Source organism: Ischnura elegans, chromosome 2 (genome assembly GCF_921293095.1).
Source record: "Ischnura elegans chromosome 2, ioIscEleg1.1, whole genome shotgun sequence".
In the NCBI taxonomy this organism is placed as follows: domain Eukaryota; kingdom Metazoa; phylum Arthropoda; class Insecta; order Odonata; family Coenagrionidae; genus Ischnura; species Ischnura elegans.
In genome coordinates, this window is record NC_060247.1 from 45,847,103 (window position 1) to 45,919,191 (window position 72,089).

Sequence of the window (72,089 nt, forward strand, 5' to 3'; positions counted from 1 at the left end):
ACGTTTTCAATGATCCGAGATTTTTTTCACCACCTCAGTTAGATGGGAGAGTGGAGTGGGTAAGTGGAAAAGCAAACACATCCTGCAGCACCTTATACCTTCCGTTTTCGAAAGCGTTTTTTTCCTCTTATTTCGTTGGAAAACCTCACGGATTAGGGTCAGGTGGCACCGTAAGCGCATTCTGAGCCGGTGGGAAGGTAATCGCAATTTTTCTTCTCACAGGACTCTCTTGAACTTTGATCAAAGGTGTGACAAAAAGACATCGTTATGGTCAACCAAATATATATTCTGATTAACTCAATAGCAGTGCATAAGGCAAACGCTTGAACGAATGCACAAAGAGTTGATTCAATATCACAGGAAAGAAAAATGGGAACGTTTGCCACCAGATGGATATTTCTGTTATAGTAATTTCTATTTCATAGCATGTATGATAATAATTATGGGATATAACAACAATAAATTAAAGAAAAAGGTATAAAGTAAATAATTTAAAATTATATTAGCAGCCTGGTTATCATTTACAATAGTTGAACATCAGCAGTGAATAAGTTTCAACACTTTCTTCCTTCAACCGGTTGCGTCTGTCAGTCTAGATATTGATGCTACTACTAGATTGCACTGGCTGAAAAACCTCTCTGCACCCACGGTACTAACTGGTGTCCAGATTGTGTGGAGTTCAGAGCTCAGTTTTTCCTAGGTAGAGGTCGCAGAAGCTACCAGGTTTCTCTCTCAACCTCTCTAGTAGCTGCCGGTGAAAATACATCTATGAAGCAGTAAGACCCAACGTCCAGTGGCGTAGCGAGAAGCGGGCTATGTACTAAAATTACAAATATTGCCATCGAAAAGGCAAATTAGCGTGTCAAACCTCAGTTTAAACTATGAGATTCAATAACTAAGACTACAGATCTATTACTTCTAATGTGAATTAAACCAAAAACTTGTCCCCTACTTACTGATTTTAAAATGAATATAAAAGCTATGTTTCACGGTAAAAAAATGAAATCTACCTTGAAATCGTTTTTTTTCGTGAGCTCGTAGCATTAGAGAATAGATGGACTTTAATATTTAAAGCACCTTCAATTATCAGTTACTACCGCAAATAATCACATTGAACAAATGAACCTAAATTGGAGTGTTTCTACATTATGCGGAGTGTAACTGTGTTAGTATACTGCTTCCTTAGCTTTATGAAAACATAATAGCTTTTCATACAGAAAGAATAATATAATAGGCAATAAAAGTATCAAGCAATTGAGTAATTCCGGCTGGCAGAGAGGTTAAGGACAGCAATCGATGTCTCCATGCCGTTTACATCAAGATTAATGGTTATCACGCCGCACCGATCTTAGAATTATGAATATTCTATTCAATATCTAAACTACGCATGAATCTTCAATGAAAAAGAGGGAGGTCAAGCATGCTCGCTTTTGCATTAACCAAGTCATGCCAGGTAATGACAACAAAGATCAAAGCATATCATTCAATATATTTGTCAATATTTTGCACTTACTTCTTCACATCAACGTGTTCCAGAAATTTTCAGGCTGTTCTTTTGCAACAACTATTTTGTTGCTCTAAAAGTACTTGCAGGGACGATTAAGATTGTAATGCCGAAAAAACCTTCAATATAATTTCGTTATGGAATAAAAGCGCATTTAGAAAATGAATTTTCATTTTAAAAAGTTATTTAATGATTAAGTTAAGATATTAGAGCTGTATTTTTTCTTGATTAAGAATTAAACTTCTTCATACTTTGAAAATGCCCCTCAGAAAATCTTTTGATCACACCGAATAGGCAGACCAAATCACTTACACCTAAGTAACATACTTATGTAAGGTACTTCGTCCTTGATTTAGAATGAAATATTTCATAATTTGAAATTCTGTTGTCCATGATTAAGAAAAGAAGGAGCAAGCACATCATTCCAACTAAATTAGTTGTATTATACTCAGTAAATCTCAACGTGCTTAAAAATATCCCTTCCAACCTTTTTCTCATGCAAAAAAATTCGGAATGGAGAGAAATTAATAGATACATTTTGGACAAGCATCACAAAGTGAAATTTTTTGTAAATAAATCGTAACAAATGGCACCTTTAGGTTTTACCTAGTACTATGTAATGTGAGAAGCATAGATACCACATTTTCATACCACAAAAATGGGGAAATTAATTGCCAAAAAATTATAACTCTCGTGCTGAAATAATACCATGCAACATTAATACAGTAGAAGCCCCTGCGGAGACCTTTAAAAAAAGTTATAAAATTATGTATATCTGGCCTTCAAATAAGAAAAAAACTTTCCAAAATAGGAATCTTCCATTTAAATCTTCAAATGTTGAAGGTCTTGGGTAATAAAATTCTCTTTGCACTTTCGGCATTGAGTAATTATCAGCACCGATTATTGTTCGATACTATTGTATCTTTATCGAGGTGAATATATACATGTGTCATATAGTAGCATCAAAACCATGGTCGGAGTTGATAAATCTGGCACGCGGAACGCAGAAACTGAATTTTCCCTATTAAATGGCTCCACCAAGTTAAGCCACAAACCTTATGCAATGGCCAAAATGAGGGAAAACCTTGAAACGCAAATTGAAGCATTTTCCTGAGAAGGATGCAATGGAAGGCACAATCGCAACTATTTATCTGCGAAATAAATTATTACATGGAATTCCCTTGAGTTGCAGAAAAAAGCGAGACCTGAATGCGTGATTGTATAGCTTGGAAAATCCGTATGATACAGGGGGACAGGAATTATAGTTACAGGACAAGTTAAGGCATGGGGAACAATGGTATTATAATCGAAATCCTGGAACAGAAAAGAGGCCACTATCAAAAAGGGACAAAAAAGGATTGACGCATCGTAGCAAACAATGGAATAACAATTGCGAACCAAGAACGTGTATTTATATGACGGCCATTGTCCCATGACTATTTGGAACATTATTGTCCCTGGGTTCCCGGGACGTTCATTTCGTCATTCCAGCGTGGTTATTTTGCTTAGTCACCATAGTCACCGAATGATAGAAACTTTCTATATAAGAAACTACGACATTTACTCCTAGTTCCCCTTGGTTGTACAGAGACATCGCGAGGTCACCGTTCTTTATATCTATCTTAAATGGCAGGCGTGGCCAGGATTTCAATTGTTCTCAATTGTATCTCTCACATTTGTTTTGAAACATCTTCTATCAACAAAGATACATATGCATGTAAATTCATAATTCTAAAAAAAGACAAAGTATAAAGGATAATTTGAATTGCAATTTTCTAAGAGACTGCATTTTTGTAGTGCTACAGGCTACAGTGCTTACAGGATGATATAGATACATTCTTCATTAGCCTGTTGCTTTGTCCGGGATGAACTCTTTTCTCACCTATCTAAAACAACCTTAGGTTTTGAACGTTGAATGACTTAGTAAATTAATGTTTTTAGAAGGTATGTCATTGACGTAATTGGTTTTGTTGCTATTAATTAACAGCGCAACATGAATTCTGGATAATTATTCTGATTAGTGGTGTATTTACGTTGGAGTTCTATTCGAATTTCCTATTGAAATGACCTCACTTTCCGCTCGCCTGCATTGACATCAGAAAAGATATTTAAGGCTCGCACTACAAAGTTGACAACCACACTAGAGCCAAGATTCACGCCAAAGGTGTCGTCATAGGCCCATCCTTTCTCTTTCACCGTTGTTCTATCTGAAATGGTTGGACCAAGGGCGTTGACTTCAGTGGCCTTGTTTGGGAAAGGACGCAACTCTGCCTTAATAGATAAGCACTCCTTTATCCATGGGTCGGACTGGTTCGTATTCTGGATAATTATTTGGCTTCAACATTGTTTTCAATCGCTTCCGAGAGAAATGCCATATTATTTTTACAGTATCTAATAAGCAAGGTGCAGATTGTGTTGCCTCTTGAAATGACTTCTCAGTTTACTAGTTCTGTAATGAAGATTAAGCTCAATTTTAGCTTCATGTCCTCTGTATTCGCAGGCATTATCCAACTTGAATATCACTACCAGTAATGTAAGTGACAATGGCTGGAAATATTGCCAGAGGAGTAGAGGACAATAGAATAAAAAAATCATAGATACCACAAAAAAATTAGAGACACAATAAGATATAATGCTTCGGAAAATACAGTATTTTTAGATTCCATGGAAGAACAAAAAAACCTATGACTTGATACGAGGAAATAATGCAGGCGCTTCTCATGTACACAATAAAACTATGATAGAATGAAGGAGTAAATAATAAGCTTGAACTTGCACACTGAATTCTATTTGGCAATCTGTATTTATCAGCGTTTACTATTTTAAAAATCCCTAGGGTGTGACATAGGTTTCCTATCAAAAATATTTTATGACGGGCATCTTTGAATATATAATGAGAGCGATAGTACCACTCCACTACCCACGGGATAAGTATTTCAAACATTGCAGCCTCGAATTTCTACAAATAGCATTTGTGTCATAGTAATGCTAGATAATATTGAAGTATAAAACATCGCATTTTTATAAACAACCACGCTTTATTAAAATGCAGAAAATAAAGGCCTACGGCACCTTAAATTATTAAAATTTTCAAATTTGACTGATGAGTTATAATAAGTTTAAGATAAGATGAAGTTAAAATAAGTTTTAGAAGAACATTTCAGATATTCCAAAAACGAAAAACCTGGTGTGCATGTAAGATTGTAAATTAAATATTTTCCAATCAATACATATCAAACTTGTCTGTTAGATTAAACGATTGCATTGTCATCCAGTTCTGAGCTACCCTGGAAATTTCAGCGCTCTAGTTAATCAGGAAGTGGTCGGAATTTGAGTACAAGATTTTTTCCCGGAAGGACAAACAAGCAAGCAAGTATAATAAAATAGTTCCTAATAGCATTTTAAATTTTAATATGCTAGTACAGGTAATTTTATAATTATTTAATTTTGATTAAAAATTTCAGAAACATAATTTTTGCAATATGGTATAGAATAAAGAGCAAGATAATTAACACCTATATTTTTTATGTCATAAAGTAAAATAACGGCGGAGAAAATCCATTACATATTTCATTGAACTCAGCGCAGAAAAAAAGCAAAATTAACAGTCGTCTATATACATTGAACTCGCTTTACTCGCTGGGGGGGCTCTGCCCTCCCTAGGCCCCCCCGAAAAAGGCCTGCGGCCTGTTATGCTCACTGTGGGGGGTCTTACACTTTTTGTTTGCTACTTGTTACTTAAGGATCGTTTACTTTTAAGCTGGCTAGCTTAGGTATAAGCAATATTTCCACTTTCACGTAAAACGAGCGCATGGTACGTAGACTACAATATGAATGTAAATATTTATAAAGAGAAACGTTTTTCTGAGGGGCTAAAAAAGTAAAATAAATTTCTACGAGTATCCCTAACTTATTCAATTCAAATACAAAAAACGTTGAGACCACGTTCCACTATAACACCCAATGCATATGTAATATCATAACATAACGACTTTACGAATTACAATTAAAAACACGTTTATTAATTATTTTCCACAAAACTCAACCAAATTCTTGATATACGAATAAGATGTAACAGCTGTTCCCCTTCGTAAGCAAATTACGTTGGGACTGAATATCAATATCTAGAAACAAATGCGTCTTAGCATGAATTGGGGCTAGTATAACGAATTTTATCGAAATACTATTTATCGTGATCGCGAATGATTTCACTTCAGAAGTACCTCTATATGAAGTTTTAATGAATCGGGATACACAAATATCTCAGCTTTAATATCCAACGCAATGCGCAATAAATCTGGTGAGTAACGGATCATAGCCTTTGGTGTACAAGACATTGTGAATGTCAAGATTTCGATAATTTTCACAGTTGAATAACTTAGTCACTCAAGGAAACGTGATTTTCGCAAGGCAAATAATTGAATACGAAATTCCTTTATTTGCACGTATCTTACATATTGTATTATTCACTGCCTATTCACTCCTGCAGCTCACGGATAACATTGGACATTAAAAAGGACATTAACGGGAAAAAGAACGTAAACAAAAATAAAAAGTTATCACCATCACAAAAAATGAAAATAAAATCATTTTTACCAACCTATATCATGTAAGACTTGTTTGAAAGTCTTTCTACTACAATCGTGTATCGCCAACAAGATACGAACTATAGTCAACAGCACGAATCATATTTCTAAATTGGCATTTAGTGCACTTGTTAACTTTGATATTAATAACCACCACACTTTCGATGTAGTATATCAAAAATAACAACTAACTTCCTACCTTATATTTCTCCGCTTTTGATTTGAATGCGCTTTGATTTAAACAGATGTTTGTTCTTGCGGAAAGAAGACGCAAAGAAATAGGCACTTCAAATATTACTTTCTTAATTTCCTTCCTTATATTTATCAGTTTTTCGTTTTAATTCCTTTATCTTCTTTCCCAATTTAGCTCCTCTTGTTTGCATAAACAAATATGTTGCTATGATTGTTCGTTTGTATGACTGCCGCGCCGCCATTGGAATTTGGTGGCCATTTTTTGAACTAATCCCCATACTCAATTTTAGATGAATAGACAGATAAATAATTGTAAATTTAGTGTTTTCATAATTTTTCCTGGGGTTTCAGACAATTTTAGAGTGGGTCTTCATTAGACTTTTTGCCGTATCTCGTCTCGTTCACCCCAAACATTTGTATAGGTGAGTGAATGAATGAATGAATGAATGAGTGGTCGTTAGGGGATTTTATTTTATATAGATTCAATGATTGGTCCAGCGTGAAAGGGAGATGATTACGCTTTGATACTTTGCACGACGCATAGACACCCTCGAGACGATGGAGACTTTAACGGCCGACAGATATTTTCTCGTACATAACAGTTTTCTTTCGTTATACACCGATCATTAGGAAATCGTCCATTTTGCAAAAATAGCTTTTCAAAAAGTATTCATATTTATTCAATGAACCCTTTGACTAGCACTGGGATTTGAAAATCATTTATTGAAAAAGGAGAAGAGATTTTTTCTAAATTTATGAAAATCACTCAACACAGCATTTACAGAGTGTACGGAACAGCAGAGAAGTTGATGACAAGAGCAAAGACTAACGTAATTGATCTCATTATCAGGCATATACTCTCATAAATCAATCCTTAAAAGCCAAATTTTAAGTTTTTATTGAAATTACCACCGAATACGTTATTCCTATTCATGTGACTTTACTTCGCAAAGATTTAATTCGAGTGCCAAGCGTACAAAGTATTCCTTCAATATTGAATACGGCGTGACCTGTTTTTTAACCCACTATTGTCATTCTTAAACCATTTTTACTATTTGATTAACTCACAAGTGAGAATATAATGGATGGTACACTCTGAAGACTGACTTTTTGTGATTCTTTCAATGATGAATAGTGATGTAGTTTCCTTTTACGAGGTAGAATTCTTAATGAACATATTTTTGGGAGAAAAAGAATTCTTTTTCAGAAAAAAGCTACGGTTTACGTATTAGAATCCGCCCATCAACCAAATTCTACGATTAGAATTCTCCCATCAGCATCCAATTAGCCTAATGTTCCGCGAAAAATGAAGGCGACTGCGGAGACCACCACAGTTATCCCATTAACCGATTAAATGAAGCCCCACTCTTGGTCACCTTCATTACTCACAACCGCCTACTTTTCCTCCTCAAACGCATCGCCACCCCCACTCCCCTCTCAACACCACTTCCCCACCTCCTCCCCGCAGCCAACCACCAACCTGCCTCTCCCGCGCGTCGGAATGGGACCGCTCGCACTACGGTTGTTTTTCCCTCATGAGCGACTCATGGTGCTCAGTGCCGCGCGAGGTTCTTGGAAGCCACATCTTTGCCGAGCGAGTAACAGAAGGAACGGACGTGCTCACAACGTGCTAAGGAAGTTTCGGCGGTGACAACCCAATAAGGACATTCGGAAGGGACGTCGCGGAGCCGAGACCTTTTCCAGCGGTGAGTTGGGTTCCCACTGGCGGCGGACGCAGCCTCCGCCTGACGCGCCCGGGAAGCACAGTGACCCAGTTCTCCCCGACTGCATCATTCGGCGGGTCGCGGCGTCCCTCGGGAGACAAAGTGCGGGCACCGAAAAACCAAACTTGAATCGATAGCTTATCCATATCATAATCCGCGACCACCAAGGAGTTAATATCCAAGCAGCAATCAATATTTCAGCTGCATACGGACAACATTTTCGGCATTAACATATGAAGGGATTAGAAGCCAAGGGGTGCAAGTGATTTTTTTCTAAACGGAGTTAGGTAAAGAAATAAGGCAGGGTATACATAGGTATACATAGCTCTAACAGTTTCTGTTAAACAGCCATGGCTGTCCTGAGACTCCGTAGTTATTTGCTTGGCTGGCTAAGCATGTTGTGATTTTTTTCAGTCGGTTCAAATTTGAGGGAATGAGATGCCAAGGGGTACAAATGTTTTATTTTTCTAAACAGAATTAGGTAAAGAAAAGAAACGACATCATCTAGATATTTAGCTGTGTATTTGATTTTCCACTAGATGTGAGCACAAAACAGACTCGATCGTACTCCTTGCCCACCAAGTTATTTTATATTTCCTCTATCCATTTCTGTACATAATTCTGTTTAGAAACAAAATCACTTCTATCCCCTGGCTTCTCTCCTCCTCATTTGAGATCCGTGCATTATGCATGTTAATCAAATTAACGTTGCATGGTTATATGATAAATATGTAAAGGACCCGCCAAACAAGCTTGCACTGATGTCCAATAGTGGACGTGGATGTCCTTATTACAACATCTCTTAGATATATTCACAACATCTAATGAGTAGATAATGGGTGTGCTAATTATGGTTTTTGTTAATCCCCATATATACAAACAAAATATTTGTGCTCTTCAAAGCAATATCGAACAGAACTGCGTGGAATGACAGTATGTTGATGTCACGAATATTACATCTTGGCTATTTTTGTAACGTTATTTTTACAATTCGCCGCGAATGCTACAAATGTGATATGTAACGTTTTCAAAATATTAATAGAGTAATAACAAAGTTTTTTTTGGATATACCAACCTAATTTAGATATACATTGTATATCGTCTGCTGCTTGAGTAGCTTTGTTTTTCTGCGATGTTAGTGATCACGCGTTCCGATTGAAATGGTGTTGAGTAGACTTTTATTGCGGAAACAAGACGTTTAACATCTTAACGCCACGATTTCTCGATCAAAATATTGTCTACTAGTACTCAATAAAATATTGTGTATGATTTGATACTTTCCCCCGAGTAACAGGAATGGCCTTCCCATGGGCTTGTGGGTGGTTAGGAAAATTAAGGACACCGGACATTTCGGGTTTCGATTCATCAACTATTCTCAAGCCTCACGTCTGATGAAGACCGAATAATGTGAAGTCTGGTGTATAAAAGTGTTTCGTGGATTCCTTCCGACGAGTGTAAATCAGCGTATCAAGCTCTAGATTATTTCTTATTTCTATAGTGAATTGATCCATGCATTACTTGGGTGCTTTTAAATCGACACTTTTACTGCTGTTCAGGAAGTAGCGAATCAGTGCTTGATATTCTGCATTATGCCCTTTATAATGTATTTAATGACTTTCAAAACCTATGTACTAATAAATCTTCAGATTAAGCACTGTAAATATCGATAATTAACATAAATATAGTGACTACTTTTCAAACATGTTTATTAAGCATTAGGGGAGCCGTGATAAGTGCTTAGTTTGTCCGGCATAATTTATCCGAAGCAGGGTATGATGCTCCATGGTGATCGCACCTTGTGCTATTTACTTATTAAGAAGCCATTCCGAATAATTTGCACTATTCTGGGCGAAGTTAACGCATTTTATACCTGTAATGAATAAAAATCTGTACACTTTACTTTAAGGAATTACATAGGAGTATAACGTTATATAGGTCTTGCGGCGACATTGAAGTTGGCTACCCCGATACCCCATGTGACGCGCAGTACTGTTAAGTAGTTTATAATAAAAAGTACGAAGTACAACGTATATTAATTGTCAATAGAGTGTGTTATCTTACACATTGTGAGAGTGCTTTTGATAATATTATCGCCTGAAAGTTTGAGCATCATAGTTATTGACACTTTATAGCGTGACAGAAATTATTATCTTAATTTACGAGGAGTGGAGTATAGAAGAAAAAGGTTATATAGCAAAAGAGAATATTTCGACCTTCTAAGAAAATATATAATTAGGTCTCAACGCATGCATGGATATCATTATTTTTGGAAAGATATCTAAATTTTTCATGAAGAAATAATCACTAAAAATAGCTTATATATTATTCAACACATAGCATATGCATACATATTATATGCGAGGATTTGAAAAAAAGACAAATAAACACAAAACTTCCGAGAGAATTAGGCTGACCTAGAGGACCTTTTTGAGGTGAGGGCGCAAAGAATCATGGCGTCACGAGCGGGGTCAAGGATATTTTTTTAGAGCTCGTCGCTGGGAGAGATGTATGCATTGTCACTCAGTATCCGGCTGACGCGCCCACACGCTCTCAATGGTAGGACGTCTATATTGCTTCAGTCCCAACGCCTAGCGCCTAGAGCTGTTGCTCAAACCTTTATAGACATTGAGAATGAGATAACATAAAATCTTTTTTGATCATAGTTATCCATTGCGGTACTGTATCAACTAATAAATTTGTGAGATATAACGTCAAAGGGTGCGCAGAAAGAAAAAAATGTTCAACGCAATAGAATGAACAGGGTTCGATTTCCGGTCAATTCAAGAATTCTTTTTGCATCAAATTCCATCCTTTGATGCTAATAGTTTATAATTTTAGCACTTGAAATTCATATTAAATGAAAGGTGCTTTGGTAGAAAAGGTGATGGCATTTGAGCTAATGCGGTAATATAGCACAGAAAATACTGACTGAAAATTCAAAATTCACCTAAAATTTCAACATTTAGTTGGATAAATACACATCAGGTAAATGAAAATGATGACCTGAGCAATGGAATTCAATTCTGTTTGATCACTATCACTCGGTATAAAAATTCGAAAATAGGACTTAAGATAGTAGCATAGCTATAATTTGAGTTCCCTAGGACATGATAAGAGAGTAAGTACACACGATTCTCTGTTTTATCCACACAGGGTGATCAGAGAGTTGAACGGAATGTTGGAATGGGGTTATACTACCTCTATGATAAGCACTTTTTGAAATAATATTTTTATTAGAGAATAATGATAAAAATGTTGGCTTTTCACATGAAAAGGCCAATTAAATTCCGTGTCTTTCCGACTGCATCAATCTCCTTCAGTGGTAGATATACAGAGGGGCTATAGAGGATTATAACCGCCCTTTGGCTATTCAATTGCATTAGATAAAATGGTTAATTTGTTCGAACTCCCACTACGGCTGGCTCCCAAGCTCCCCACCCAGCTTCCTCTTGCCCCTATCCTGTATCACCTTATGTCTTGTGCAAACCATGATCTATCACTATAGTGACGGTGTTTTCCGTTTATAAATATTGCGTCACTGCAATTCGCTATCGTTGGCATAAACGCCTAATTCGGCCGCTTCCGCAATGGGATCGTTATTACAATTTAATCGCTCGACAGATCGTAATTTCCATTAGCATCTCTTAAGGATCTCGGAAAATTCCACTCTTACGGAGCATTCATTACCAAGAGTTTTTACGCGGTGGGTTATTGCGAGAATGATGCCAATGCATTCACAATGTTTTAAGTATATCAGGACTAGCCACGGTGATAACTTTACGGAGTCCCCCGAAATGCACAAATTGTGCGAAAAATCATTCCCTTATCTGGTTTAGTCCTCAAATTTCTGTAGATTTGAATCACGCCTTGGTAGCTTAACTGGATAAGGCACTCGACCGGAAATTGGGGGATCCGGAAGCGAATTCCGGTCAAGGTAATTGATTTTTTACCCGTGGATTTTCAGCACAGTTCACTATGTGTTTCGAAATAAATCAATTGGCCCTCAGTAGCTGCCTATTGCAAATCATTCTGATATTTTTGGCAGACAGATTTTTTGAAAAATTGTCGTGCTGATCACTGAAGGTTTAGAGGAAAGAGGAGTTGGAAATAAGTAATATAACTCTTGAGGAATATTTTTTGTTACAGCAATACCTGTAAAGAAACATCTTTACGGTATTTAGCGCCCATAGAGTTTTCCTTGTGATGCGAGCCGATCACATTTATGCAGAGGTATATTGATTTGACATCAATTGTATCAATGCATGTAAGCATGGTGCTAGAATTCACACAAATGATCTTCTATTTCCTTTGGTAGAAGTAGTTCAACGAAACAATGAAGCTCTACGTATGCCTGTTAGGCTTATTTGTATTTATTTTTTAGAACAAACCAAACGTCAGTTGTCACGAGAGTAACGGGAAATCTTATAATAACTGATCAAGAACAGGAAGTATTTTTTTTTATCTTAGCAATAGCATGAATATAAATTTTGACTCCGGAAATGACAGCATTTTTTATTGTCGGAAAATAATCCATTCCTTATCCTCTCTATGTTCAATTGACCGGATTTCATAACAAAGAGAAAATTAAAGTGTAAGCAATTGGATCATCGTCTTTGAATTAACACAAAATTTTCTCTGAATGAAGAAACGCTTTGTCATAATAGTAGAAGCATTTGAGAATCAGGTTTAGAAACATTTAAATATGGAAGTACAAAGATTTTTTAAAATGAAAATCGTGCTTATTGTATTTCAGAGTAGAATTATTAATTACTGGGGTGTTAGTCAGTTACGACGTCAAAAATAATAGATTTAAAAAAATCACGGCACCAGTATAAATGTAGTATAGATATATAGAAAAATAGATAATAGTAAAATCACGGCACTATAACAAATGCTAACCTGTACATGAGGTTAATAAACTACTTAAGAAATAATCAGTTAATCATCATTTCGCTTGGAGAGTGATATGAGTTTTAAATTAGTTTACACCTGATAACGTTGAATCTGGAAAAACTGGTTCCTGTGTATAAGAAATTCTAATTTGAAACTAACTATCTCCCAAATGAATCGCTTAATACGATATAGCTCCTCCCGGTTATGCCTGACAGCGTTAACGATGCATATACAGTTATTATTAAATATGCTGCTTTTTTTTGGAACTTCATTTGGAATCATAGCTCAGTGTGATTCTGAATGTTGCATGACTGATATTGTAAGATATTATTTTATCAGGGCCGTGTGAATTATCACAACAATGTTCTAGAAATAAGTTTAATGACTATAAAGTAAAATTAATGTTTCTTTCCTCGTGTAATGAAGTATAAAATATATATATCGAAACGTAAATTATTCGTCAGATTGGTCAAATAGTTTCTCTTAAATTGATTCTGTGATAAAATTGAGAGTAGACTCACGAGAACTGCTCGCATCAAATCACTTAACCGAGCTGAAAATTAACTTCACATGGCTTTATTTGAAGTTCAAATTTTGCGAGCAGTTGGCACAGTCTACGTTGGCTGAGAGCTGATGGTAATGACAAGTTGGAAACTTCTACGTACGTATTTTCTTAATCAAAAGCCAAATGGTATTTATTCGGTAAATACTCTAATGGGCACTGAATGGTTGTCTTGCTGGATACTATACAGGTTGAGAATAACTCACCTAGACCTCCGTGGTGAAGCTGTTAACTTTCCAATATGAATGCACTGAAAATTATAGAAATATTGTGGAAAAAACGATTTATTTTATTCATATTTCTATGATTTATTGCAATAACCCAGAGCCATGTACTAGTGTAATACATGACGTTTTAAAACAATTTCCAACAATTATTTTGCCCAAAATAATTATTTCATATCGATTGTGGGAAAAACGGCGACCCTTCTTCCTTGAAAAAGTGACCCAGATCAGTGACCCGATTGGTGACAAGTAGAGGATTTCCTGCACAAACATGCCATGGCTTTTTATCAAGAAATTCACGATTAATTACAAAAGTGGATCCTCAAGTCGGCCTCTAAATGTGTTGTCACCCACGTCGCACATAAATAGGTAAACAAAAATCGCCACTCATGTCTCTGACAGAGTGATACGAGTTTCATGGGGAAATAAGGTTTAACCAAATGTTTTAACCGAAATTTATATACTTACATGATGATGTGATCTATCAAATTCATAACTTTTCAGTGTTATTTACCTTGACTACGGAGATTATAACGGAATACTTTGGAAAAAAGTGGATCTCATTGTACTCTTCACCGCGCCACGGACATAATTGAAAAACAATCAAAATGCGACCGAAGTGGCAACAGAAATCAGCCTTATATTTAGATAGGGCCTCCTCTATGCACTCCCCTTAAAGAAATACATAACTGCTCTTCTGTGACAGTGCAATATTCAGCTCCCTCCTGTGCTTTAGCTAATACTCATATTTTCTGTACTCTGGTATTTCTGAGCCATAGAAATTTAGCGAGAATCCCGAAAAACCGGTCCATGGCTCTCTCACCTCTGCTGATTTCAAGGTTACCCCGGCGCTGCAACTGGCAACGCGGTGAAAGTGAGATATAATCGCCGAAACAGGGGTGAAGGTCAGCTTTATATCCTGCATCGAAATACGCGATGGATATCCTGCGTAAATTAGATGTATAGTTAGTGCGGCGGGCGTTGCAAGGATAAATTTGGCATATCACGGAAACAATCCGATAAATAATTCTGAGAAACCAGTCACTGTACAATTTACCTAGATAAAAATAACCACAAAAAATATCTTCATCAGTATGAGGTTGGGGATTTTTTTTCACCGTACAAATACTACACATCACCTATGTTTGCATGATTGATAACGCTATTTTTATGGATCCTCACAAACTGTAATTATTTTCAACAAATACTATTGTTATTTACAAATTGCGCCACCTTAACATAGTGTCCAAAGTAATTTAAATTTTGAAAACCGTAATGTGTTCAAGTTTTCCGAGGCAAAATTCTATGTTTTCAAGTGATGATTTTTTTGACAATAGTTTTCATTAATTCAATCATCGTTTAAGATGAAACGCTCGAAAAACCTTATGTTTAAATATTTCTCTCTCCGTCCCCAATATAATTGAATGGGATGGATGGGTTGTAGGTAAGTGACCATGAATACAAAAATGTAAAATACCTAATAGTTTGGTGAGTTTACTGAACGAGTTTCTGACTCCATGCTTTGAATGCAGTGCAACGTAGACGTGTATGTAGGTTCATATAGATGTTCAAGCAAAATTGTAAAATATTCAGAGGAATATTCGTTTTTATTTAACATTTTCAGCCGAATTTGAGGATATTCCTTTCTGATTCTAATGGCTGGTTACAAATTATAGCTACGAACTAAAAATAACAATTTTGCTCCTGGTTAATGAATTAGACAAAATAAAACACCCAGTCGTTATATTAAAACCAATTTCTAAAACCATATTTCTCACTAAGTTATTTACGAAAGATTCACTTATTATTTGAAGAATAGTCGTGTAAATCAATTTCTAGCAATCTCATTACATTTGTGAAAATTACAACGAAATAAATGGTCATAGGTAACACGCATAGACCCTCACTTGAGGGTTGGATTGCGGTGGAGCACCTTATAGCAGCCGAGCAGCTTAGTACCAGACTCAGTCCTGTCGTTTTATGTTTATACAGACGATGGACATCTCACTGCGAGACAAATGGTTACGAAGAGCTGCGAAAAGCATCAGCCGGCGAGATATATAGTGATGTTGTAGCAGACAATGGATAAGTGTCGTGCAGGTTACCTCTAGATAATTTTTCTCTTCTCGTTATTCTCGATTTATTTAATAAATACCAGGCTGAAATAGAATTTTTTCCAATTCGCGCAAAAAATTTTGGTCAACCAAAACGTGTTCAACATAAATCTTTTTGAAAATTTTACCAGTTTGGTATTAAAATTTTTTTGTACATTTTTAAATGGCCCATATCTGTAACATTGTAATGAAAAGTGGTGGCTGTAGGTAAAAACTGGTTAGGTGTCCCCCTGAGCTTAAGTTTTTCCCAATTTTCTCATAGATTATCACCGGCTTGGAGTACCTAGATATTGGTTCTATTCTGACGTAGTACCTACGTACTCTTTATCATTAGAATCTTCTTTTGTCCTTCAAGTTGATTCAATGAATTGACATTCAATTCTGTTCGATCACTATCACTCGGTATAAACATTCGAAAATAGGACTTAATATAGTAGTATAGCTATAATTTGAGTTCCCTAGGACATGATCAGAGAGTAAGTACACACGATTCTCTGTTTTATCCCCACGATTCTCTTTTTATGACTGATCAGAGAGTTGAACGGAATGTTGGAATCGGGTTATACTGCCTCTATGATTAGCGCTTTTTGAAATAATATTTTTATTAGAGAATAATGATAAAAATGTTGGCAATAAAAATAACACCGAGTCGTACTCGAGAAGCATTTTCAGCCCAGAATGTATCTAAGTTTCTAGAAATCTGTATATTTAATATCTCCGAAAACCTTATTTATTGTAAATAATGCTCTCAACAACACGGCAGATATGTCACTGTCATTTCGGTGTAGTCCGTTGGTGTCCACACTTTTCAATTTATAACAGCTCCAAGTTTTGCTCACACCGTGTTCGGTAGGATCTTTTTACGCCTCGACGACATGGCTCTCATATTATCGGGATATTTTAATTCCCCCGATACACCAATCACATGTAGTGAATTGAAAAAAAATAGCTGCTACTATAAGTAAATATACGAGGGCTGTTCGTAAAATAACCTCCTTTTTATGAATAAAACGCTTAAGTAGATTTACAAAATTCATTATATGCATCTTAAAACTAATACTTCCCTTAACTTTTCAGCATAGTTTCCTTGAACATTTAGCACTTATCATACTTATAAACCAACTTTGAAATTTCTTCTACAAAGAAATCTCCCGCCTATGGCTTTAGCCATCCGGTTACCGCATTTTTGAGCTCTTCATCATCCTCAAATTGCAGGTAGGCTAGACATTTCTTCATGTACATAAACTCAGTCCAGAAAAACTCCTCCACTCATAATATTTGGACCATAAATAGCACAAACTTCATATGAAATGCCGAATATTGTTTAGCTGCGAACAATCGAATAACACTACACATTTCACCCTTGGCAGGATTTTATTGCAGCACACATTTTGAAAAGCTACCAAAAAACGACTAGCGCTCTAACGGCCTTCAATCTACCACGACTGTACGCCGACTGACTTGCAATGCGTGTCGATGCAACAATGGCGGCATTACCCCCTCCACTTCTCACGGGCTGAGCAAACGGAGGTTACTTGCCTAACAGCCCTCGTAATTACGAAACATACTTATTGATATGATAAACATTGACTTCAATATTTTTTCCATGAAAAAGGCATAAGTTCAGGTAGGTTAACCTGTAGCATAGACGTGAATAACTTATTTAAAAAATAACTGCAGCAATAACAAAACATAGTTCGTATTCGGCCGATGTGAAATAATGGCCACACATACTTCGTTAAATGACAAACTTTAACTTCAATATTTTTCCTTGAAGTGTTCAGAGGGGTTAATCATTATCTTAGATAAGTATAGTTAAATTATAAATTCCAAAGCATCCCTACCATTTGTTTTGATTTAGCACCATCAAATTATGATTTATATAATGACCCAACGCCAGAATTCTACATTATGCAGAGACAGTCTGTAAAAGAAAATATAGAAACAGTCTTGAGTCAATAGCCTTGATATATCTCCCGGTACTCACGAAATTTCCGCCCATGTTCATTAACAGCGACCAAAAGAAGATCGCTTCTTATGCGATAAAAAACTGAGAATTCAAAAAAGGAATTCGTCGCCTTCAGAGATATGAAAACCGCACCGTTCTGGAACACAAAAGTTCGAACATCATTCTTGTATTCACAATTAGAGATAAGACAATCGCGACTATTGGACTCTCTATCTCAAACACCTGTCAATCAAGACTTTGAAGCGTAATACAATCTTTACGTTATATAATGCACCGCTTTGACTTCCAAAACTCGCTATCAATAATATACCTACCCCGAGTTCATATCAGGCAGTTATTGTGAAATACAGTACTATGATCTCCTCCCTTCATTATCATTTTACGAGATGTCATGTGACAGTGACAGGTGAGCTCAAATTGAATACATAATTATAAAATTTCCAAAAATATTTTATTTGATTTCTCTTTCTAGCCAGGCAATGAAGTGCGGTGATTATGAAATAACGACCGAGGACTGAAATGCGCAATCTATTCAAAGTTCTTAATCCATGAGAGAAAAGCTCAAATGGTAATGATATTGTGCAAGATTCCATAAATTATTAGCCTTATCGGCATTTTCTGCTAAGGATATTTCTTCCATTTCGAAGCAGCATTGGGCACGTTAAATACCACATTTAATGATCCATCTATAAAATTTAGAAACAGAATTTTGAATTAAAGCCACGAGTTCAGAAGCAATTTGCAGTAACAATAAAATTTCGTCCAAATTTTACTCAAAGAGAAACAGATTGCTCCTAAATGCAGGGAAATATCAAATGCCGAGTCTGCAGACATTTTATTGACAGAATCTTCTCCTCATAAGAAAGTGACATATGGACATAGTTAACGGTCAATGGAATCAGATTAAGGGCTTCATAGAAGATTTCGCGGTGAATGGGAATAAATAATATGGATAACTCTCTCTCACCATCAAAAGACACGATTTAAAATTTTTAACGCCGCACCGGTGAGTAATAATGGGCATAATAATTTTATTCTTGCGCCGTACGGCTGACAATAGAAAAAATATATCGCACGGGTAAACAAACGTATTTGTCCAGTAGTTTTTTCCTCAGGATGCATCGTTAGTCAATGGGTAAAACTATGAAGTGCATTGAAAATGAATAGATGACAAAAGGTGACAGGCAAGAATTTACACCCTTTTCAATATACGTGTTACTTGTTGAAGAATTTTTCTTTGATTTAGATTAGCACTTGAAAGATTGCTGACGCTTTTTAAATACATTTTTACCTCGCACAATTCCTTTAATTTTTTATTACTTACTGCGAGCCTGGTACGAAAATATCGATCTGCTTGTCTTGTGAACAGTTATTTATAATTAATAAAGTGAATGTAATATTCGAAAAATACGGTCACACGAAAAAACTCCTGGATTCAATTAAAAGAAAGCATAAGCATGCATGTATTGTATTTGTCTTAAAATTACGAACGCATTCAAGAAATTTTTAACTTTGAAATTCACGAAATTATACGATATGAATTACGTAGCGGAAATATTCACTCTTAAGACTCTTCACTTCCTGTAGTCTTTTGAGTAAAATTAGATGAAACAAGGAGCAAATGCAATGGTATTATTAATAATAATAAACGAAGAGTTGAACCGGTAGAACATTAAGATGCAGAGAGGAAACACGAATAGTACATACTTTATTTTCTGTGGAATTGGAAAATTAAAACAATATTAGGGTAAGTGAATGGCCATGGTTAAGAATTGAAGAGGAATAAAGATAATGTAGCGAAGTAGAGGACTGTCGTCCAGAACAACCAGAAAAATTAAAGTTTACAAACAGCCTCAAATTCTATTAAAGAATTTCTGTCGTTTTTAAAGTGAGATGATATGATCCACAGCTATTTCCCGATATTCTTATTTTTTCATTGCAATAATGATTAAATTATTGTTTTTTACGTTCTAAATCTCTCTAAATTTACAAATTCTGAGTTTGCCCTGGCGAGTTAGATGCTATGTAAAATCTAACACGTGACTTAGTACACATGTTGTACATGTGATACATGTATAACATTAAAAAGAAGAAGGGACGCATGTATACGCTGTCTCCTTTGGCAATGGGAATAGGTAAAATAAATTGAAGAGAGGTGGAAGATGATGATTAAGAAATGAATAGGACAGCAGAGAATAGAGGGAGGTGGAGTGCATTTGAAAAAAGCAAATAACATTTGAAGTTTACAAAGAATGCTGAATAGTGATAAATATATTGAAAATTTTCCCATAGTAAATTGCATTCGTAATTATTAGCTCGTACTATATCGCTGCTAATTGCCATTTTTAAAGGTCAAATTGAATTGAAGTTGCCATGCCCTCCTGGGGTAAGTCCCAAGGGTTCTTAAACCGGTGATCTCAAGGTTTGACAAATACAAGCAGAAGCAAGAGTGTAAATTCCTCCGTAGACATAGAAGCTGCTACTCCATGAGCGGAAGTCAGAAGGACGCCATCGCTAGAAATATCTATGTTCCCAGAAGCCCATTTAATAGTGTCTTGATAAGAAGTTGTAAAATTTTTCGCCAATTTTAACTCGCTGACTTCTACCTGCTCTTTTCCACTTCCCTGACGGTAACGGAAATCATCATCGGGAGCCAATTCGCGCTATAGTTTTTTTCATTTTTCAAACGTAGTTTTATAATGCCATATTAAAGGAAATATTGAATGAATATGATAAAGACGATACACTCAATTTAAGCTAATGTTAAAATGCTGATTTAAAAGTAAATTGTTTTTTGAGCGAATAATTTAAAAAATTATGCACTTACAGGAACTGATTTATGTGCATATTCTTAAATAAGTGCTATAATACTCTAGAATATTTATTAACTGAGAATATTTTGGCCTTTAGCCACGATCTTCATAAGAAGTTATCAATGAATTACCATGGAAGTAAAGCACTTAAAATAAGTTCTTGCTCCATAAATTTATCTTTTCTAAGTATTTCTGAACTTCCAACATCTACCTAACGAGAGCAATTTTAATGCTTGAAAAGTTCTAAAGGGAAGCACCAGCTCCAGCAATTTATTCTTGTGACATTCCTGTGATTTTTTGATTGGCCGTGAAAAATTCCGCCTCCAAAATAATAAAAGTCTCTCCTATTTCCTAGGCTTGTTTTTTTTCAAGGCTTTCCTTCTTATTTACGTCTCAAACTGAAGGTGCAAAGATCTATTCGGGGAATTCGAGGTTTTAATTTACTTTTATATGGAAGAATATGCAATGTTGATGCAATGAATAAAAACATATTCTTCCGGTAAGTCAACATGTTAAAACTACGCATTATAAAATATTCTAAAACTAAAACGAAAGCGGTCTGCTTGGTAATTGATAAAAGTAATATTTCAGAGGCGCATCGCCAGTTATCAATTATTCCTTCACCTACCAAATATCTCTTCATTTAGAAGTTGAAAGATGTTATAACCTATCTCATATGTCTACACATACAAGCTATTGAGGAACATTACCTTGAACTAGCTTGGATATATCGTTTCTCTTGACGAGCAGAGCAATGAAGCCAGGTGGTAGCAATCAAGCCAGACAGCATGCAGTGTCTGCACCGGGATCATTTTACACAAAAGATATTGCGTGCAGCACCCAATATCAACGAGGAAGACAGTTAGCACATATTCACCCATGTCGCCTCTAAGGAAGAACTTACATTGCAGCTATATCCTATAATGGAGATGATTGTTTACATTTGTAAAGGGACAGCACTATTCTTCTAATTTTAGTTTTTAGAGCGTAATGAGGCAGTGATATTTCATTTCACTAGACCTAGTGATTGGTAATGTTTCCAATACAAAGCCGAATCAAGAGTTTGTCAGTAGATGGATGCAATTGTCCTGGCGTCTAGAACCTATTGCCGAATGAGGTTAAAAAATATGAATCACACACAATCATGTTTTCATGGATTACACTGGATTATTCCAATTCGCAATCTCACTTATCGCAAGTGGCGGGTTTTTCAGATTGACTAGTTCAATGTAAACGACGCCCGCTGTTGTGTTAATCATTTGAATGGTATTGATATATCTCCGATTTTTGTTCCTCACCAAACAAATTCAGTAACAACAGACTCTAAGCAGTGATTCTCATTTCCTACAACGAAACTTCCCCATTTTTGAATGCAAATACTTGAGTTTGTGTCAGATTTACGTAACGAGACCTTTTCTTTGAAAGAAATTTAATTAATTAAGAGAAGAGAGAATTTATAGCCATTTGCCGATAGAAAATAAAAATCTCTAAACAATGGTTTTTTTGCCACTTTGTTAAATATGGAACATATTAATGTACAACAGGAATCTTGTTCTATTTCTCGATTGTTTTTAAGAGCTGAAAATTATTCGAATTCCGAATTCAGACCAAGTTAATCAGTTAAGAAGTGTACATATTCCAAAAATATTCACTAGTCTTTTATCTCAAAAAGTTGGACTTTAACGCTAACTTCAATGATAACTTGAGTAAATTCACTATTTTGAACAAACTATTTTAATCAGCAGTTATCATGACATTAATATTTTATCCGTTAGTTTAATTGTTGTTTGACAAGCGCATTATATTTTATGGCCATTATGGTTCTTAAATCAATCGCTATTCTAGTTTAACTTAACAAAAAAATTTTTAACTTGAAATATTCCTAACTTACACCCAGAGAGAATGAGTAAAATATCAAAAAAATTCGTTTTTCTGATATTTTTTTCTTCAAATAGTCGAATATCTTATTGCATTCCGTATTCATACGACCGATTACAATAGATTAAGAAAAGTGAAACAATGGCATTAATTATGAAATATATAGATTATAGTTGTATAGATATATTATATATATATAGTTGTTTGCATAGGATTTAGTATTTCAGATAGTCCGGTAATTCATAAAGCTCCTCTTTCAAATGGTTGATTTAATTTCAGCTCCCGCATACATCACCCGCAATCATCCATGTTTGTATCGGTCAGCGTTTCAAGAGAGTCAATAAGAATTCTAAGCAGCCATTTAAATGACCAACTAGATTTTCGTATTCCATCCTCCGTGTACACCTCCATTATATTTATTATTATTTACTATTACACCTCCTTATTCTCCACTTAGCGTTTTACAGCTATGAGTTTCTTTTCTTATAACTTTAATTTTTCAAAGCTTTCAGGAATATAATGATCGATTTTCGGGCATAAAACAGACTCAAGGAATTTACTTGAATGAATGGATTAGATTATTCTTTTTACTCTTTCATCGTAGGTTGACGCGTAATAAAATTCAGGAAGAAATTGATATCAAACCCATTGTATTAATTTACACTATAATGCTATTTTTTGTAATTAAAATAAAATGTTTTTACTACCCCTCTCCCAACGAAGTGAACATTTCAAACCCATTTAATTTAATTTACATGATAGTATTCTTTTATGTAATTTATTTTTTTATAATTATTGCTTTTGAAAATTTTTACCTCCCCCCTCCCATTGGAGTGAAAACTTTAATTCAACTCTCATTGAAGAAATAACCACGTTTTAATAAATGGTAATGAATAGGAACTGAAACTTAAGTGTAATAAAGTCCTAAAACGGAACTATGTCTCAACTGTGGTTTAAAAATGCATCTGGAATGATCTCCTTGGATTTCCAACTTGGAAACACTCCCACGCATGCATCCTTTCCATTGAGGCACCTCACTTGATTGACAGGACTTAAGGCATAATTTTTTTCCGCTCTTCGATTCGAGTAAGGCTTATCAATGGTGCACATTCTTGGCCCTCCCTTTGTCGCCTATCTTCCCGCATTTCCCAATCAGTCTCGCACACAATCAACCCCTCCCACAATACTTCCCCCCACCTCTCATCTCATCTGCCTACTTATACTTCATTCCAACACCCCATCAGTCAGTCCTCGCCTAATCATCCCCGAGAAACGTTCGCTCCGACGCTAACTCCTACGCTTAAGAGAACTTCCAACGGTGAGTAAATTCTTTTTAAACGTTTTATTATGCTCACTTTGCTGTTTGTCATCTTGCCCGAGTCTTGCAACTCAATTTTGACCCACTTTCCGATTCCGAAGCTGAAATTCTCAGGATAACTCTCATTTCAGATCTCGATTGTCATTCAGAATTTAATATTAAATATGGATATTAGACAAAGAATAGGCCACTAAAATCCGATGTCAGCGCTGCGATAATTTAAAGGAACGAAAATGGTAGAGAGTCATAACAACAAATTTGTCTTAAAAAATTAAGTGTCATAGCAGGCCATGTACCCAAAGTTTTTCATTACATAAGAAGTAAATTATTCAAAGACTTTTTCAGGCTCATAGGAAATATTTTCTTTTAGTTTTGGTCGCGATAAAAACGTTTTTTTTTAAATAAAAATTTATTTTAATTTTGTATTAGTATTTATCATCATGATCAATATTCATGCCAGATCCATTAATTATAACTTAATGCGTAGTTAAACGCAAAGAAAACGAATTACTACCAAGTAGCCATCTTTTTACGAAAGTTTCATAGAAAAAAAAATCACCCACAGCAACCTTAACTGGAACCAGCGTCCGATGCATGTATACATCCTGAGTAGTATCCTCGACAGGGGTGGTTTGGGGTGATTTACGGCCCTCGGCTGTGGCTCCTGATGGGGAACCCCCCAGAAAAAATTAGGAAATCGAATACCCGGAAATGGATTTCGACTCTATTATGGCCATTAAAAGTAGATAAAAGTTGATAAAAATTGCAATTTCGTAAGAAAAAATACTGGGAAAATATTTGGGAAACTGCTTTGAAATATAAAAAAAATTCTAAAATAACCTGTTCGAATGTTTTTTAGTCAAAATGTCTCCCCCCTCCCTTAGTATCCTTTCCACCCCACCCTTCCCTTGCTGGACGGCATACGTAGAGCGATGAAGGCCAAAATTTTTACCTTGATAATGACACTACTTGTCGAAACCGGGTCGGTATTTAAAGAAAATTGAGTGGAAGTTTACCATTTATAGTTTATTCTCATGGAGATCAAACATTCCCAAAAGGTATCGCCGGAAACTGTTAATTCTGTTCGAATAACCTATTCAAAAAGGCATCAGGTTCTCTTTAATCTTCGGACAGCTTCATTTTTTTTAGATAATCTTTTACATTGAGTATATTGTAAATATAGCAGCCGAAAAAAACGTAGAATTTTATAATTGCAAAAAGCTGTGTTTGAAGTAATCTGAGCCTTCATATATGCTTCACGATATACGCGAGCGTTGACGGGTGCCCACAAAGCTCGGGACCTTCGGCGACTGACAACCAGCCGACCTGGCCAGACCGCCCCTGCACTGCAAAGTCATTATTTATTTATTTATCATCTAAATTATTATTTATTTATCATCCAAATAGACAGCTGTGAGGTTATGATAACCCGTCACTCTCGCTCAACCGGTATTCGTTTGCGAAGAATTTCTCGATTAAAACTTAAACTACCCATTAAAATGCCTTTGGTTTATGCAGTAAACCATTGTGAAATTTTCCTAAATTTGAAAATTCTACCTTAGTGTTTTACTAGAATATTAATCAAGTGCATGACATAGGCTTACGGCATGAAGATTTTGAAAGAGAGGATTAAGAATATTGCCAGTTCCCTACTGACTTTTGCCGATAAATGTGCGGGTTTTGATGGCGGCATAGTAATTATTTGAGTAGATCGTCTATTAGCAGAATATTTAGTCACAGTAAAAGCTGACGGAATTGTGAATTAAGGTTTTTGAGACTGAAAATGTCTCTGCTCGCGGGTGGAAAGATAACGCTGGCGACCACAAGACTGAATTAGAAAGACATAATAGGAAAAATCGATTTCTTCACACTGGCCAAAAATACCATCAAAATGATACTTATGAACTCTTCTGCTAGAAATAGTAAGAAATTGATTGGCTGAGATGATTGCATAGCCTGTACATACGCACAATGATTCTTTTGCACATACACAAACACGAATAATTTAAAAACGTAAAATAGCGGATACCAAAAAGTCTGAATTTGTAATGAAGAAGTCAAAGTTTCCTACATTCTTGAATATCTCAAGATTCTCAGTATGTGCAACAAAAATTTGTGCATACTTTAATTTTAAACCGACATTCGCCCGAAGATAGTTAATGAAACACCAAAAAAATTGGTACTTGGCACCACAGTAAATTGACCTCGCTCGTTTCTTTCATTTGTGTAGAATTTTTATTATTTCTTCCCTTATATTTGAAGGAACCTTCTCTACGTAGTAAAAACTTGAAACTGACAGGAATGTAATGCTTTGAGGATTTCAGATTTCATTATATTGTGAACTGTAAATTATCTAGACGTTAAAATCCCATGATAAGTAGCACTCAAGTGGAATGATTAGGGTAGTTTCCTTCATCAAAGAAAACGAAAGGCATTGATTGCGATTCGTTACCCACCATTAGTGTATTCATAATACACAAATTATTTGGTTTTAGAACTCCCAGTTTAGGCCAATGCTAATGGTCAATTTTAAACTGATTTGAAAAAGGCCAGATTGGCGGCCATGCGATGCCACTCCACGAGACGTCAAAGGGGCCTAGGTGCTATACGAGTAGTCAGGAGTTTTACATCGCCTGAGTTTACCAATGCATGCATGGGGCACAGAGCTCATGGAAACATGTCTTAATAATCACCTATTAAAACTGCCTAAGCTCGGAAAGTATCCTTCGTTTGATAGGGTATTAATAATCTTTATTTAAGCTAAGCGCTACCTGCTAGGAGGGTACTCTGCTACCTGCTAGCAACCTGCATCGCAGCGGCTCACACATCCTCCCCCCAAGGTCACCTCACTTAGCGGCAGTGGGAACCATAGTGACGTCACACGGGCTTTCCCCAGCATTCATACTTAGCCGTCGCGTTTTCGCGCGCTTGAAAATTTTCACTTTTCATTTAATCGCTAAAAATAGATATCGTCATTTAAAAATCTAAAAGCGTGAAATACGTACTCCAGGAATAATAATATTTCGATTAAGACATTAAAAAAAGGAAACAGCCCTATTGGGAAATGGGACACTCAATATTCCTGGAAAGATATTCTGGAATAGAATGATGCATTCTCTCTCTTTTGTGAAATGCATGATGAATATAAGAAGTCACGCTAATCGCAGTCGTTTGACCTTGCATGAGGAAAATCAAATTTGCCTAAGTTTAGTTTCCTCAGCGCAATAATTCAATAATATTTTTAAAATCTGAATGAATGGTAATGTTCCTAATGCAGAATTGATTTAAGAGCAATATCAGCGGGTGACTCCAATTTTTTTTCGAATGTAAGAAACCCATAATGAGTGATATTTGTGAAAGAAGGAAGAAACGTAGGTATGAGATAAATGCTTTGCGAGGTTTCATTGTGGAATCGTGGAATAAGAGATTTAAAAGTAAACTTTGTTGTATTCTACACAATATTTATCAAGACTGGACCGGATCCAACCTTTTCAGGTGATTATCAAGAGGTGAAGGTTTTAAACAAAGTTTACTTTTTAATCCATAACCTTAGTTATATTTTCAATTACGACATTGAATTTTCCGAATCCGCAACCTCAATTTATTTGATTAATGGGTTGTTAAAAATGAATAACCCTATATGAGCGACACTGAGCGATTGTAATCTGAAGATGCGAAATTCCATACCGATATCCATTATTCAAAGAGAGCAACTGACGAAGAACGCGCTCTGCTCTCTTCCTCGTGAAATAAATGGTGATACCAAGCTTATCGTAAAATAATATTTGAAAAAAAAAATGGAGAGGGAAACGGCAGTTTAGAGTCACAAAAGTGTTCCATTTTTGGTGGCGGCAAATTCATTTTTTGAGTGAACTCTTAATTAGCAGAATATACAGATTTAGTCAAAACTGATGGAATTGTAGATTAGATTATTTCGAAACTGAAAATTTCTATCCTCTAAAAATCTATTTTCAATGGTGGAAGGATAGCACCGGCGCACGTAGGGAGGAATGACTGAATTAGGAAGACAAAAATAGGATAAACCAATTTACTAAAGTTAGTCAATATATTTACGAAATTGTTTCAATACTTTTTGAATACGAAGCCAGTTTTCATGATCTCAACAAGTATGAAGGTTAGATTTTCAAGGTTATGGCTAAGGTTAGCGTTCTAGAAAATGCATACTTTAAGGCAGGGAAATAAAGATGCCTTTATGATTCCTTGGTTTCCTCTAAGTTGGCTGCTTTTACAATACGATAGTTTCGCAGTCGGCTGTGCCATAATCACACCTGAAGAGGCCGAGGGTATTCCAGGTGAAACTGTTAATTTCCGACGTCATAAAACGGGTTAGAAACCAGACTACCGTGAAAATATTAATTATCTTATGTGCGAGAAATGGTAGTATGGTAACATGGGGGCCAATAAAAGAGTAAAATCAGAGACATGATTCTACAACGGTACAGCGAATGGAAACGACGTTATAATGATAGATATTTTAAAAGAAATTGTTATAATGTTTTTTGCTAAAGTACTTAAGTACTAAGAGCTTAATGATCAAATGTAGTCCTAAGGCTACGCCATTTGGAAAATCGACTATGTTGTGAATGCTTAAAGATCATTAAACTATCCATCAGGAAGACATCGTATCAGTTAATTAGAAGGTGCAACTTATTCTTCAATTTCGTACCCAATATCTCTCCAGAAATCACTCCATGGTACTACGGTAATGGTATTGCGGCTTCCACCATCTTTTGAAAACAGAATTTGAAACTAAACTGAATACGAATGCTGATAAGAATAAATAGAACTTCTGTACAAAAGTATAATCTCTTTCCAACAAGATTTCTGCATTCTACACCAGTAACGTTCTTAGAGATCATATTAGTTTCATGCAAAAGCAATGCGGTGCTAAAAGTCCACAAAACTAGGGAGCAAATACATGCTATTCTTTCATTTTAGGATTATTTCGAAATGAAATTCGATTTCATATTTTTTTATTTTCAAACCTTTTCACTTGTGTTGGTGATGGTAAGTCTTATGTCTCAGTTATTAATAAATATTTACCGCTTCCGACGCCTTACTTTCCCACTTTTAGCCCACAATGTAGATTTGGATAGAGGTGGAAGAATTTTGGATGATCTTTGCGGCAGAGAAATTTGTTTAGCATTGACATCTTATCTCCACCATTAGTTTTAAGAGATGGCATTCTCAACGGCAGGAAAAAAGCAAAAATGGGAGGAAACAGAACAATTTCAGTCCATCTTTATCATAATTTATAGACTACAAAAGAAAATGTTTCAGGGCAGAGGTAGAAAATAACAACTCACTATGAAAAAATAACAGAGCGGAATTTAAAAAAAATTCATTTTAATACATATAACACGTAAAAGAGCAAAAAACGGAAAATTTCACCACTGAGGTCTTTTCTGAGGAAGCACAAAATCAAAAAGTTCCACATTCCCAACCCCGCGTGTAACAATAGCGTTTGTTGTGCCCAACTCCAGGAAGTCGTAAACTAAATAGAGTCATTATGACCTCATCCAGCCTATTGAAGGATTCCATGATGATGCAGAGGCAGACTTTTATTAGAATTTTTACGGTCCCCTAACTTTTTATGACTACTCATAATGACTATCAAAAAATTACCCTGCACGTAACACAAAAGTTTGTGAGCAGTAATAGGAAATAGAATCATTTTACTTAAAAAAATTGTTCTCTCCTAAAAGGGGTACCAATCTAAATTGCGTACATCGAGGTTCTTAAGGGAAAAAAAATACACTGTCCTTTGAGATCGCAGAGTGATTTTTATAAATATTCAGAAAGTTGTCGTAAATGCTCATTGCAGTTCGCAGCAAATTGTTGAAAGTAGTAGGCATTAAGGATTCTCTAAATCCATGATAGAAAAAAAAAAATCAATGCCAACTTTCTGACAACAAGGCTCTTGTCATCCTTTACCCCACGTCAGAATGAATGCTGGTTGAGTTGAAAGCTGGCGGGAAAGAGATCAGATTATAAAAGTAATATCAGTTCTATATTCAAAAATAAAATCTTTATGCTTTTAAAATTCTCTCGCAACTATCTCATAGCTCATTTATAAATATGAAATGATAATTATTTCTTTTTTTTGTGTAAAATGAAATAAAACAATGATAAAGATATAATTCCTTCATTCACTGTATCTAAAATAATGAATATGCGATATTCTACTTAAAAAGATTATTTTATTGAAATATAAATTCTGCTTCATTTAGAAGCCCAATAAATCACTTACTTCTGTAAATTTCTTGTCAGCTTTTTAAATTTCTCTAAGAAAAGGAATACGTTATAATTTAGAATTCATTTACTTTGTGGAAACTTGCTTTGCCTCCTGGTTCCAGGTCTGCCGATGGAAAATGCGCTGTAGATACTAGCCTTGGTGGCGCAACGTGAAAAATGAATCACAACGAATTTCAATATTTTAGCGGCTATGATATGACGTTAGAATTTGGCCGTTTCTTTCAGCGGCCGATAGAAAATAAAAAGGTCATACAGTTTACAGCAACCCGTTGAAATTGAATTTCTTTTAACTGGAAAAATTATTAAGAAACTAAGAGTATACATAAGCCTATGTCTTATAATTATGTCATATTGATTCGAAAAGTTCCCTCGAGAAAAATACTTATGGATGCCACTCCTCAACTTATTTTAGCAAAAACAGACACTTCGATACTTCGAAGTGTCTTTCATTGCTAATATGGAGCTCTTCCACCGCGCACAAGCTTCAATTTGTGATTTAATCCACTTATTTTGTTTCATCCTCACTTAAGAGAAATTAAATAAAACATATTTATTCTGTTTTGGAATCGGTCCACCGCTAACACGACAGAATACTGTTAACCTAACCAGTGGCGCAGAAAGGGGGAGGTTTGGGGGATAAAACCCTCATGTCTCAGAAATTTATTTAAGCTAAACCCATTTTACGTAATTGCATTAATATTACTTATAGAATTTTATAATGATTTATAAAATATCCCTAAGAAAGTCGTAAAACTCACTATTTATCCTAATTTTTCTCTGGGAGGGCCCCCGCACCTCCCGCTTACCCTGGCGGGTATGCCATACTCCCAGATACCAACGTATTAGTTGCGCCTAAAACCCCTCCTAGCCATAATTCCTAGCAGCGCCCCTGAATCTGACAACTCTAAGCTAATGAGTACCGTGATGTACAATTGTGTTTTACTTTCAAATGAACTCATTCGTCCAGCATGTACGATCATTGTGGCCGACAAAAAATCAAAACAATGTGATACGTCTTTTTTCACTTAATATATACATACTTTATAAATCATTTTGTAAAACAGCATTCAATAAAGAATGTTTTTGCTCGTTTCTCTCAGGTGTTTGAAAACACGCGGATACCAGCAGTCTTCGCTTCTAGTTCAAATAAAATCCGTCGGCAGTCGTGATGACGTGGGGAGTAGCAGTGACTTCGATGGCGGCGCTGAAGGTGCTGCCGTTGGTGGTGGCCATGTCGTACTTGATACCCGCCACAAACGCTCAAGTACCATTCCTCCTCAGCTGCCCTCCAGTTGAAACGAAAGCGGACTTCAAACCTGACAAGGTGAGTTCGCTTTTACTTGCAATCAGCAGTGGCGCAGCGAGGGGGGGTTTTGGGGGATAAAACTCCCCCCAGAGCTCAGAGTAATTTTTAACTTTAATCCATTTTACTGAATGGATCAGTATTACTTATAGAATAGTGTTAGGATTAATCAAATATCTCTCATTAAGCGGTAAAACTAATCATTTTGAACAATTAATCTTAAAATTTTCTGGAGAAGGGCCCCCTGATGAAGGGTTCCCACTAACCCTAGCGGGTATGCAATACCCCCATGCTCCAAAGTACTAGTTGCGTATAAAACCCCCCTAGCCTTAATTCTTAGCTGCGCCCCTCGCAATAGTGGGATTGAAAATAATTTTCTTTGAATGAAATTCAGCGGGCAACATTCATGGGGTAAATGCGCACAAGAGCGCTCAAAGAAACTCCGCAGTGACCGGAAGTGGAGGAAAAATTGAAACTCAAATCTTCAATGATATTTTTGGAAATATAACATGGTAGAAAAGAAAATACATGTGAATAGATTATATTTAAATTCAGATGATTCTCTAAAATTTTGGTGCAATAGTTTCAATTGAATTATAGACGTGGAAGCGAACTATATATCGTCACAATCACCCAATTACAACGAGCTTGTGATCTCGGATTTCCATTTCAATCTCGATTGCAGGGGCGTATTCAGCATCAAATTTGGAGGGTGGGAGTCATGACCTGGGTCGGGAGAGTATGCTATACCCCCTGGAGAGAAGGGCATTCTCCCATGAAATTTTTTTACATACACGCTTATTACGCATTTTGGAGCCTAAAATTTCTTTTTATTCTTAACAACAGAATAAATTGAACAATCATAGACACTTAAGGATAGGACTATTAAACTTATGAAAATGGAAAATATTTTATAAAATTTGGGCGGGGGATCATGACTCAAGTGACCACCCTCATGAATGCTCGACTGAATTCGCAGAAGTCAAAAGTCGCTCATTCACATTCATTCGCTTGTTTATATTGTCATCAACCCTGAACAAATGAGATCTATTTACTCATTCATTGAAAGTCATTCGAGTTACGTGCTTGGTGATATCTGTCATTGTGACACAAGCATCCAAACTCGGGTCAAGTTTCATCGTCTGATGCTTAGACGGTGAACTTTAAAGGTAAGCATTTTATGATGAATAGTTATCCGATTAGACATCAGCCCTGAGACTGAAACTTGACTTGGGTTTTGAGAATGCATGGCATAAATCACCCGGCTGGATAGCCGAATGGCCTTCCATGACGCATAACGCTGGGGAAGCGTCAGACTTAAATTCGCCGTATACTCTCCCTGAGCCACATAGGTACTCATTTAAATTCATTAGTAGTAACTCGAGTTCGCGAATGCGATCATAAATGGCCGCCTAATAAGGTGAAAGCGCTCGAATACAGAATAACCCAAGACCCAATGGGAAAGAAAAAAATATTTCTAATAAATCTATTCTAATAAATTATTGCCCAACTTAAATTGAAATTTCGATTTCCCTGTTTTCGATCATTTCCACCGAAGCCTATCAGTGGCTCAACTTAATAAGGCTAATATCCTCTTTTGAGCACGTCAACAGCAGAGAGATTCGGGAATGCGATGAAGTAGGTTGAAAATATGCTACAGACTAAACAATCTCATTATTCTCAATCTCAGGCATTACTTGTCATATTCACATATTATTTTTAGAACTAATTCGATTGTTAACAGAATACAATTTCAAGAGTTATATTGAGTTGATAGCTTACCGTGCGTCGGTCAAATATATTTTGGGAGGGCTCGTGAGGCTGTGAGGAAATTACAAAGATTAAAATAAAATTATAAATTAGCAAAATTATCGGTAAAAATGGACAAACAAAAGAATAATCATTCCTGAATTCCTCGGAGAGGAACACAAACGTGAGGAAGGAGAGAGGAGAATCCATTATAAACATTCCTGAATATCACCGGTGCTGATATTGGAAAATTTAGCCTAATTAAGTTGAGCCACTTATTGGCTCTGGTGGAATTGCTCGAAAATAGGGAAGTCTAAATTTCCATTTAAGCTGGGAAATAATTTATTAGAATAGATTTATTAGAGACAAGAGAAATACGGAAAAAATGGTAGTGGTATGATTTATCTGCTTCTGGGGATTGTCACCATATTTGCAAAGCGTGTGCCGTCGAGCCTGAGTGAAGTAGAGCACTCCTCCTTCATTATCAATTTTAGACAACGTGTTTTAAAATAAACAAATATAACCGACGAAAATTCAAAATTGGGTAATTTTTCTTAACTGCGGACTCGGTGATATTTCCTTTTGACAATGAAAATCTATAACCGCATTTATATAAAGAAATTGCCATTTTTAAAAGATATTTTTTTTTTTTTTTTTTTTTTTTATAAACACATTACAATACATCAAAAATACATATCTCAAATATTAAAATATATATAATACATTAAAAACATTCCCTTTACAAATTCTTAACACGCTTTTATAACACTATATAACCAACACATATTCTGACTTATTGGGCAAGAAAAGATAAAAGAGAAAAACCCTGTTATTACAATATTTTAGAATAAAAATAGGAAAAAAAATAATTTATCGGGATATTAATCAATACTGGCACCAAATACAAATTCATATTTGAATATACTAAATTATTTCAATCAATTCCTCCACGGTACAGCTTTGTTCAACTCACAAATGCTGCGGAAAATCGTTTTCTCTTGGTAATAAGTTTATTCTTAGCATAGAACAATTGATAATCCAGCATATTTTCAATGACTCAGTCTCGAAGTATCTCATTTTCACATTAAATAATAAAAATCCATTCCTTAATGCTCATTATTGGAAACTTACTTCTACTACATGCAGATTTCAAACTCCCAATGTACATATTAGAGGAAGGTTGCATGGGAAGCATTGGCACGGGTACAGGAAAGAATATTTCGAGGGGTCAGTGACTTCTCTCCTCCCACCCCCAGATTTGTTTACCCCAATGATTTACTGTCCGACGCTCACGCCCGTCACGATTTTACGTCTCACGCGTATCCTGTTCCAACCTCTTAACTTTGCATCCGAAAGAATGTGAGTCCACAATTCATCCCAATAGGGCGGTTTTTATGACGGAGTGAATGGACGCCATTAAAGTGACTGCTTTAAGTCCAGCTACATTTAATACGACAGCAGGTCGACTGGTTTCCGGAAACAAGCGAGGTAGAACGCATCTTAGACAATTACCGTCACATTCGGACAAAAGGAGGTTCCAAAGTTGAATACAGTTCACTAAAGCATAGGAGGAGGTGTCTTTTGAAGATAAGTCGATTCTGTGATCACACCCATTCCAATGTTGTATCAAAATTGTGCCATGAGTTTTGAAACCTGACGGGTGAAGTTAAATCTCTCTACCCTTAAAGAAAGTTAAAATTTAAATGTACTATAAAATAATGAAAAGGAAAAAAATGTCGAATTTTATACTTTATTCAATGTTGTATTAATTTTGAATTTACTCGATTACGAATAAATACAAAAGATCGTAAATCAATTAATATCTACAAATAAATAGTTACATAAAATCCATCCCAGGATTTTGCAAAAAACTAATGTATATTTTGTTATTTTTCATAGCTGGAATTTTAAAGATAACTAAAGTAGGCGATTGGAAAGACTTGTGGAAAAGATGACACTTTTCCTCAAATACATCACCTCTCCTACCTCAGCCTTCCCATTTCACTTCCCAACCCCACAAATCCAAACTGTAAAAATACAGCTGAAGAAATTCATAATATCAGTTATTGAGAATCGGTCGAAACGCATTGCATGTTACTCAATAAATTTTTGGAAAAGCTGCTATCTCTTTTACATTCACATTAATAATTTCCTTTTACTAGTTCTCTCTTACGTTGTTAATAATATAATTATTATCTAAGATATTTATCATAAACTTATTCTTCTAAATTTTTCTGAACCATAAAATTGAGCATATTGGTTATTTTTACTTTATTCCGCTTAAAAATATGGTTTCTAATTGAATTTAGAGCTTTTTTCAACGAAATTTCGGTGGAATTAATAAATAGCAATATGTTTTAGAAAATCAAATATCGCAAATTAAAAATAGGAGAGTGAACAAAGACGAATTCAGATATCTTGGAGCTAATTGTTTTTGTTTTCCATTGTCAGTAAACATTTTTTTAGTTTTTATATTTATGAATGAATAATGCTGCTGTCAACCTATTTAAATTAAATATTGGATTTTGTTTTAGTATTTAGGATTGTGGTACGAAGCAGAGAGATACCCCGCAGTCTTCGAAATTGGAGCAAAGTGTGTCACTGCCACTTACACGATGAATCCAAATGGAACTATTGATGTACTCAATGAAAATATTAATTCCGTGTAAGTAAAATCTAATACTATGGCATCTTCTGCGTCTAAATATTATATGTTCTTCTATTCATATAATTAAACTAGAAATTTATAATGGGAATGCCACTGATTCATTCAATACTTTAGAGCTCAAAATGATGAGCTCCTAGTGCTGAGGCCATTAATAAACTTCCTACAAAAGATGAAATACGCAATAAATTTACATATCGTAAGCTTCAAGCTAGCTATATAGCTCATAGTATAGCTCAAGTTATATCAAAGTGGTAGTAAATCAAAATATATTGCTAGCGAAATTTTTATAAATACAAAGTTTATTAATAACTTCACGATTAAAGTGAAATAGTATCATATCGGCTCAAATAATCCGGTTAATATGGCATTTGCAAAGAGAATAAAAATAATCATAAATATATTGAAAAATAATATGTAATTAATTCTTCCTAATGTCTAATCTAGAAGCGGGATCAAGTCATCCATTGAGGGATACGCGACAATCGTCGATCCTGATGATCCCGCCAAGCTGGCTGTAAGATTTCCATCCCTCCCAGGTGGGTCTCTCGAGATCTTCTATTGAATTTGTCATTTATAATGGAGCGCTAAAAATTTATTTCGATAAAATTAACATTTCCTCTAGATTTTGTCAAAGTAGTTCTGCGGTAACGTTGCGGTGACAAGATTGAGTATCTTCTCATTCAAATGCTGTACATAATTTAATTTATTACACTGAATGAATGGTTTAAGTCATATATAAAGGGAAAAATAAAAAAGGAACTTTTTCATGTATTTTTTTCTTTTCATGGACTATTTCTATGACGCAGTGGCTTTTGATGCTCCATACTGGGTTGTGGATACGGACTACGACAAGTACGCTGTAGTATGGTCTTGCGCAGATTTAACAATCATAAGCACGAGTAAGTAAACTAAATTAATCCTCTGTCTCAATTTAATCGATAGAGTGACTGAATACGGAGGAAATAACTTCACAGAATTGTAACTTGCATGGATTAATATTTGAGATTAATTTTAACTAAATCATAACACAACGCTTTAAAAACAATCTTCTTCATTGAATGATATTCTACACGCATTCATCTATATGAGAATAAATGAAAATTTAAAATAGCATAAAATTTTCCTTACGAGTAACTAACAACGCAATAGATTCTGAATTGCAGTACACATATATGAATCGATGGCACAAAAGTCACCACGCGTGAAGTTTTTGCTGTGCCAATGTGCCAAAATTACTTAGTATTTTGCAAATAATTCCACTACATTCAGTCAGAGGTGTATTCAGAAAATTTAAGAATACTGCGAAGCAATATCAAAGTAAAAAAGTTTGTGCAATAGCCAAGCAACCAATAAATAGTGAATAGTGATTAGGATGAAGGAAAATAGGAAAAGAACAAGTAGGAAGGGATATGGTTTTGAGACATGGAAGGCAGATCAGAATATTGTAGCGACTAAATCCAGAAATAGAAATAAAAATTAAACAAATTACACATAAAAAGGAAACCAAGAGTGAAATATTGGAGAGACTACACATTCATATGTATGCTTAAAAATCAAATTATATGACAAATACATCTCAAATTTCATCAGTACAAGGGTTGTGGAAGAAAATTAAAACGAAACTGGCGGATAAAACTCTCATAGACATTTGCCATGTATAGGCGGCGATTATTACCACATTTGTTAAAATTTAAACTGGAGGATTTAAATCACCTGCACTGTATCCAAATAAACCAGGAATTAATTTTAGTATCGAAGAGATATAAATCGTTGTAGTTAAAAAATACATTTCCATGACGACCAAATCAGAAATATTGCAAATATTTTACATAGTCGCAAAATATAATTCAAGTAGAACCACTTCCCAATATCCAGTAATGCTCCTGGCACTGAACGGCATCATTTGATAAATCCATCATCCAAAGGACAAGATGCCAAGTAGGAATGACTGTAAAAGATGACAAACATACATGGATAGATATGCATGGATACTTGCCTGGACAAGTGTTGTTTTTTTTTTTTTTTTTTTAGAGAATATCTTAGCAACTACCAACTACTGCTCCTCTATTATACCCTGGTACATCATTCACAGCATTACAAACCGTAAGATGTATAAATAATAGCAATCAACCAATATAAGGGTTGCAATACGATGAATAATTAAAATTTTGGTGCGCTAATAATTAACATAAGATAAAAAAGAGACCTCTTAACTCATGCCTTCACAATGTTATTCACGTTGCCCTAGCTGATTAGAAGCAAAATGTCAGAAAAAGCCTTGAGGCTAACTGAGGATGCAAGGATGATTAAAAATAATATGTTCAATAGCAAGGTCATGGAATGGGAGGGGCAGAACTGTAAATTTTCCAGGAAGGGCGCAATTTCCATCTCATCACTTCGTGACGTCGGTGGAGCGAATAATTCTTTTCATCGCGCTACGATGCCCACCCCTCTAGACCTGTTTCCCGTCTGCTACCCTCTGCACAATTAAAAGGATGAGACAGCCAAACTATCTCGCCCCCAATGATTTCTTTGACGTACTTTTTTTAGCTTTGTTATTTTTCACTTTGCAAATTCCTGAACACTGGGTAAAACTTTTTTAATAACTGCATTTCCTAGATAGCCAAACTTTCATAACGGCATTTTCAGAAGAAATGACTGACGAATCAGAAAGAACTTTAATTTTATATACATATTTAATTGATCATGAGTTGATTTTTGTAAGTGTATCATCATTTTTGGGAGAAGTTGAAGGTTCTTAGAGTGATATTAGGCTATGCTCAGTTAAACTCTTCTTCTACAAACGATTGCTTTTCCCCATGTAAACAGTTACTATTGATACTGCTAAAATAAAACTGTTAAATTCATATCCTATGAAAGCTTCTTCTGCCGCTTTGAAGCAAAAATTATTTATTCACCTCGAAATCTGCTTTTATTTCCACTGATGCAATGAAGAAGTTTAAATCCTATAAATATTTCTACGTGCCTCACGGAAAGGGGAAATGGCAACGCCATTGCTACATAAGGGTATTCTGCATATTCCAATGTCAACTTCATAACTTATTAAGACGAGGTTGACTCGAATAATAATTATTCACCGTCGTTTTTGGCGATATTTTTTGACGGATGCTAATTTAATATTTACTCATGATTAAGCTCTACTACATCTTAATGTTCATTCAAGGTTAACGCCAAATGCTACCCACTGTCTGGGTATTCTCAGACCTGGTCTTAGCACTCGCATGAATAGGAGGATGACCTCTCCAAATTCATGCCAAGCTAAATGATGTTTATCTTACTTGAAAGGCGGGGAACCGGTTCCCAATGTGATAGGCTTTTGCTCCATGTCACACTGGGTATCCTTCAACTTCATTTGTTCAGTGTCATGATTGATAACGGCTTTCACAGGACTCATTTATCCGGGGGTTCAAGCAGTCGCCAGAAGCAGCAGCAGCGTATTCTCTCATGACCCATTAGTAGAGATTCCCTGTTTCAACTCATTACTACAACCGTATACGAGGGATTTATGTCATGTTATAGTAAAGGATAGAAATTGATGCCCTGCACTATGATAACGCTGAACAAATCGCGTACAAATAGCATTGCATGTTGAAAGATTGTAAGCTTTCCCGGCGAATTCTATTGATGAAACATTCTCGGACTTGGCACCGGTAAGTAATGCTAGGTAAGGTAGTTAAAGGCCAATTTTTCGATGAGATACTCCCTCATCGTCATCAGGACTTAGACGGACTGATATTTAAGAGTATGTTTATTTTTATTTACCTCCTGATGACGAGTATGGATTTTCTCATAGAAACGTTGGCCTTATACAGTCTTACCCAGTGCCAAACCCAAGAAGATTTCATCAATCACCATTCCATGCACTGGCGCACATATCAGACCGTAAATTTCAACTTTCACCAATTTTTTTCCGTCAAAGCTAATGACTGCTTTAATGAAAAAGTATTACATATAATAATTTTTTTCCGTGCTGATAAAAAATAGCTATATATATATATATATAAATTATAATTGAATAAGAATGAGGTCTACGATAATGTGCTCTTATCAACGAGAACGGATGTCTTAGACATATATCATCGTGCCTCAGTGAATCAATTTAAGAATTACTTTCTTAGCCTTAAGATATATAAATTTAAGGGCACTTAAAATACATAGATATCGGAATAAGGAACAGCATCGCTTGCAAGAAGCATAGAAATTTCATAACTTCAACAAGAGAGCGTCGAGCAAAAGTTTGTATAGTATAAATTCATATTGCAAGATACATAAAATGAAATTGTTAGCTAAAAACATCAATGATAAATACTGAAGTCTATACCTCCTCATCCAACTATTTCTCATTTAATGGTTCACATTTGCACACCTGCAAGGAGCTCACAAATAATATTCTTAGAAGGTGGAAAAAATTGAATAAATTAATAAATCGGCACACGAAAATCGTCTTTTTATATTTTTTATTTCTAGAAAAATGACTTATAATTAAAATAAAAAGATAAGGTGACAAGAAGTAATTTTCTTTGCATTTTTTGGAAGCGGAAGTGGCCGTGCTTAGAGCAAAAAAAAATTTTCAAAATGTATTTTAAGGGCTTATAGCACAGTGTTGGACCTAAACGAGTGACTGGAACTCTTGCCATTTTGAAAGCATTTGAATTGCTTAACATGCTTGACTCAGCCACCCATTCCAAATTTGCTTTTACATATATCCCTTCAAATATCGATGCTAATACAGAGGAGAGGAACCAAAAAAATAATCTATAGTGAATATTAAAATTGAAATAGCTTATTATATATGCCAATATATTCCCCAAGTGAGTTCATTTCAAATATAACACTATCACATCAACACTTGTAAAATATTAGAATAGATATATCTGTACAAAGTATTTACTCAACAAAGGAACTTTCATATAATATACTTTTAAATGCACAAAGCTAAAATAGAGAAATTTTTGGACAAAGAAAGGACAAAAACACTTAGCAAAATGCAAGTGTCTAACTTTTATTGGGGGTCGCTGAGAAATATAACTAACAAATTCAGAGAATTGCCTGAATATATACTACCATTGTAACATTTTATATTCCGATGCTTACACGGTGAATAATGTGAGAATAACATAAACTTTTAACACTGACTTAATAATTATCGTGCAAATATCGTATAAAACTGCAATATCATGAAAGTAGTTCTGCTTGGAGCCATAAAGTTTATGGTTAACTGACATGTTTAGAAGCCGGAAACACTAGTTACTAAGGGTCCTTGAATTCAGCCATTGAAATCTCTCCATTTATTCACAGGGAACGCATGGATTTTGACGCGCGACAGGAACCCAACTGTCGAAGTGATGGAACAGGCATACGCAGCGGTCGACAAAGCTGGCATCAGCCGTGCTTTATTCACCCTAACAGACCAGAAGAACTGTTCCGAGACCCATTGAAGGAGGATTACCGTTCGTCCCGCAGCCGTCTTTCCCTCTCCTGCAACCTAGCCATTCCTCTCCGATCTTAAATGAAGATTGCCCTCAAGTGAAATACATCACCATGCAACTAACTTCCCGCAGTCGACTCTGGAATTCTCTTCCAAATTATCACGCGATTTAATGATACCGGGTGATACTTGGAATGGAGTTTGCTTCCTAGGAGTTCATCAGGGAGTCATAAATGGAAGAAAAAAGATTGATTGAAGCGTGACTACCCCTCAAAATCAAGTTGCACGAGAGCTTAAGACGCACATTGTCACCAAAAATATTTATTTTCAATACAAGGACCCAAGTGATTGTCGTACAAATTTCGTTATTTATGTATCAAATTTTCCTTGTATCAAATTTTTGAGCACAATTAAATATTAAAGATATTTATGTCGCATAATAATATGAATTGATTTATTTCCAATGGCAAAATAATTGGAATGTGAAGTAATAAGGCCTAACCTGAGTTGTAAGGTATCAGGGATGAATAACTTCGCGAACTCTCGATTACCTCGACGAATACAAAAATGGCGCCTTTAATATAATCTACTCTCCTAATGACTCCATTATGGGTGTTTTTCATTCATGCGACCCATGAGTCGACTAGCGTTGACTTGCGGTAACTGTTTATAACTCTTCAATTCCTGCGCGTTATCGTTTGTTGACTTGTGTCACAACAGTCGGCGACACACGTAGAATGGAACACGAAAGCCGCGACGGAAGTCGACTTGTGTTGACGTGTGTCAATGAATGGAAAGCACCCAATTACGAAAAACGCGGACTTGGTTGTTCACTGTCAGGGCAACTAGAAATACATAACGATTGCTCATGCATCCAAGACCTCTATTTATGAGAAAGTAAAAGAAAGGTACTATTTCGCAGTCGTCCGACTCGTCCGACTTCAATATGCAGGAAGCGTATGGGATCCGCTGCAGGAAGACTTAATCCGCGAACATAATAAAATACAATCGAAGGCTGCGAGTTTCGTAAAAAACTGCTACGGGCGTACACACAGCGTTACCCAGATGTTAAGCGAATTAGGCTGGGAGCCGCTAGAGATTCGGAGGCTGCGCGCTAGGCTTAGATTGCTTGAACAATTGAGAATGGATATCTGTACAAGCGACACGGAGAACATAATATAAGAGCCACACTATATTTCCAGGTCCGATAGAAGCGATTAATTAAGATAGATGTTTTGCCGAACGGATAGATATGGGAATTCGTTTTTCCCCCGAACCATGAAGGACTTTAATTACCGCTAGCCCCAACTTCATTAGAACACTTCATTTTTATGAGTAAACGGCTAGTGTCCTAGCACCTCCTGCCCCACGCCTTTTAGGCGGCTTGCGGGGTAGTATGTAGATGTAGATGAACCTTGCCATTCGGAGGGATTTTTCCCTGGAAATAATTACACAAGATAGTTACTCGATCACCCGTCTGAATTTCCATGTATTCACCTGGATAGTCGTATTCCCATGCGGCTACCTTTCTGGATACTCGAGCACCAGGTATTAGTAATAATATAAGGAAATTCGTTCGCCTTCACCGGGATTCGAACCCGGATCCCCCGATTTCCGGTCGCGTACTTAAGCCAGTTAAGCTACCGAGGGATCATTTTTCGTTGCGGATATTTTTTTACACTACCGGAAAAGGTGGTTTGGACGAGGGGCGCAGCTAGGAATTAAGGCTAGTGGGGGTTTTTGGCGCAACTAGACCTGAGGTGTATGGTATACCCGCCAGGATAAGCGGGAGGTGCGGGGGCCTTCCCCCAGAAATTTTTTAAGATGAATGGTTCAAAATGGTGAGTTTTATGTCGTTCTGAGGATATTTTATTGATCATTGCACTCTTCTAAAAGTAAATTAAGCAAATAAAGTAAAATGGATTAACCTTAAAAGGTTCTCTCAGCTCTGGGGGGGGGTTATCCCCCCAAATCCCTTTTCTCTGTGCCACTGGTATGGACTGCTTAACATATAATGCGACAAGCAGTCCAAATAGTGCGCACAGCGCCACGGCTGGAGAACAAGGGCATGGCTTTAAACACAAAGAGGTATTCGCTCTTGACTAGTACTAGTGTGCAGGGACTAGACACGGTGACAACTTCATGGGAGTCACCCGCAATGCACAAATTGTGCGAAAGATCCACAAAGAAAATGACTTTACTACACAGAGAAACAACGTGCAGGCACAGAGAAACTGGTTCAACTGGCTAAAGCACTCGACCGGAAATCGGGGGATCCGGGTTCAAAATCCCGGTCAAGGCGAATGATTATTTCTCTTTGGATCTTTCGAAAAATATTGCATTGCGGATGACTCCCGTAAAGTTATCGCCGTGGCTAGTCCTGGTATACTTAAACTGATAATATAATATTTATTTGCTCAGTGTTATATAGCATACTGAGAATATGAAGTACAATACCCATTAGATCACCAAATTTTGAGCACAATTAATCTAGAAAAGAATTAATTTTTATTTTCACAATTTCAAATGGGCATCACGAAAAAATAATCAAAGATATTTTTTCGAGAAATATATATTAAAGAAAAAAACGATAGTGACGTTTAGCGTGAAGAGAAACCCTGGAACAACAATCATCGACTGAGAAAAAAACATTTCAACCCGTTCATGCCAACAAATATCCAAGACTGGTCTTCAAGAACAGTGAAGACGCATGAATTAACTCCACAGAACAAGACATGAAATAGCAAAATCACAGGTGTAATTGTAGGAACATGAATACCGGTATTCGAATATATTTAGCAAGCACCTAGAGGGGAGATGTTAAAGTTTGGTTGGAGTCAGTAACTCACGTGCCCAGGGGCGGATCCAGGATTATTTTCTGCGGGGGGCACACGGGTCTGACAGGTCTTCTCATAGTGGGGATTAGACTTCTTTGAGGCAGAGTTGCGGCATGAAGGAATCGTATTTGAGATTAACTTTCAAGTCAAAATAAAGAGAATATGTTCTCTTAATTTTGATATGAAAGTTATTAATATTAAATTAAATGATTGCATACGTAAATAATGTGTTTCCGTTAGAAGGGGGTACGTGCATAGGCATTTAAGGGGAGGCACGAGGGCACCTTCTTTGAGACACTTAAAAAAATAGATAAGATTTTTAATACGCATATAATTAAGTTCGTTTTATTTTGTGCATTACAGAGCCGCAATCATTTAATTTAATATTAATAACTTTTTAAATAAAGAATAAATTCTCTTCTAACGGAAATACATTATTTACGTTTGTGGATGGGCCCATGGTGCAGGAATGGGGAACATGGCTCTAAAAGGGGCACCAAAAAATATGTCTCTTCTCGATTTTAGTGCAAATGAGTTTCGCCCAGCCCAAATTTGAGAAAGTTGGACCTCATTGGACGGATTCACGGAGGAAGGTAAGAGAAATAAAGCTATAGGAGTGGAGAGAGGGAGTAATAAGAAGGCTGAAGGATGAAGGAAGGAGACTCACCATGAGCAGATCGATGAACTTGCGAATGAAAATTCACGCTCCATGCTCACATGCGCATGTCATGTCATAACCAAAATCATAGAAAATTCGTCGGTTCCACTGATTTTACTTGAGTCCGATTGGAACAATAATGGGGCATATAAAATCGCTTCAGGTTTGACTTTGTGGAAATTAATATGAATATATCAATGATAAAAAACTTCAAATGGCATTTTCCACACTTTTATTAAAATTCAATCATTGACCATGGTTTCAACAGTATTGTATCTTGAAAATGACGTGTATGTTGAAACCATGGTCGATAGTCGAGTTTTGAACTAAATGTAATAATTATCATTTGTATTATTTAATAATGAGATCTGAGTCCTCGCGAGGTACGGTAAGGTTTTAACCCTCATAGTGCCAGTGGGCCGATCTATCGGCTTGAGGGTATTTGCAAAGAGGCGCTGATGCGTCAGCCGCGTTTCTTTAACATTCGCGCCTTTCATTTTTTATGCTTCGTGCGGATTTTATAACTGTTTTTGTTTATACCTTCAATGTAACATAAACGAAAGTATTAAGAATGTATAAAAATATTAGCTTTATTAAATGAATGTTAAGGAAGTTTTACACAGGGCACGTCATTGCTCAATCTGACGTATGTACGAAGACGCAATCAAAATTGCGTCGTGTAAAGCGGTGAATTGCTAGAACGCATGCGAGAATGCGTGGATGCGAGACGGCAAAATATCCCCTGTTCTAATTTCGATCTCGCTTTCTAGCAATTCCAGCGAATGTTTTCAGTGCTAACCTGCGCAATGTCGTGGCCCGTGTTATACGGCCGTTAGGCTGCGTATAATTTTTTTAAGAGTAAAACTACAAATTCGCCTAAAAAACCCTGGAATTCTTCAGTATACCAGGAAAAATTAGCTGGCACTGAAAGAGTTAAAACACGTGCAAATGTCATGACATTGTAACGGGAGTGCAAACTTAATTAGAGGCATGAAGTCATTCTTATTATGTGCATCATACAGTTACAAAGGGTGTAATATACATCAGCATCAACAATCATTAATGTAAAGATTATTTGCTGAATACAAAATACAGTGGTTGTTTGACGCAGCTCTCTACTTGATTATCCTATCAGTTACTCCTTTAAGTCTTACATTCTTCTGTTTAACATCTTAAATCACCCACTCCATGCATTACATCCGAGTCTTTCCTCTGTCGTAATTTTCTTCCACCCATCCTCCAACGATGATTCTCGTCAGACCATCGTGTTTCATGGCGTGGCCGATTAAGTTGTCCCGTCGTTTTGGTATGATAATAAAGAAAAGAAGTAAACGCTCGCGGAAAACATGGAAAGAGTATTTTTTCCCCCTCTGCTTGGGGAAGTTCCGCCGACGACGGTGGTCCATTATACAGACATCACAACCGAGGAAGAAGTGCGTCTCATAAAACCGTGAAATCAGTAAAAATGAGAATGTTAATACTTCGTTCCTTATTCAACCAAAGATAAGAATGTTAATACTCCGTCACTTATTCAAACAAAGATAACTGACATTTTCAGAAATATTAATTAGGCCCTGTTATGAACCGCTGAATTTTTATACTAGGCAATAAAAATACTCGCTGAAGTTGGAAAATAGTGTGGTAGATAGGAAAGGCTCCATAGAAATAGAGCATAACACTACTAATTAAGATTATCACATCCTTATTCTATAAATACCATTCATAAAATGAGGCGTTGAGATCCGATTTAATTCGCTGTACATCTTCATGTAACCTCGCCAGCCATTTCAACGGGCGCGCCCGGGCGTGTAGCGGGATATTTTCGGACTCCGAACCTCTACCTAAAAGAGAGTGTTATTAGAATTCTAGGACTGAGCTAAGAACAAACGTGACCACATAAATGGTATACATGAATCAGAAGAGAACATGAAGGTCTGCTATCCCCGCCTCCTAATTATGTTTGCATGGAAGGGTAAGTCGGTAATTTGGTCATGAAAAACGATGATTTAACTGAAGTGCAAGTCATTTTTCCTTGAATGGCTTGCCATAAATCCATGTAACGGTCACAGCTCGGACTGTTTTTATTCCAATTCTTTCATTAAAAGGAGGATCATATGATGAATTAGTATTTACAAAAAAATGCATTGGTACTATAAATTGAAAATAAGTACAGGTAACACAAATAGAGGAAAGACGCGTTTTAAATTTAATAAATATTATTAATGAGTCAGCATGATAACTTGATAGTGGTAATTGATAAAAATTATGCCAGTTTGATAATGCACAGCGAGTGGTTAAGGAGACCAATGTGGACAATAGGGTAGTTTCCTTCATCAAAGAAAACGAAAGGCATTGATTGCGATTCGTTACCCACCATTAGTGTATTCATAATATACAAATTATTTGGTTTTAGAAATCCCATTTAAGACGAATGTTAATGGACAGTTATAACCTGATTTGAAAAAGGCCAGATTGGCGGCCATGCGATGCCACTCTACGTGACGTCAAAGGGACTTAGATGCTATACGAGTAGATAGAAGTTTTACATCGTCTGAGATTACCAATGCATAATTGAGGCACAGAGCTCATGGAAACATGTCTTAATAATCACCTATTAAAACTGCCTAAGGTCGGAAAGTTTCCTTCGTTTAGTAGGGTATTAATAATCCTTATTTAAGCTAAGCGCTACCTGCTAGCAGGGTACTCTGCTACCTGCAAGCAGCCTGCATCGCAGCGGCTCACACATCCTCGCCCCAAGGTCACCTCACTTAGCGGCATTGGGAACCAGAATGACGTCACACGGGCTTTCCCCAGCATTCATACTTTGCTGTTGCGTTTTCGCGCGCGTGGTTATTTCACTTTTCATTTAATCGCATAAAATAGATATCGTCATTTAAAAATCTAAGAGTGTGAAATTCGTACTCCAGGAGTAATAATCTTTCGATCTGGGCAAAAAAAAAATAATAAGAAACCACCCTATTATCCGAATTTTTGAGGATATTTTTAATTTTATGATCGGAAAAGAAATTTTAATCTCTAAGAAAGTATTGTAGGCACTTACAGGTTGATATCTTTGCACCCGTGACCACCCACCTTGAGGTGGCTTGCGGGGTAGAATGTGGATATACATATAAGGGTGCAGATAATTCCAGCATCTTTTTTGGTTGAAGAAGAATGGATTTATTATACGGGACAATGGATGAGAGTTTTGGGCACCTGATTTTACCTCACCTTCCCCACGGAGCGATATCACGTAAGGAGGAGTTCACTGACCATAGGTCCATCAAGGTCCCTTCATTCTTATTCCCAACTTTTCAGGAGTTCAGTCATTTGTATCTTTCTAGAGGCCTCTTGCCGGGGGGAAGTCAGACGCTCCTCGTCTCAAAAGTTCCGCCCGCATTTGCATAGTCTCTGTTATGAAGATGAGTAATTTACGACCAAACCTCCAGCGCTAAAGGAAACTCATACCGGGGTTCACCCACTCTCTACCGGCTGGCCTCCCCTCCCTTTCCCGTGGATGTGACGCGCACGGAGGATGAGGATTGGAAAGGGCATGAGGCATTGGAATCTTCTACGTAATCTCAGTCTACTCTTCCTCTTCTCAAGGCAGCAATTCTCGTCCTACACTTTGTCATTGGCTCGTACTCTAAATAAATGATAAAATATAAGTAAAAAATTGTAATTTCCACATCAGATGATCTCTTTATCTTTCGGGTTTTCGCCGCGTTATTTGTCATGGGATGACAACAGTTTCGCCGGGATTCCACCTGGCGTCTCCAGGTCAAAGTGCCGATGTCGGTATTTTCGCATCGTTTATGTATGCCTCGTTCCTCGCCGCTGCGTTGTGATTGGCTGGTTACTGAAACACTAGGTACCTTCCAAGAGTTAGTTTAATAGTATAAACCTTTTCTTTTAAAATATTTTGACTTTTTCGTGATTTCGATTGACTCTATAATCAACCTGTGATAATATCTTTATTCTTTGTCGATGATTTTAGCTCCGTCAAATTTTATTTCGTGACCAGGTTCGCTCCAAGCATGCTCGGCGACTGCTGATAGGCTAAATAAATAATTTCATACTTTAACGTATAACTCCACTACCGACCATGGTTTCGACAATCTAGGTAAAAAATGGCATGCAGTGTCGAAACCATGGTCGGTAGTGGAGTTATATATTAAAGAGTGGAGTTATATATATACCATTTGTTGTTTATATTTTTTCATGGACATATCACATTTCCATCACTTTAAGCCTTAGACAAATTCATGCGTTCGTAATCTAACTTTAAACTTTCCCAAGAAAGTGCATTTCTTCAAAGAGGTAGCAGGGTTGGATATTCAACTTGAAGTATGACGGTAAAATATCAGTATTATGCACAATAATTATTGATATTTAATTTCAATCGCTGGATATTGAGTAGATCTATGGGTTTTCCTACAAGTTATGTGATTAGTGTAGAGCTAAAGGTGAAAATAAACTTAATTTCCGTTTTTTTTTAGAAATGTTCCGAATAAAATATTTGGTTCGATTCCACTTTCCTACTTGACCACGCCGCTAGTTTGCATTCATGTGGTTCACTATAAAGAGTACCTTTCTAAAAACAAACCAAATTTTTCATAATTTTAAATTCAGATAAATTACATAAATGCGATTTGCTTAACATAGAATCAATGCGGAACAATAGAAGAGTAAAAATACTTCGAAATGAGCTGTTGAATTTTAAGATGTTGTAACATGCAAAAGCGGCCACATTGGAGAAAGCGGACATAACCAGTGTTTTCAAGTAAGATCTAGTGCCTGATGGATAGCTTCGAATCAGCACACACTAAAAAAAAGCCGCCACGGAGCCACTTTTTATTTTCCTTACCGACGAATAACGGCTGTGCTCATAAATTGCCCTTACACGGCACCAAACAAATAACTGGAATTCCTACTAAAGGCCTCCTTTCCCAGCCAGGATTGTAGGATGGGCCCAAGGGATGAGAAACAAATTTTTCATATATCCAACAAATAAAAAGTACATTTGGGAACCAGTAGCGCTTCAATTTTTATTCTTTGCACATTTAACTGTATCCAATGGAATGAGTAGGCTGAAGAATCGTAATGAAAACCTGCTGAATATTTTTGGCCAGATACAAACTACTTACTGTTCGCGCCATCGGGAGTCCTATGCTTTAATAGATACTCGCTTTGCTTAGTTGTTTGTTATGCGCCCATGTGGGTGAGGGTGTGATTGTTTAAAGTTACTATTTTCGCTGTTGTTTGTTAAAAAGCTTGACATAACCCTAAATTTTCACTATTTATGGAAAATAAAAATAGTGTAGTCTGACAGTATTATGTCTGAGGAGGATTAAGGAACTGTAGCTATTTAAATATTTGGTTTATCGATAAAGTCATCAGAAGCCGTGAAAAATGAGGAAGAATAGTAAAAAATTTCAAATCGGAATTTTAGCAAAAAAATTTGTTTTTACTTTCGCTCGTGAGTTACTTAAGCTTGTTTTTCATACATTTTAAAGCATATTTTCTAAAAGTGTAAACGTTTCCTAATAATAATACGGGAATATTTATTTCTTTTTATCAAATTTTCATATAACAATCAAACATTGAAAAGTGCATTGTTTTTGGACTATTTTTGACATAAAGTGGAAAAAATCTTTATTAGGGCGACGAGACTCGATCGAAAAATATATATGGTAAGAAAAACCTGAATCTTAACTATATGTTTCAAAGAAAAATCTTGGTCCAATTAGCTCCTTTTCGTTCAAAGATAGGATAAGTATAAAAAGTCAAGGTAGCCGCCCGGCCGCGGAATTTCCTGATTTGGTTATTGCTCCAATTTAAAGCAAATAATATTTCAACCAATATTACTTTTACCCCAATTGTTAGGTGATATGCTAAATTTAAAAAATGCAATAAAAAACTTTCTCACTCCACTGTAGAACATTAAAAGTGGAAAATTCGCCGCCGCCGCAGGTTACCCATGAGCCCGATAAGGACGTGTGACCAAATTTCTCCAGTGTGTTTTGTTCCCTTATGCATACTTATTGTCACATGGATACAGGAAATATCCCGCACTTAGGCTACCTTCAAACCAGAAATCCCTCCGACCTTGAGGAGATGGAAAAAAATCGAAGCACTGTCAATGCGCAGGACCGATGGACCACAATTATCCCTTGGGGCCGTAATTCCCTTCTACTACTAGTTTTTTACGAAGTAACACCTCTTGTGATATCATGGCGTTTGTGGCGTTCATTTAGAACATAAATGGTCATGCATGTTCCTGCTTTATAAATTCAGTGCTCAAAAGTACTAAATCTCCGTGAAATGTTACGTTTGTGGTTCTAAAATATCAGAAATGAACTAGTTTGAACGGATGGGTGAGAAGCTTATGGACGAAAAAGTGTTCCCTTGGGTCATCCCCTCTTCACCGCTATATTAGTTTTTTTGTGTCTGCTGCGAATAGCTTCTCGGCTAAACATCAAGAAACTAAAAGAATGCGCGTTTTTTAAATTTATATTCCATCCCATTATCCGACATCGATTACCTAGAAAAACAGTATCAATAGCATTTTATCATCCGATAATATCGTTTTTCATGTTTATACTAAGACAGCTGATGGCAGTTAAAGATGAAGTTGAAAGGAGGAAGAGACAATTGCAACTGTCTTTCCAGATAGAATGGGGCTTTTAGTAGAGGTTCCATAAATGGGTAGTGGAACGACACATTACGGAGATACCGTGAGAAGCTTCTCTTCCAAACCAAAACTGTCAGCGGAAATTTCTAGTTCATAAAAAATTACTTGTATTAGTTTTTGTTTTGTAATCTTTTATTAAAAGCAGCGTGCACAGTGAAAATTTACATAGAAATAGCACCTGGTCGTCATATTTATCCAGGTATTAATGAGGAGCTTATCGAGAGGTTTCCGACCATTCTGAAACCCTTATTTAGTGGACTTCCGATTGATGTACGATTGAGTACTATTCATGGTTCGTTATGCCCCAACTGTACATAAGATTCTTATACATGCTGTGTCTTTTGAAAAAGCAGCAATGCTGCGTACTGGAGAATAGAGTAGTTTCCTTCATCAAAGAAAACGAAAGGCATTGATTGCGATTCGTTACCCACCATTAGTGTATTCATAATATACAAATTATTTGGTTTTAGAAATCCCAGTTCAGACGAATGGCAATGGTCAATTTTAACCGCATTTGAAAAAGGCCAGATTGGCGCCCACGCGATGCTACTCCACGTGACGTCACAGGGGCCTAGTTTCTATACGAGTAGATAGGAGTTTTACATCGTCTGAGATTACCAATGCATGCATGAGGCACAGAGCTCAGGGAAACATGTCTTAATAATCGCCTATTAAAACTGCCTAAGGTCGGAAAGTTTCCTTCGTTTGATAGGGTATTAATAATCCTTATTTAAGCCAAGCGCTACCTGTTAGCAGGGTACTCTGCTACCTGCCAGTAGCCTGCATCGTATTAGCGCTCAAAGCTTCGCCCCAAGGTCACCTCACACGCCAACAGCGGGAACCAGAATGACGTCACACGGCGTTTTCCCAGCATTCACACTTAGCCGTCGCGTTTTCGCGTGCTTGATAATTTTCACTTTTCATTTAATAGCGAAAAAATATATCGTCATTTAAAAATCTAAAAGCGTGAAATACGTACTCCAGGAGTAATAATATTTCGATTTAGGCAATAAAAATTGTAGGAAACCACCCTATTGTCGGAGGAGGCCCTTGAATCGAGTCATAAGGATATTCGGAGGTTTCGGAAGCAACATTGGGGCAAATATTCAAGAATGGTGTCACTCGAGGATAGTTTTCGAAGACTTTTTCTATCTTCTTACCCAATATATCATCGTCTACAGATTAATTAGGAAAACGTTAAAGTACCTGGAGAAGCTTGGAATCTCATGATTGATGGGAACACCCGAGTCGGACGGAAACAGATGGCCTATAACTTAATTTTTTCATGTTAGCATTATTCAAATGTAGCTAGTCATTTATTTCAGATACAGGAATATGTTTTAATTCATAATGAAAACATTAAAAAATACTAATATAGTTCCACTGGAATAGATTGACAAAATTCCTAACCTTACCTTCTATATGGGATTTCGTGTCGATACCGCGAATTGATATATCTCGGAAAAGTTTTTCAGGGTTATGTATCGATGTTTTTAGGTCATTAATATTACTTGTAGGAATGAAATACTTAATTATTACTGTCTTACATTCGGTGCTTTTAATATTTAAAGAAGGGTATTTTACTGTTTCCGCCATTTTGTTTTAGATAGACACCCTGCTTGGTCTACAGCAAAAATAACATTATACTCTGATTTAGAAGGTAACAATCATTAAAAATGGGAGAAATTGTGGATATGCGTTAAATAATAACGGAGGTATTAGTTTTGAAAAACTTTTTTCGATTTCCGCCCACTGTGCGACGCTGCCCGCGAAAGCCACATCTTTCGCGTCACCCGGATCCCTTCCGATCCAAGCAGCGAACTCTTAGATTCGAATAATGTTTTGCCACGAAACTCTTCTTTAACTAATAAATCCTAAATCCGAGCCATGATACACAAACGACAAGCTTAGGACTACGATAAGCAAAATTAAAATCGATGCCAATTAAACCGCCATTTCTTGATAATCGATACGAAAAAAAAGCAAACGACAACGGGTTCAATATCCGTAGACATTCGGCCCGAAGAAGCAAAAACTGTGCGCTATGCGACAGTGTTGTAATGGGCTGCATTTTGTAAATGCGCCACGAGTCCCACACTATCCAAATAACCACTCATCTGAATGTCGGACTCCAGTCCCTGACTTTCTCAGGGCAGCGTCGGCTGGAGACCATTCCAACACGGCAACACATTCACTACTACCATTCACGGCTAACAACAGCGAAAACAATAACTTTAAACAATCTCACTCTCACCCGCACGGGTGCACAACAAAGCAAGCGAGTGGCGATTATACCACAGGAATCCCTACGACGCGAACACACGCAAAAAATGTTTGTTTTGGCAAAGTATACTATTCACTGCACAATTATACAATACGTAAAAACTGTTTTTATAAAGCCGATTGATCTGTGCACATGTTCGAAATATTTGTTCAGGCTGTGTAGTTTTCACTTCATATGCCTGAAGAAGGTAGTAAGCTGACGAGAGGAGGTATTTGTGTATAAAATATGCAAGGAACATAAGGCAGACAAACAAAAATGACTCAAATATTTTTATAAAGTGATGATCCGGTGCATTATTAAAGCTAATAGAATTGAAGATGAGTGAATAAATATATTTTCATATTCAAAGAGAGGACTCTGACCTGCATGACAAATTATGAGATGATTCATGGTTCCAAATCGTTAATAAATTAAGATATTATGCAGGGAATTTAAACGTGAAACACTAGCCCATGAACGATTAGAATTAGTATATTAGGAGCCGTGGCGGTTTTACTATTTTTCTTCCATATAATTATTGCAATATTAAATAATCACTTTGAAACAGCTCCGAATTCATTAAATGAAAAGTAACGGTTAGCTTAAATAAATAGTCGGCGAAGGATGAGGAAACTTTCTGTTTTGCGACTCGGTCGCTTTTCTGAATCTATTCCATGCATCTTTTTAACAATTTGTTTCCCACTAAGGGGAAATTCTCAGCTATAAAAAACCGTAGGATTAGAAACACAGCATCGTAATACACAATATATGAGACCCTATAGCGTGATTAGGAAAAGAGTAATAGTGATAAGGAATCGAAAGAAAAAGTATTCTAATTTACAAAGCTACTTAACCATCCCTCCCGAAAAATAATTATTAGTTCAGAATACAAGATAAAATTGAAATTTTACCAACTAACATCACTGCATTATTCATTTTCCTGCGGCTAATGAATGAGAAGTTACAAGCATACCTAACAGCATAATTAAATTTGAATTTCGATGGCACATTACTGCCCGTTAAATATAATAGTTGACGAAAAAATAGGCCTTTTAACCCTCGACAAAGTGAAAATTATTTTTTAGATGGCTGGCATTTATTTTCTGACATTTTTTTCATCTTTTTTAACAATGGTACGAAGATGTTCCGGTACTCTATGCTGGCAGCAGCAACACTTTTTTTTTAACTGTTATATCTCGAGGTTGTCTCGATATGGTGCTTATCTCCCTGAAACGTTGACCTTATTCTATTAACCTTGTTAGTGAACATAAGAAATAGGCAACTTACTTAAGTTTAAATACACTTTTCTGAGTGATTCGACCTCTTTTATCGGTAGTGAGATTGATATGCTAATAACAAATAGTTGCGGAGGTTGTTTTCGGCTAGGCGTCCATGATCACAGTGGACTCCTCGGATTACTTCCCGCCACGATTTAACGGCTCTAATTTCTGAATTCGAGACACAAACACGATCCATGTCAAGATTCACCTCAAAAGAAACTAACACAGTCGCATTTACATGCACTCGCGCCTCATGTTACTTTCACCAAAAATGCGTGTAATGTTTTTGTAACAGTGCCTTTACCACTAATAAATAAAATATGAATCGTTATAAGATAAAATTTGAGATGAATAATATATCCGTATACAAAAGGCTAAAGGCTACATTAATTTTTATTGCAAAAAGACTTATAAAAAACTGGATTCCTATAATCAATTCTAAGATTCGGTAACAGGTAAAGCCCAGGATTTTGAAGAACGCCGGAAGAACGCAAGAAGATAGCCAAGCGCGTGAAATTTCTTTTCTTGACCACCAAATGTCTTATTTCTTAGTTTTGTGAAGTTTTTGTTAGCTTCAAAAAATTGTTTTTTTATTTGAAACCAACTTTTCACCTTTTATAAAAGGCATACTCCGGTCTTTCCAAGATTTATAAAATAAGGGTAGGTTTGTGGCAAAGAATCCATCACACAATGCATTCAATTATTCACGACTCATTATTCATCGCTTAACCGCATTATTTCTGTTCTCCAAAAAAAAAGAGCAACTTATCTTAGATTGAATTTGATTTGCTAGTCGAAGCAACCTCTTTTATCTATATGCTAATTTCAAAAATGCCGCAGACGTAGCCAATTTTTAAAATTTCTGCTTTAATTTATTTAAAATCACTGAAGATGTATAATATTTAAGCTAAAAGGCTGACTTCAAAATACATTAGCTATGCACTGAAAAATTAGGAAAAAACTCTCAGAAAAAGAGATATATAAGAGAAAAAAACTTATCGTATATTGAACTTACTTCGCTGGGAGAAGCAACCTCTTTTATCAATTGCGATGACTAATGTGCTAATTTCAGGTAGTTCCGCAGCCGTAGCCAATTTATTTAAATATCCGAAGATTTATAATATTTCAAGTTAAAAGGCTGACTTCAAAATACATGAGCTATCTATACTGAAAAAAGTCTAAAAACTTCCAAAAAGAGAGCAACTTACCATAGGTTGAATTCATTTTCTGGGCGATGCAACCATTTTTATCAATAGTGAGGATGTATATGCTAATTGCAGATAGTTCCGCAGCCGTGGCAAAGGTGGGTTTTTGGTCTAGGCCTTCTTGATCACGTTGGGGGCCTCGGATTCCTTGGCCCTCCCACTCCCATGGTCACGTTTGAACAGCTCTACGTGTGCCGTGACCGATGGGGCTTCCTCAGTCAAGCAGGATGAGGAAACGATGATGCCGTAGCCTTGAACTCCTCTGATGCTCGGCCGGATGAAAGTCCGAGGGCGGAGGGGAGTCTGCGCGAGAAGCTCCGAAAAAGAGACGCCAGCCTCCGCTAAAGAGATTACTTCCTCCAAGACACGCTTCTGACCGCCTCGGTTTTTATTTGCAAATCTCACTACGAAATTCCTAACGGCTCGTTACTGGCATTATTTATCACTTAGCAACATGCACCTAAGGGAGCTTAAAAGATCTGAGACTCTAAAGTACCCCGTGCTACGTAAAATGTACGATGTAAATTTCCTTAATGATAATAGCACGTCGTTCAATGCAAAATGTATACAGGATTGCATTAGTAGGCCGGCGCTCATTAAAAAAATCATCTGATTTAAGAATTCGTGGTCTCAAAATGTGAAAATTGGTGAGAAAAAATTATAAAAAAAGTTCCACGTTCGTGCGTGGTCGGATAGCCATGTCAGAGGCTCCTAAATGACCTAATTACAGTTATTTTGAGTGGTGAGTTTTTCGACCCGGATAAAACGTGTTCTAGAGTAAACATGATATTTTAGAGTCCTCGGGACAAAAATTTCAACCGTTTTCAAGCTGAAACACTGGGGGAAGGGGGGAATGGAAGGCAGAAAACATATATTTTCACCAGTTAAATACGTTGAAACAACTTTATTAGATCTCGTTACTTTTCATGCCTAACTATCAAAGTTAACTTTTGGTAATCGGTAAACCTTTTAGGTGTTCCTTCCCTCCCCATTTCACTCTACCCGTCTCCACATGCTGGTTTACACGCTCTTTGAGTGTGGCGACTAGCGTGTAGTTGAAATAGTTCTTAGGTGAATGTGAAGTAAGTTTTTGAAGTAGTGAAAATATTATAAAATTACGGAAAGACATTGAAATTGACCTGATAGGAAGTGCGTCAGAAGTCCTGCCACGTTCCCTGCGACGAGAGGCGCCCTCACGGTGATTCTCTGGCACACCAGGAGGACGCATGATGCTCCAGAACAGCGGTACGGATGGTGATTAAAGTTTTGCAATAAAATAAGGTGCCTCTTATACAGGGAATAAGGGCTATTGAAAAGGTAGAAAGTCTTTATCATCAGTACCGAAGAGCTTTTAAAACTACGCTCTGCCCGGGCGTAGCCCGTTTTGCCTGCAACAAGTCCACACGTGTCGACGGCTTCCATGGCTGAACACAGAACTGCGGGTACTAGAGAGCTTCATGAGATTGCCACCAGAGAGCGTAACAATAGATTTATATTTCGCACCGAAACCAGCAGAGTGCACCAACCATAATTTTGGTTCTCCCATCCAAAGGACGTAGACTGGTCGTGCTTGGTATGACACTCTTTGCCTTTGGTTCTCACATCCAAAGAATTAGTTCTGACGTCGTATCATTCTTGATGGCGCATCCAAACCTCCCCGCCCAAAAGGGTTTAGGGTGTAACATAACCTGTTCTCTCAGTGTAGGAAAACCCTCCAAAATTGTTGGCACAGTAAAGGCTGTAGCCGGGTTTCGCTAGTAGTGGGCCCTGGTCGCTTCTATGGCGGCGAGGGTTTTCCCGTTCCTCCCTTCAAACCCAATCCCTATCCCAGAGGCGTCGTCGGGCTCCTATCGCGGTGGCGCCTCTTCCTTTTTTTCTTCCCATCCAAAACCCTCCCCGGGAGCGCGGGCGTTTAAGTCTCTGACCTGGTTCCCGGCCCCAGTACGTGGTAACCCTGAAGGAAACCCCCTTCGGTTCTCATTGGTGTACCTACTACAATCCTGCCCGGTGAACGGCGCTTAAATTCATGCCAACGGAAAGTCGATTCCTAGTATATGAGAAGTTTTTCCCATAGCAATTAATGTTTATTCGGATAGTGCTGTTCCCATAATGGATTTCCAAAATTTGCCTGAATTTTACAAATATTTTTAACTTAACCTAGCAGGCAGGTAGGCTAAGTACGGTAGTAACAATCGTCGTATTAGCGAAAGTATAGGGAATAGCGGAAATGCATGTGAAAGGGAGAAAGATTGCCGTATTGCATCAACCGCCGTGCGCCGTAAACGCTAGCGGAGCCCCATTTTGATTTTCAACAGCAAAAAGTAAGTTCTTCGATTTCTTTTGATGATTGTTGTTACATGAATATAGATAGATTTTTGGGTATTTTTCTTCGATATAAGATGCATATTATTGGTTGTATAGCCGCGACTACTTTGTCAATAAGTTTTTTCTTATCGACAGAGCGTTTGTTTTTTTTTGCGAAAGATTGCTTTGGGAACGGTTGTGACTCCAGTAAAATTTGTTGCTTTTAATTTTTGATTCCCATAATACGCTTGAGAAAGAATCGCAATATGAATACGGCTACAAAGAAATGAAACGCGGAGAACAAAGGAAATGCACGGAATTAATCGCATGTACTTGCTAAAATATGTTTGTATGCAAAAAAGGTAATGCAAAATATTAATAGGGTAGTTTCCTTCATCAAAGAAAACGAAAGGCATTGATTGCGATTCGTTAACCACCATTAGTGTATTCATAATACACAAATTATTTTGTTTTTGAAATACCGGTTTAGACGAATGGCAAGGATCAAATTTTATCCTCATTTGAAAAAGGCCAGATTGGCGCCCATGCGATTCCACTCCACGTGACGTCACAGGAACCTAGTTTCTACACGAGAGGATAGGAGTTATACATCGTCTGAGGTTACCAATGCATGCATGAGGCGCAGACCTCAGGGAAACATGTCTTAATAATCACCTATTAAAACTGGCTAAGGTCGGAAAGTTTTCTTCGTTTGATAAGGTATTAATAACTTTTTTTAAGCCAAGCACTACCAGCCAGCAAGGTACTCAGCTACCCGCTAGCATCCTGCGTCCTATCAGCGCTCAGAGCCTCGATCAAGGTCACCTCACAAGGCGGGAGGGGGAACCAGAAATAAGTCGCACGGACTTTTTCCCATCATTCCTACTTACGCGTCGCGTTTTCGCGCGCTTGAAATTTTTCACTTTTCATTTAATCGCGAAAAATAGGTATCGTCATTTAAAAATCTAAAAGCGTGAAATACGTACTCCAGGAGTAATAATCTTTCGATTTAGGCAATAGAAAAATAATAGGAAACCACCCTATTAACCGCAAGAAACAAACAAAAGAAAAGGCAAACAAGAAAGAGGATAGTATTAAAACCGCCGTCAGACAAAGAAGAGAAGTTTTGTCCGATTTGCCTTGGTGCATACTCTGAAAGTAGGCCTGGCGAAAAATGTATCAAATGCCAACGGAAAGGGTGAAGTTTGGTCCCACTTAGACGGCATAGAGTAGTCTCCATTATATGTGTCATAACTGTCACGATTATGATTAGAAATAAATCTTTTAACTTTTTCACGTGTTACATTTATTTAATTTTGGATGTTTTATGCTGATATTTAAGTGTTTATTTTATCTTGAGGAGAATGTTGCGAGTTTTTGTGACAACGATTTTAATATTAAAGCCAGTAATAGTTATTACTTTTTATTTTGATAGAATTCCTTTAAAGCATAACTGGAAATGTTTGGTCGACTTCTCATCTAATTGTTAATGAAGAGTAATATCATAACGATGGAGTATATATGAAGACTGACATAATAATTTTAGATGCTATAGTGCCTTATTAGTTGTAAACAATCGAAGTGTTGCCAGGTATTCTTTCTTTAATAATAAGTTGTAATATTTGCAGCAAGAATATTATGCCGTATTTTTAAAAATATTTCTTGTCATTATAGTGATTTTAGACCATTTCCAAGTATTTTGAGAACCTATCACCCGAAGTACTGTCACAAGCACCCTGGGATGTGGCCGATATTGACAATTTCCTTATTTTCCTAACTACTCCTGTAAGCAAACCATTGTGTTCAGGGGCACAAACTTAATATTTATATGTATAGCAATGCACAAATTACATTGAGTAACAGTCTTAGTTTAGCTATTTACTGAAATAAGGACGATCAAATGAAAGTTATCACAATCGTACCCTCTCATTAGTTGACGTAATTTTTCAATAATTTTGAACAATGGTTTACAGTATCAGTTAATCTAATCCGATTTTGAAAAAAATCATATCTGAGACCTTAATATGGATCAACAACTTTTCCGCAGAATGCGGATATTATCCCGAAAGAAGTGGTTTTTCGATCCATCAAGGTGTGTACCTCAGCAGGGAAAAAGTATTCCACAAAGGGAATATCTTCAAAGAAATAGGCAAGCAACTTCTTTGGAGACTATAGCTGACTTAATTTTTTAATGAAATTCTGTAGGAGAAAATTAGCTTCCAAACTAATAAAAGATGGTATCGAGGTATACACTACATTAATAATGGACATTCATTTAATGTAATTCTTAGTTATCAGTTTCTCGGCGAATGGTGGAAAATACCGAAGGGAAATTAACATGCAGAAAATGAGAGCTGATCAAACGGTTTAGGAATACGATATATATTTTCTTTAAATAACTGAAGGATTTGTCACGATTTGATGTTTTTGGTAGGGAAATCCATAATTTAGGAGCGGTAAGTCGAAAAGAGCTGAAATATTTATTGATGTAGGCTTGAGGAATATGAAGTAGGCCAAGGTTAAATCGGGTGGGTACGCGGAATCGACTTTCTTGCGGGGTATGAATAGAACACTCAGGTAACAGGAGAAAAGAAATGATCCTAGTAAGTAATTCCTTCGGCAACGGGGAGGAAACCAATTCAAATCAATGTACAAATTTGACAAATGTTCATCTCTGCATTATTCAAACATGAATCATACACAGGAGTTAATTAGCCATTACAAATACTTCTGTTTGCACCAATTTGAACTAGTATACATACAGCTCGTGCTCGTTATTCATTACAAAAGGCAAATTATTCCGTGTCTGTGTTCAAGTGATCAGAATACTCATACGACGATTTGAAACAGAAAAAAACTAACTTTAGAATTTGTACTTTTTATGCTTATTTCTCATCTATTACGCATCCAAGAGTTGAAAAAATATATTCTTAGATATATATATGAAGGTGATGAAGCCTTGGTGTCTGTCCTTCCATTTGGATGGGAGATTTATGTCTCAGCAAAATCAGGAGGAAGCTTAACATGACCTCTATTTAGAAGACGTTACGAGTCAAATCACGTGCTATCAGATAGCCGCGGAAGAGCCGAAAGGATAGCATAAATAATGCGGATTATATCCCAATCAATAAATCACTTTACCAAACTGACGCCAATTAATGGTCCGGAGGAACTCGTTTGCCAAGTTCTTCATCAGGACGAAAATTAAAGGAACGGAGTGAAATGAAAATTTATTGAATGTTTCCTCATATAATTGAGTAATAACGCATTCTACAGATTACTTTCAGGACGTTAAAGATGATCACCCTCCATTTGTTTTTCTGTAATAAGTAATAATAAGCATAAGAAATTCAGAATGGCCTTTCTGGCTCCCTTATCCCTATAAACTCATAAACATTTTGACCAAGAAAAAATTTGCACGTCTTATCAAAACGATGTAATCCTTCAAAGGAATTTTTTAAAATGATATGACCTACATTATATGAATATGAATTCATGAGTAATCTAATGAAAAGGTTATCATCTAGGCAATCCGACTGATCATTTTTGAGAGAGAAAAAAACTAACAAATCACTATTGCCCAAAGGATAATAAAAGAACACCTAAAACTAATTCGAACGGCCACACATTGAAATATTCTCCAATTAACACGAATATCAGTTGTTACGTTTCGCTGATAAGTAAATGGAATTGAATGACGATACGTAAAAATGTTAACCTTTAATGGGTAAAGACAGTGTCGTAGCCAGGGGCGTCCGGGGGGTCCGAACCTCGCTCGAAACATAAAAACACAATTATTTTCCTTCATAAAAGAAAATAAAATATTGTAAATGCATGAATTTACAAAATATTTCTTTGATAAATGAAGTTTTTTCGATTATGTAAAGTGTTAAAATTAGTTTAAAACCATTACTCAGTACCCTGTTTTTAAAAAATTTTCTCCACTAGTTTTGGACCCCCCTCCCCCCGAACGAAATTCCTGGCTACGCCGCTGGGAAAAGAGTCAAGAAAAGGGAAGTTTCCATTTAACTATGTACTCGCAAAAGGGCGTACAATTAAAATTACCCTTCGCATTTTAACGCGGAGTATACCTGCAATTGTTACCAAAAAATATCACAAATAACAATTGCTCCATATAAAATGCCACATTATTGTAATAAATGTTCATGAACGCATTTTCACTAGGGGAGGAACAACCCAGGACGCAGAAATGATTTTATCGGATACATGCATACAGAGCGTGCGAAGTCGCCAAATAAGTCACCATTTTTGAAGACGGAAACGATGCAGAAAGTATTAGGTAGAAAATTTACTAAATATCACTGCATTTTATTCTGACCAGTTATATAGGGCAATATTAATCACGGGATAAAAATATTTTGAACTAAAAGTGAATTTAAAAAAATTAAAAGCCAGCTTTTGGATAATACACGACTTATTTTTCACTATAAGTTTAATATTTTTATTGTATGATTTAATACGTACTTCAAATCCATGGAGGAAGCATTGATGGCAATTCACGGACTTTGTCAGCTTAAGATATTGAGTAAAATGCAGCGAAACCTTTCTCTGAACAAAAATAGTGATCCCTGATTGATTATTACTTTAAAAAGCCTATTTATAATATAATAATCATAATTAATAATCATAATTCATAATAATTCAACATTATTGGGCGAGATTGGGACTAGAAAGTCTCATCTTCTATCTAACCCCTCGTCATACATTAAATATTTGCTGTTTAATTCATTGTCAAGTTAATCTTGAAATTAAAAGTAGTCAATAATGTTAAAAGAGACATAGAAGTAAGCTTTCCATAAACAACAAAATAGCGCAGTAAACAGAAAATCGGAGTTTATGCAAAATCTATATAAGTGTAGTGAGTACTTAATTGTCCACCAATTTTTCCTCCAGGTTCCTTCCGATACTTCCTCTATCCTTGACTTAAAAATTTGAATGTTCTCATGTCACAATCGACCTTTGCTGTTTGTCTTCTCCGCTAAAAACCAACCAAAGGACAAATAATTTCGGTTCCTACTACCGTATCACTTCCTCCGGTGTGTGTGGGCATCAAACGACCAATGAAACTCACGATATGGGGAGACGTGAATCCCACGACGTCTTGGCACTACGTTGCTTTGTTACGGCCCGAAGACGTCCCTTCTTCCTCCATACACCCCTCACCTCATCCCATTCCCTTGAGGCACTCATCCGCGCCTTGTATATTCTCCTCCCACACAGAGCACGCATCCTTAAAACCCGTCCAACCTTTCCCAAGGTACCTCACACCCATCGTAAACAAGGGAACATCGACTCAAAAGCTTTCAGACTGGAGGGGAGAAGCGGGAAAAGTATTATAATAACTTTGTCAGCTTTCGGTGTGAAATCAAGGCTTTTTTTTCCTGAAATCGCCCAAAAATTTTAATTTCCAATGGCAAGGTCAATACCTCCGATAGGATTGTAGTTTATTTCTTTTTTATAATGCCACCATCGGACGAGAGAGGCGGAAGAAGGCATGTATCGTGTGAGTGTCGTAGGTAAAATATGCTTCGGACGATCACGATTCCCACTTTACGGTCAACTTTCTGCCTTCTCCCCTCAGGGGGGGCTGGCTAATCCCATTGACCTTGACACACGACCCTCGGTGACTTCGGAAGGGCTCTCCGCTTGACCGCCGGAGGGCTGACATGTCCTACCGCGTGATTTGGGTGTGTGATGCTGTCTCTTCATCCCTGACGATCATTTAATTTCCCTTCATTTCAGAGGACCTTGCTTAAATCACGGGAAATTATTTTTCCCCACCACAAGATTGCGGCTGCAGAAAAGTATTTGCGCCTGCGCGTTGGCGAGCCTACCTGGGGTTATAAAATGGTTGTCACTGGGTATGAAGGGACATTCGACCACCAACCAAGCTTGAATTCAGTTTATTTGGAAGGAGCAAAAGGTAAGTAAACGGTGAAAGTGTTGGAACAGTGGTGCGGGCGTGAAGAACATTCGTGTTTTGATGATGATGATTTCATTATTACTAGTCATATTTTCACTTTTCGCATTTATTTAATACAAACATTCTGAAAATGATTGCAATATGGACACATAAGGAGAAGTAGCAGCAAACAGATTATTTTTTTTAAATATAATTAAATGAGTCAATATTAGACTGTTTGTAACGGCATCATTCACACGACTAATTTTTTTTTTAAACTATACAAAAGTGGGGAGCAAAAAAAAATAGATGTGAATAATTAAATTGAGGGGGAGACTCAATTTTAACCATTCTCAAAGTGAGAATGGTTAAAATTGAGTCAAAAGAGATATTTTCCAAAAACTCAAATTAAGTTTAAGTATGTTTTCCGGGCATAAGAAAAATTTTAATATGAAAAAAAGACATACGTGATAGTTTCTGCAATGCTTTTATATAGACCCAATGACTATACTTTAAAAATAAATGATGAATTAGCGTGCCCATTTCGATTAATTATTTTTATACAGCGATTCATTTTCTGCAACAAACTAATCTATTTCTTTACATCTCTGCATATAGGCGAATAGCGATGTTTTTCCGAGTGCACTCAACGCTGGTCCTCGGAGTGGCAGCCATATTATTTGGGTGCAATGTTGAAGCAATAAGCAGGTTTGCTGGCTCCTGTCCGAAATTGGATGCGGTATCTTTCTTCAATCCTAATGTCGTAAGTAATACAGGTCAAGTTCATGGCTCTTCATCCAAAAATGACGTCGAATCCCAATTATATCATTAACAGGAGTCCTTATGACTAAGAAAAAATCATTCCAAAATATGATCCTAAGGCCAAACTCCATGCATAGTATCAGCGACATACCTCATTCATTTATAAATAAAATCTAAACTTGAAGATTAAAGATCATAAGTAAGGATTTTTAAAAGTATCGCTAATTAATTTTTCCTGATAGGGTGGTTTGATCAGTAAGGTATGGCTATGCATAGAATAAGCAGGCCAGCTAAAATCTACCAATAATACTATTTCAGCCAAATACGGTAATTACATCTATAAAAAAACTTACTAATTTCACCTAAGTCCAAAGCCTAATAATACGCGTTATGACACACAAGTGAAGCGGTTCCTTTCGCTGGGTTATCTCGCATTAAAAGATTCTTGCCTGGGAATCTGTGGAGGCTTCACCTGATATTGGTGTAGTGTTAATCTAAGTAGAATATTTGATGATAACTATGAGATGGTTGCAGACACTAAATCTGTGGATGTGGATCAAAAGTTAAAAATTCATTTACATGGAATCCATTGGTAACATTTCCTTAGTCACTCAAACTTATCTTTTTTCGGTGAAAATTTCAGAACTCGATGTCTGCAGAGTTCTGGTATCTTATACCTTTTATCTTTTTTTTCAAGCATTTATTTTTTGTAGTACTTATCAAAATGGGATATTGTATATGAATCTTTAACTGCAAGATGGCGTGAAATAGGAGCTTGCGAATAAACTATTTCCCAAGAACTCAACCAAGTATTGTTAGCCCATAGTGATTCAAAATTATGGGTTTGGATTCATTTTTTCACAGCGTAAGTTACGTTATACTATTAAACCATAGGGTATTGATACCCTGAATAATAAATGAGTTATGTATAGCACTGCAGATATTCATTGCGTTTTGATCGGTCGGATAGAATGCAAAACACGGAAAAATAATAAGATGGAAAAAGTATTAGTAAATAGCAAACACCTCAGCTATGGTGACAAAAAGAGATTTTTGAGAAGTGAGTCGTTACCAGCAACTGAAATAATTTAAAATTTATAATTTGCTGGGCCAACTGTCCTAAAATATGCCAATAGTACCTACTATTTCAGCAAAATATGGAATTTGCATGTACAAAACACTAGCCAATTTTTTCAAAAACTAACACATAAATTTCATCAATAATTGAAGAATAATTAAAGGCCTATCAATAAATATGCGTACGGTAGCTATTTCCCACTACAAGATGTTATGTACTACATCTGATACCTATATATTGCAGATGAGACAGTATTACCACTGATAAAATTCAACAATCAGGATATATAACAGGATTAGCGATTGAATTAACACTGTTTCACATATATTCAGCAAAGATACCATTGTAGCTGAAAATGTAAGACAAATTTATTTTGAGACTCATACTTGCATATGAATACATTTTTTTAAAATTTCAGTTCAAAGGTGAATGGTTCGAATATGGGAGCTTCTTTCCCATCTTTGACAGCATCAACCGGTGTACTAAGTTTACGTTTTCTGACCCAACATTTGGAGTAATGAAGCTGGATATATCTGGAAAGAATATGCTGTAAGTTCAATTTCGTCAACTCTATCCCCGTGTGCTCTCGAAGCAATAAATAAAACTCTAAGAAGATGCTGATGATGATTTTAATTTACAGAAATTTTCAAATGGAGACAAGGAGTGGCACAGCAGCAGTTACGGGGAGTAGCGGAACACTATCAATGACATTCCCATCTCTGGGTAAGTTGCTAGTTTACTCTTACACAATTTAATTCTTTAGCCGTGTGTCTTCAATTGTGTATTTGAAAGTAAAGCATGCTAAAAATCAGAAATGTGGACGACATTAACCGAGAGTGAATGCATTCAAATATATTATTTTTGATTAATAAAGGCTCCTCGTCGTCACTAGCCGAAAATGTTGACTTGTTTTACATAGCTCAACAGGTAAACGTCTAGTGACAGGCAATATATCTGTGGATGTAACATATCAAGGGCTAAATATTTATTTACTTGGATTCTATAGGTAAAAATTCTTTATGCACTCAAACTTATATTTTTACTGTGAAAATTCAATCACTCCATTCAGGGGCGGCTCCAGGATTTCCTTGAGGGGGGGGGCGCGACGGGATGCTTACCCCTCCCCCCACTCTCACTCATGATGTGGGATACAAGCGTCAAAATAAGATAAGAGTTTCGGCATTATAGTTGAGAAAGAATGAAGGAATTGGTACAAATTGTTTGGTTTTAATGAGCGAATTGCACCGAATACACCGAGAAAATTGCAAAATCCCGTGTTATTTTATGGAAAAAGTTGTAAAAGTAATTTCCGATTTACGTGTGGAATTTCAAACGATCTGTATATTTTTCGTTCCAAGCGGGAGACACAAGCTTTGAATAGACGTTCGAATCGTAGATTTCGATGGAGAGTTGAGGGAAATAGGGCGAGAAAATAAAAAAAAACGCTGTGCAATCTTATGGGAAAATTGTGAGTATAATTTACGACTCATGTATTATTTATGCACTTTCAATTATGATCAAATCATAAAAATAGAGAATCCACACCAAATGCAGCAAACCCCATCCCTGTAGATCAAAAATGGAGAGAGAAAAAGGAGACATAAGCGTAACATTTATAAATAGAGGGTAGTCTACGGTACGTGATGCGAGTTCGCATTTTATACCCCATGACAAAAGTGCTTAGAGGGCGGAATGAAGTTTTCTCTTCAATATATTAAATTCAAATTTTACCCATAAGGATTTATCTTTTGCATTTCAGGAACTACTGTATGATTGATCAAGAAAATACAACTGATGTCGACAGTGAAATCATTTGCCGCATTTCATTTGAATATCTTGGATAATATTTTTGAGAAGTTATTATAGAGATTATTATCAAGTATTTATAAATACAATCATGTGCAAACACAAAGTTCCATGGCAGTTTTCATTGGTTTCATGTCATTAAATTCCGGAATTTTTTTTTCAAAAAAGTTATCTCATTATCTTATCCCGTTAACATTGTACTTTTATTTTTTTTCAATAACGGTGCATATTTATCACATATTTTTTCAAGCATGCTTTCTAACGAGTCCGAATTTTATATTTCCATGAAAACAGCTGGGATTAGTGTATTCAACTTGAAGCACTCTATTGGCTCTCCAGCAAATCTGTCCTTGATATCCGTATTTACGTAATCTAAGATGGCAATATAGGTTATTTTTTCCCAATACGCGATTATATCGTCTTCATCATTGGTAGCCGGGTAATTTGCTCGATTCTTTTGTCGATTGGCTGCACGTGGAATGCGGATTTGAATGTCCATTTCCTCCATAATTTTCTTAGCCTTTGCAAAAATTCCAGAGAAAATTTTATAAGAGTTCATCCGCTTATCCTTTAGTACTTCAAAAGTTTGGTCAACTTTTTTTTAGCTTGAAAAACATCTCCAGTCTCATTTTGCAAATATCTGCTTAAAATATAAATTGCACTCAAAACATCACTCAGACTATATACAGTTCAAATGAATTCACAATTACAAATTGATAACAATAAACATCTTCCTTTAGTTGCCGTCTTATAATCATCCCACTTTGACACTTTTTCGAGAGCTTTGGCTATATCATATAAGTCGTCTCTAAAAGTTAAAATAGCTTTATGCCTTTCTACCCATCTAGTCTCACAGTTACCTGTCATTTGATGACCTAAGATATCAAAAATGGTTTTATTACGTTTACTTGATGCTTTAAAAATTCGCGGGAAGAGATGTCGAATCTTGTTCCTTTGAGTCATTTTCTAGCCGAGGCTTCTTCCTAAATTAGCCACCTCACCATTTTGCATATCTATGCAAATAAATTTAGATCTACATGTACAAAAAGAAAGAGAAATCAGTTTGATAACATAAAAAAAGAATACAACCCCAAAACGAATGCAACTGTCCAAGCTCACGTGTGATTGATGAATTACTCCAACCGTTTCAGAGAGAAAGTCTTCAACTTTAGAATGTGTCGCCAGAGGAAATCTTCAACAATTTTTGCTCGTAATTGTATAGAGCTCCAACTTCAAACAGCAGGCCAGCAAAACAGATACCTGCGCTCCACCTTTGTGCTGCTTGACCGTGCGCACGAATGGAAACGACCGATGAATCTGCTGTCGGAGTTGCAGACTTTCAAATTCGAATCATAGATCTGGCAAGCTTATCTAAGGAATATATAGTTGCAGAAATTTTCTACAAAGAAAATAAACTCGCCTGCCGATAGTGAAACAAATTATTCGGAACATCTCAACTTCGAGAAAAACTCTTTCTGGCTGTATGTACCGTAGAATGGGGTGACTTCGGCCACACGCGCTTCGCTTCACAAATTGATACTTGGTAGCACAATGGGTGACGAGCCATCATTTCATTCTCGCCTTTCCTGGCATAGGTAAGAGGAGATTGCAAGCAGCAAAAACATTCCGTCAGTCACCGCCAAGGGGGGGCGCGCGCCCCCCGCGCCCCCTGGCTGGAGCCGCCCCTGACTCCATTTGTGTGGAGTTTTTCTAACTTGCCTAAATTCCTATTAATCGGAAAATCTTTTTTGGAAAGCTTTTATTTATTGCATTATCAATCGAAATGGGATATCAGATATGAAAATTTAACCGCATCCAGAAAAATGGCATGAAATAGAAAAATTCCCTGTTTTTGCAGTTGTACATTTGAAAGAAATGTATGGTAATCTATTAAACCCCCATAAGTATTGACGACTTTAACCAAAGGCGAATGCATTTAAATATGATTTTTTGATTTTTAAAAGCTCCATTTGGTCACTAATCGAAAATCTTGCTTTGTTTTACGCAGCTCAACATGCAACACTCGCAGTATCTTTCATTTTTACAATATTCATTCATGGATAAAAGACAAAATTTTCAGTAAAAAATTTTTTTCTGAAATAAGCAACACCAACTGAATAGAATAAAATGCTATGTCTTGTACGAGGTTAATTTCACCATATTCCCTATATTCTTGGGCGTTCAAAAAGGGAAATTCGTCAGTGGAGAGTCTTTTACCATATTGCAGATTATTATGAATTTGCTCATTTTGAGGACTCGAATGCATCAATGACTTACGAAATTCATAATATAAGGGTACGAGAAAAATACCAATAGGAATATTTTTATGCTTAAAGTTAGTCAAATGCTTAAAAATTATAGCTGACGGGCAACCTATTGCACTTAAATAACTGATATTTACATCTTTTACCTAAATTTTACATCATTAAAAATAATACATTAAAATACACCTAGCGTTAATGCGCGAGGCTTCATATACCGGCTCTCAATCAAGGCTCACGAAGCTGACTTATGCACAGCTGATACTTTTCTTCGATAATCAAATCCTCACAGTACATATTCACAACAAAATTCAGCAAAAACCATGTAGTCCAGGACCGACCGAATACTAGATGATTATTTCAGAATTAAATTAGGCAGAGAAGAAATTCTATTCTCTATCATGGAAAAATATGTTAGCCGGTGAGTCACACTAGTCAATTTACACCTGTAATTATGATGCACAACAATGATTAATTTGATTTTCTTCAGTTCTCATAATGGTAATATTTCACGACTATTTTTCTTCATATTTCTCGCAATCCCGTTCTGTTTTTACTATTTTTACATGGGAAGGTCCACCTGATTCCATCAGGTACACAGATACTGGTGGTTAAACACGGCTATTGTAATGGTCAAGGATCTCAGAACAGATGGAGTCGGTGGTTATTTATAATGAAACCTTTACCAAACTGACCGGAAAGTTAACGATATCTGAGGAAATATTATGCCACAAATCACGAACATGTTCAAAAAAGACAGAAAATTAAGCAACTGAAGTAATTCACTGAAATTTCTCTTCATGTTTGGGGGAGTCAGTACCTTTGTACATCCGTTTAAATATTTTCTAAATCCTTGATTGTGTTATTTAATAGACATACTTACCTGTTATGTATCGAGTTATCTTACAAATCCCGTTGGTCACATTGATGTTATGCACTTCCCCAAGCTATTGATAATTAATAGTCTTTTCTCTGGGTTTTGTGGAGTGAATGATAATTTTCCATTTTTTGTGTTACACTGCGTGCTGCTTTGCCGTCGACAGCAGTTTCTCCAATGTTGCTCCTGGCATTCGACCTGACGACGCCAAAAGAATCTCAGGCGAAACTTTTTGCAACGGCAAAGATGGACGCAGTGTAACCCAATAAAATATAAAATCAAGAATTATTATAATTGTTATCATTATTTTTATTCACTGAAGACATAATTATTGGTATTATGTGTTGTTTATCGAATTTCCATAATCTCTTAATTTCATCTTTAAGTTCTTCATACTTTTCTATTTTGTTGGTGTAGGCTGTCGTGATGTCATGCGAATTAGGTACGGCAATGTCTATCAAGTACGTTTCATTGTGAACTTTATCTTGCACTACTAGATATGGTCTTTTGCTAATTTGCTGTTTTATCGGTGATAATTGATCGGCCATAATAAATCTTACAGTGATCGTTTTCAAGGATGGTTTTAGGATTGCACTTAAAATAAGGAACTGCATTTTCTATGAGTTCATACTTTAGAGCTAATTTCTGGTGGATGATGTTGCATATTTTAATGTCGTTGCAGATAGTATTTTTGGGATAAATTCATCCACTTGTGACGTCCTGTATTGTCTGACAGTCAGAGGCATTACCGCATTTTCTGCATCTGTCATCCAATAAATTTGGGTTTTTATTTATATATTTTTCATATTTTTTTGTGTTCACCACCTGGTCTTGTATTGCGATCATAAATCCTTCTGTTTCTGGGAAGAGTTGCCCACGCCTGAGCTGAGATGCATTTTTATCGATTACAGGGGCCTCC

General features: G+C 36.4%; 2 protein-coding genes across 3 annotated transcripts in view; both read left to right on the forward strand.

Moving 5' to 3' along the window:
* The first annotated feature begins 7,871 nt into the window (after positions 1 to 7,871).
* On the forward strand, positions 7,872 to 41,665 carry LOC124153669 (apolipoprotein D-like). 2 transcript variants are annotated; one of them, XM_046526971.1, is made up of 6 exons: positions 7,872 to 7,988; positions 31,154 to 31,377; positions 35,640 to 35,770; positions 36,218 to 36,309; positions 36,580 to 36,672; positions 41,093 to 41,665. In XM_046526971.1, exons 2-6 carry the CDS (start codon positions 31,222 to 31,224, stop codon positions 41,230 to 41,232), a joined length of 612 nt encoding a protein of 203 aa, XP_046382927.1. In that variant the 5' UTR covers positions 7,872 to 7,988; positions 31,154 to 31,221; the 3' UTR covers positions 41,233 to 41,665. The 2 variants fall into 2 exon arrangements, with proteins under 2 accessions (XP_046382927.1, XP_046382926.1); XM_046526970.1 differs by lacking the exon at positions 7,872 to 7,988 and adding an exon at positions 23,674 to 23,777.
* Positions 41,666 to 64,145: 22,480 nt separating this feature from the next.
* Positions 64,146 to 72,089, forward strand: part of LOC124174047 (lazarillo protein-like) — a 10,280-nt gene continuing 2,336 nt past the window's right edge. The window contains exons 1-4 of the mRNA XM_046553182.1: positions 64,146 to 64,407; positions 65,005 to 65,149; positions 66,645 to 66,775; positions 66,867 to 66,949. Coding sequence (XP_046409138.1) covers positions 65,015 to 65,149; positions 66,645 to 66,775; positions 66,867 to 66,949 — 349 coding nt within the window. The 5' untranslated portion in view covers positions 64,146 to 64,407; positions 65,005 to 65,014. The remainder of the gene's footprint in view (positions 64,408 to 65,004; positions 65,150 to 66,644; positions 66,776 to 66,866; positions 66,950 to 72,089) is intronic.

Coding starts and splice junctions, on each gene's coding strand:
- LOC124153669 (XM_046526971.1), top strand. CDS start 31,222: ATGACGTGGGGAGTAGCAGTGACTTCGATGGCGGCGCTGAAGGTGCTG. Junction 31,378..35,639: donor CGGACTTCAAACCTGACAAG/GTGAGTTCGCTT, acceptor ATTTTGTTTTAG/TATTTAGGATTGTGGTACGA. Junction 36,673..41,092: donor TTTAACAATCATAAGCACGA/GTAAGTAAACTA, acceptor ATTTATTCACAG/GGAACGCATGGATTTTGACG.